Source organism: Rhamphochromis longiceps, linkage group LG22 (genome assembly GCF_057381845.1).
Source record: "Rhamphochromis longiceps isolate RC_006_pf linkage group LG22, R_longiceps_female_GT1.1, whole genome shotgun sequence".
Classification (NCBI taxonomy): domain Eukaryota; kingdom Metazoa; phylum Chordata; class Actinopteri; order Cichliformes; family Cichlidae; genus Rhamphochromis; species Rhamphochromis longiceps.
This window is the reverse complement of record NC_140577.1, coordinates 29,796,256-29,868,344: the sequence shown is the minus strand read 5'-3', so window position 1 is coordinate 29,868,344 and position 72,089 is coordinate 29,796,256. Positions and strand designations below refer to the sequence as shown.

At 40.2% G+C, this 72,089-nt stretch overlaps 2 protein-coding genes across 2 annotated transcripts in view; both read right to left on the bottom strand.

Annotated features, from left to right (window-relative positions):
* The window catches only part of nt5c1aa (5'-nucleotidase, cytosolic IAa), a 26,359-nt gene extending 1,675 nt beyond the window's left edge, over positions 1 to 24,684 (bottom strand). Inside the window, exons 1-7 of the mRNA XM_085395789.1 lie at positions 24,032 to 24,684; positions 20,025 to 20,069; positions 13,843 to 14,010; positions 13,615 to 13,744; positions 7,709 to 7,831; positions 1,860 to 2,044; positions 1 to 889 (exon numbers count right to left, since the gene is read on the bottom strand). The exon at positions 1 to 889 is cut by the window's left edge and continues 1,675 nt beyond it. Coding sequence (XP_085251915.1) covers positions 533 to 889; positions 1,860 to 2,044; positions 7,709 to 7,831; positions 13,615 to 13,744; positions 13,843 to 14,010; positions 20,025 to 20,069; positions 24,032 to 24,187 — 1,164 coding nt within the window. The 5' untranslated portion in view covers positions 24,188 to 24,684 and the 3' untranslated portion in view covers positions 1 to 532. The remainder of the gene's footprint in view (positions 890 to 1,859; positions 2,045 to 7,708; positions 7,832 to 13,614; positions 13,745 to 13,842; positions 14,011 to 20,024; positions 20,070 to 24,031) is intronic.
* Positions 24,685 to 36,124: 11,440 nt separating this feature from the next.
* On the bottom strand, positions 36,125 to 63,313 carry LOC146644291 (visinin-like protein 1). The gene is made up of 4 exons (XM_085396259.1): positions 63,174 to 63,313; positions 39,509 to 39,682; positions 36,403 to 36,618; positions 36,125 to 36,322 (listed from the first exon to the last, which is right to left on the bottom strand). Exons 2-4 carry the CDS (start codon positions 39,668 to 39,670, stop codon positions 36,125 to 36,127), a joined length of 576 nt encoding a protein of 191 aa, XP_085252385.1. The 5' UTR covers positions 39,671 to 39,682; positions 63,174 to 63,313.
* Positions 63,314 to 72,089: the final 8,776 nt, after the last annotated feature.

Here is a 72,089-nt window from a genome sequence, read left to right as displayed (position 1 = left end):
GCTGCATCCTAATCTTTTTGCATTTGTGTGTAATCAAACTATAAAATGTTTGACAAAACTTTAAATTATTACTTTCATGCTATAGTACATCACCATAATGGTTAACAATATAATATCTCTGCATTGTGCTCACAGTTCATTTATTAACATTCAGTGCACTGTTACATATATATATAAACAATTCAGTTGTTCACTCCTTGTCTTCGCTATGAAGACAAGGAGTAGTAAGAGAAATACTTAGTCAAGAACCAAAGCATGATTTAATGAAACACTTGTTTTTGGACACCTTGGTTATTGGGTCATCTCAGGTTCCAGACCTCTTGTTGACCTTTATCCAGATTTCTTATCTGACTCCTAAAGTAGTAGCACTAAGCCGAGGCAGTAGATACTGTGGTCAAGCAAACATGTACTTCCATACAGTTAAAAAATAGAAAAAGTTCATCATCTGAATTTTACTTTAACAACTTTTTGTTTTGTCCTAAGATAATATCCCCTCCCTCTACCAGGTCACCAACATCCAAAGTCCTTTTGTCTACTTCCCTGCGCTGGTGTTGTACTTGGAGTTATGTTTCTGTGCAATGCCATAGGGAACATGTGCAGCGATGGTACCCATCTCTGCCGCTCCCTCTATGTGAAACATTTGATCATCGAAGTAGATGTGTGGCCTTATCTTCTCAAGCATAGGGCCCTTTGGTGCTCCTGCAAGGAACAAGGCCTCATCGATCTCCAGCCCCCAGGCCCGAAGTGTCTTGAGAGCCCGAATCCCAGAACTTGCTGCACTACGAGCTGTGACCAGGTAGGTGCGGATAGGGCAGTCCAGACGCTGGCCTTTAGCGTAAAACTTTTTCTGGAGCTTCCCCAGTGCCTCTAGGAAGCCCTTCAGGGGACCCTGCCAAAGAGGAAAAGCTAGTGAGGACCTGCTATCTGTTTTCTTGTATATATGTTAAGATTTGACTCATCTTTGACTTGTCACGCATCAGCTTTATGTGTATGTAACACATACAAACCCTGATTGAGCTAGCACCATTTTATTGTAATGTAGCACAGCGTGAGGTATGCACTGCTAATTTCCGAAATTGCTGGTTGTCAAGGAGAATGACATGTCAACTGACAGTCTTTAGAAACAATTTATTATTTCATTTAATTTTGCATAATATATTCATAGAATAATCAGTTACTGAAATGGATTTCATGTGGAGACCATATGCACGCTCATCATTGAGGCTGCTTGGAAAAGATAATATTAGGAAGAATATAATGTTTTTAAGGATTGCTACACTCTTTGGAGTCATCTCAGTATGGGATATTGTGTGTGTAATCTGCAGTTAGTTTTTCTTTTCTTTTTCTTTGAAATTTAGCCTCAGGTATTAACCTTCTAAGCTCCAAGCTAATTGCTAATCTTATTTTAAAGAAAGGCAAAACTGAATTTTCAAGGAAGAAAATGTGAAATATTTTTTGTTGTGTCACCTGAAATTTTTTTTCTTTCTTCTCTGATTGCCTTGAAAGAACAATTTAACAAAAACAAACAACCCTATTCTGATAGGGTTATGGGTTGTGACCAATGACCTCGGAGGGTTAGGGTGCAGGATGTACTTTATGTTGTCACCAACACCACGGATCCTGTTAAGAGAAACGTATTAACAAAACACCCTGCCTGTCTTCTTGTTAAAAGGAAGTTTTTCTTTCCCTCTGTCACTAAAGTGCTAGTTTAAACTGTTGTTGATGTTTTCTCTCTGTTATTGTAGGGTCTTTACAATAGAAAGCACCTTGAGGTCACTGTTGTTGTGATTTGGTGCGCTATAAATAAAACTGAATAGAATAAAAATCAATGCAAAGAAATTCAATTAAAGAATACCAACATGGTCCAGTAGCCTGTCCTCATTTTCCTTCTCATGTTCGAAGAATTTGTCCAGCCCATGGGCCTTGAAGATGCGTTCTGACTCATCTGAGAAGAGGACAGCATCGCCATCAAATGCCACTCTTAGCTGGGACTCGGATACCTCTGTCATCTTCTCCGGCATGAACATTGTGGCTGCTGCGATGCCTGAACACAAATGCATAAGACAATAAAGGGCTCAACTATCACTTAGCTAATTACAGCTAAAGAGAAGTTGTGTTTGTACACTTCATTTGTTTTTAACATTAGTACATTATGATTAATTCCTTCACTTCCTGCACTTAATTCTGAACTGCACTCTCTGCATTTCTTCTTTAGAGGGAGTCAGGAGTTGCGTTCCCTATCAGATATTTTGCCCTGCTTCCTTTACTTCATGTTTCAGTTCATGGCTAGTCCGTTTTCCTTTCATTGCAGCAGCTCAAACTGGTACTGAATAGTGTGTATGGTCCCCACAGGCTCATGGGGGATGTTGCTAATAATATGATGGATGGTGTCCTGGAGGATCTCCCCCAAGATCTGGATCAGAGCATCAAAGAGCTCCTGGACAATTTGAGGTAAACTGGGGGCCAGTCAAGGATATCAATTTCTTAATCTTTCAGGAACCTCCTGCATACTCTCACCACATGAGAGCAGGCATTGTCATTTGCACCTTGAGGAACCCAGGACCTAGTGTACCAGTGTAGGGCCTGACAAAGATCCAAGGGTTTCATCCTAATATTAATGGCAGCCAGTCTGCAATTACCTAGCCAGTATACCTGCCATGGATATCTCTCTGCAGACCATCACTGAAAGACCAACGATGTTACAGACAGTATAACGTTTTCCACAGTTTTTCCAGACTCTTTAATGTCTGTCACATGTGCTCAGGGTGAACTTGTTCTCTCTCTGTGAAAAGCACAGGGTGCCAGCGGTAAACCTGCTAATTCTGATATTCTACAGCAAATGCCCACTGGGCTCCGCGGTGCCAGGCAATGAGCACAGGATCCACTGGCTATCAGGGCACCCTCATAAAGTCTGTTTCTGATTGTTTGGTCAGAGACATTCAAACCAGTGTCCTGCTGGAGGTCATTTTGTAGCTCTGGCAGTGCTCATCCAGTTCCTTCTTGCACACAGAAGCAAATAACAGTCTTGCTGGTGGGTTAAGGGCCCTAAAGTAACTGTCTGTCTCCAGGAATCTTCCCCATGCTCTTGAGACTGTGCTGGGAGACACAGCAAGGCATCTTAATTTAGTTGGTGCTACACTCGGATTAAAAAAAGTGTTCCTTTAATTTTTCTAAACAGTGTTTTTGCATATTGAGTGGTTGAGAATCAAGTAAACAGAGACATCACTTGTTTAGATAAAATCAGCTTTTAAACGTCACTTCAGTTCACAAATAAATCTTTTGATTTTCTAAGGTGCAAAAAAGCATCTTTCACTTCATTCAGTGCTCTCTTTCATTTCCTGCCAGAAACAGAACAAATCAGGAAGGTTTTAACTGTCACCTTCATAGCCGCAGTCCTTAAAAACATGCTCTAACACTCAGAGGAAGTATTAACAAATGGATTTACAGCTAATTAAGAGCTTTCAAGTAAAATGTCAGAACCACTTCCTTTGCTTCACTGCTTATGTGCTCTGTGTTTTTGAGGAGCTGCCTCCCACAGAGGTGCGGCATTACTGGCACGAAGCTTGTAAATGACATGAAGAAAGTCCCTGGAGATGCCTTTACAGCTACAGATGGTTGACAGTTAAAGGAAACCCTTGATCCCTTTAGGTTGTATTGTTCTGTGGCCTTCCCAGTCATCAACGTGGCATGCCCTAAGTAGCATGTGTGTGCACATGAAGAGGGTGACGTTTGCAACAAATGACCAATCACAAGCATGCACAGGTCTCCTGGGAAGCAGAGCGGATATTTTACAAACAAAACGAAAATTATAACGTGAGGTTAAACACAATACAGCTGAAAGCTCTACACCTTGTGAAAACCTGCTGTATTAATATGTGAATGTGACTGTAGTGCAAAGTGCTTCAAGAGGTCAGAAAGACTGCAAAAGTGGTGCATAAACGCAGTCCATTTACAGACAGCCCATAATTAAGTCTCAGATAAAATTCATGAATTCTTTCAGCTGTAACCCAGCAGGGTTAAAACTATGTGAGAGCAAACAAAGAGCAAAGATAAAAACAGAATTCAAACCAGTAAGTGGGTTTATCTGCAAATTTTATATAAGGTCATAAAGTGCATGGCTTAGACCGTCCTGTGTTGGGATTACATTTCTATGTTAAGGCTGATAGAAAAATAAAACTGATTTGCTACTTGAGGCCAACGGGGAAAAACAAGCTATGAGTAATGTTGCTCCTGAGCTATTATATTTCCTCTCAGTGCTTGTCGGGAAAGAAAAACGTCTCACTATCTTCCAGAAATGGTGATGCGATTTTCTGGCAAACTGATTGGTCAGTAGTAGGGATGGGTATCGTTTAGGTTTTATCCGATACCGGTGCCAAATCGGTACTTTTGAAACGGTGCCGGTGCTCAAACGGTGCTCAAACCGGTGCTTAAAGAATGGAGAACACAAAATTGGTCCAAAAACCTCTCATGTTCAGCTGTTTTTTGTAAAAATATAACAATGTTAGCCTTTTCTGCAGCTATGGGGCATATATGGTATCACTCTTGGCTGGAAGCAGTGCTTAAACAATGGAAAAAACACAAACTTTGTCCTAAACCTCTCATGTTTAGCTGTTTTCCACTTTTTCTTTGGTCATTTTAGCCTTTTTAGCCAGGGTGAAGGGAGTATCTGCCATCAAACAAGAGGACAGCCGCATGTAGCTATGATGATGTTTGCTAGTTCACCTTACATGCAGTGATGTAATAACGTGGTTAGCCTACTCAACATAAATTAGCTACTCACGCAGAGAAGAACGGCTGCTGCCACCATCATCCGTCATCATTTCTGCTACACTGGCAGGGCTAGGGGCCAGGACTCTCCTCTTCGTGTTTTTGGGGGATGTTGCATAACAGGCAACCCACCCGCAGTAGATGTGCTCGGTGTGAGGTCTCGCAGCAAGCTATCAAATACGGCGCATTTCTGGGCTTTTAAAAAAAACGCTATGCGTCGCCAGGTGTTTCATCGGATTTGAGGTGTTACCTCCTTTGACAGTATCACAGTATCAGCTTAAAGCACTTGTTGCAGGCTGCTGAGTTTGCATATTTTGCTATGAAGTAAAGCCAGACTTTTGACCGCTTTGCCTTGGACATTTTTAATCTGTAGCTCTGCTCTAACAGAACGTACGTACCTGGCCCCGCCTACTATCCTCGGAAACGTAAAATGATTGGCTAGAATCTAAAGTGTATCACAGCTCAGGGAAAAAAAGCACCGAAATAAAGCACCGAAATGTGCGCTGCTTTTCGGTCTGGTTACTACCGTTTATGTCAGAACCGGTGCCATCATGGCACCGGACACCGGTACCCATCCCTAGTCAGTAGGCACTCATTTTGCACTTGTGGATTTCTTACGTGCTCCAGAGCAGGTTTACTGTGCGACAGAACTTAAACCATAGCCACTTGAAGCTTTACACAGCCAGTTAATTTTCCTTAAATTTGTCTCAAGTTTATACACCCAGTGACACAGATTGTGTCACAAAAACCTCCTCTGTGTTGGCTGCAGTAATAATGCAGCATGAAATTCGCTGCACAGAAGGGATTTAAATCGTTGGATGTGGTTGTCACCTCAAGTCCCACAAATTTTCCATCGTTGCATTTTAATGGATCTTATTTCTTTGGCAGAAAATGACCAGTGACTTCAAATTGTGACACAAATTAGCCAAAGCTACAACAAATAGGATGTTGGTAACCCCTCACGGTGGCACCATGGAAACCATCAAATAGAGTGCAAAGACTAAAGTCACAGCAGCACTGCAGAAGATGTCATTGCTACTTCTTATGCAAATACACACACATTACACAATGTACACTCCTAGCACAGTGTGTGTGTGTGTGTGTGTGTGTGTGTGTGTGTGTGTGTGTGTGTGTGTGTGTGTGTGTGTGTGTGTGTGTGCAGGCTGCTTTGTAGTTTTTCTATGTATGACATGGCATATATTTGGGGATTTATGATTTAGGGATTAGATCAGTTTTTTATTGCTATGAATTTCAAATCATACTTGAACCTGTATATTTCAAAACATTTCTATCTGTGTCTGAAAAAAAGGAAAGACTTTCAAAAACTAGTTTTTGTTATCCAGCTTGGAAAAGGTCAAGTGTGCTGAAACTACATGTAAATAAAATGCATGCAAATAGGCCAAAACAACTAGTGCGGTTACATGACGCGTGCTTTGAAAAGAATTCAAGATCAAGCTTCCTCAGAAGGACGATTTAATTAAATGTGAGGCACGAAAGCTTCCTGAAGGCATTCCTTCGGACACATTTCCCTGATCAAAATAAAGCTGAAGTAACGGAGTGTGTGAGGGCCGTGTATGACTTGATGCTACTGGTTTGCCTTTAATTTGTATGCTAAACTGCTTCTGTGAGACTTTCTAAATGTCTAAAACATATAACTGGATTACTCCATTTAAATTACTCCGATCTCTAGGAGGACACCAGGATACTAGCATGCATAAATATATTTTTTTATTGTGGCAATGCACCCCATATTTGGAGGCAAATACGAGCACGATCACTGCCATCTACTGTTCTCAGATCTGAATTCTTTTGTCTTCCACTATAGTCGGATGGTAATTATATGAACATAAACCAAATGCTGTACTAATGTAATCCTCTCTGGTGATTAGTGGTTATTCAGTAACCCATCCTCAGGAGATTCCTCAATTTTCTATTCCTGTTTTAGTTGTTCCTAGTTTTTCTGGTAAACCAATCATCCCACGCTCTACGACTGGAAAATTAGGTTAATGCTGAGGTGACAAAATCTGCAGTTAATCTAAGGACTACAAGAGGCCCCGTTCCAAAAGCCATTTAATCCCAAATAAATCCCATCTTAAAATGCAAAAATAAAAAAGCATGTTGATAGTCCTGTGTATTGGTCTCTGGTCCAATCACTGTTTATTAGACCTCATTTTACTTTAATTCGAGTTTAATTTTTGTGCTGTTTGCACTTTTTAATGGAATTTAGAATATTAATTCCAATATGATCTGCTGTGTGGTCCAGCAAGACGTTTGTGCTTTAATATTTGCAAGAGAATTTTCTAGTCTTTTCTTTATCCATCACTTACTGCCAGTTAGCAGCCATCTTTGTGTGTTGCACTCGTACATTTTATGGTTTATGTTTAGGTGGTTGGTTAGGCCCTTTGCCCCTCCTGGAGCAAAGGTCAACTGTTTACTAACACTTCCACCATTTATGGATGCCGCTTGCTCACCAAGCTGACAAGCTTTAGCTGTCAAGCTGGTTCTCCGTTTCATGCAAAACTTCTGACACACACACACACACACACACACACACACACACACACACAAACAGAGACACAAAAAAATGGCGGGGGAAAAAAGCTAGCATTAACGCTTCAAAATGAGCAATCCAAAACTAATAAAGTACGACACAATGGCCATCTTTTATATACAGTCAATGAAAGACAGCAGGTTTAGAACTGTGCAAAATACAGAGTCACGAGGTAACGATATACTTCAATAACACTGTGTAAACTCTTTTTTTAAAATGCTAATAAACAGATATTTATTAGCTTGTAAAAGTCCTGTGCTACAGCTTTCAATCATTATTATATAAGAGTCACATAATGCAAAAAAAAAAATCTGGTGTGAAACGTAGAAAAAGCTGTAAACTTTAGTAACTTCTAAGTATTTTTCATCTTTGTGGCAGGACTGGCCTTACCTTCAGTCAGCGCCTCCCTAACCTTGTTGGCATCAGCAGACAAGTAGAGGTTGGTTTGCCAGGCCTTCAGGTAGCCAATAGGACTGCTCCCCCCCGTCATACAAAACCTCTCAATGAACAAGTCTGTGGATGAGAGGAACAAATAGCAACAAGGTTTTTAATTTCAGTACATCATCTGGTGTTAAATGTCAGCATTCAGTCCATCATCAGCATTACAGATCCATTACAGTGTTGATAAATGCATCTATTTGCATGTTAGCATACCAGCAAACACCGCATGACTTCAAAGAGTCGCTTATATAATCTATATTTGCACTAGAAGCTGGGGCTCTGACTGTCAGGGAGTTCACGAAAGGGTCACTTCGGGGGCCGTGGACGGCAAAAAGGAGCGAAGATGTTCTAAAGACATGGTGAGAGGATAAACTTACAAGTACTTAAAACATGGAGAGGGTCCAGAGAGGGGGTTAATAGAAGGGCGGGAAGACGGAGGCTGTGCAGATGAGAGGAGGAAGCGAAAAGACTTGGTGGGAAAGTGTCTGTTTACATTTTGGCTTGGGAGGCCTTTTAATTTGCTGCTGTGGACTGATCCACCGAGCAGTGGACAGTCGGTATGTGGAAAATGAGAAGAGACTGATATTAGGTAATTAGATCCACGAGTACAGATCTGCGGATTATATCTGTGTCCTTGGGTAAAATGAGCTGGTATTTATGAGGGAAAAGAGGATGGGGGGCTATTAGAAAGGGCACGGGAGTAAAATAGAGTAATATCTGGTGATGGATTGAGTTTGATTAGAGTTGAAGGTCATAATAGAATGAAAAGGTAGGCGACACCTAAGATATATGGAGATGAAGTAAGAGGAGGAGGTTAGTGTGGACGGGAGATTTATAAAAAGAGAAATGTGAAGGTTATTCCAATTATTTAAAGCTGCAATCGCCGAGGCATGAATTTATCTTCATCCACAATAAAGGTCCACTGGCCTTTTTTTAGCACAGGGCTTCCACAACGTTTGGGAACTTAAAAGAGGCAAATAAAATATCAGAGTACATTAAAACTCCTACTCCATGTAATTTGCTTCTATATGTTGTAAAATTGTCATTTTAGAGCCTAAACTGCAGCAGCTAATGACCTTCTGAGACTGTAACGCTGCAAAGCTAACTGTTATTCCAGTCTACGCTGTACTCACTGACCTTTAGTGTAAAAAGTCAGCTGCAAGTGAAAACACACATTTGATTTGCTCTAAAGCAGATGATATGGATACAGTAATTGGACAGCTTGAATATTAACTGAGTTTGTGTTATACTCTGATTAGAGAGTTTCCCTTACTTTTTTTTTCCAAGCAGGGTATAATCTAAATGCTTATATGTTGTAACCGCTCCAAAAATAACAAAAGATGGCTTAAAATGTTCTCGGTACATGCTGCTTGCTACGAACTCTTTCGTAGCAAGCATTTTTAATTTCTCTTTGCTGTTTGGGCTGATTGGGACCTCATGAATGTAAAAACAAAGAATGATGTTTTTACCTGATTTTACTCTACAAGGGCTTGATATCCACATTTGAGGACATTCGTTTTAAATTTTGATAGAACAATGGCATTATAATGTCCCCGTAAGTGCATATCAGGCCCAAGTAGAGCAAAATTTAGTAATCTGGTCTAGACAACCCAAAATGTGATGTCCACATATATGGACGCCAGGTCCTAGGAGGTTAAAGCTGTGCTAAGTCTAAGGCAGCTGTGTCCATCACCAGGTCCGGGTGCCAGAAACGTCCTATGAAGACTTGGACTTTTAATTGTATTTTCACAAGTTTTTTACCTTTTCTTACTGATAAAGACCTCCCTCTTGGATATTCATACAGCAAAGTAATTAGGTATCAATTAAACAATTTGATGACAGAAAAGTCTCTGGGTTTTTTCTCTACAAAAATTTCTATTGGTGTTTTTTGACTATCTACATGGCCCACGATGCTAAATGAGTTTGCCATCCCTGGTCTAAGGCCTCAGTCACACAGACCTACAGATCAGTTGATAACACCTGGGCAACTTCTATTTTCTAGGTAAAAACACGTATCCCCCAATAGGTTGGCAAGTGGTTGCTGGAGGTTCCTCGCTCTCAGGTGAAAATTGGGCACAAAACAGGTGGCAGATCAAAAACATTTTTGGATTTGTTATAGATGCTAGTAGACTGATGCAACACTCTCAAACTACTCTCCAAGCAGTCGTTAAACTGTGAAAAGTGCAAAGCAACGGTGAACATTCTCCCTTTCTGGTTTGCTTGTAAACCTTTCTTTTTAAATAAATTTTGCTTGGAGACTGCCAGCAACCATCAGCAACCATCTGCCAACCTGAGGTTAAAGGATATCACCGATCCATCTCCGGGCCTGTGGAACTGAGACCTTACAAAAACACAAAACAACTGACGTCCATGTACATGAGCAAATAGATGCTCTTTCTTGAGTTTTCCATTTTTTCATGAGTCCAAGCTGATAAGAAATGTCTGTTTGTTTGTTTGTTTTTTAGCTGGATATAAAAAAAACTTTGATCAAGTTTTGCCTCAATGTATTATAGGCTCAGTAAGTTTATCCCACGTCATTCCAAAGAACTGGGAAAATATGTGGGAAAATATATACCCCACTGCGAATAATTTGCAGAGCCCACTGTCGACTATAATAATGTAATATTAATATAGGAGTAAATGCTGAGGCAAACCAGGCAGGTGCAGCTCTGTGCTGAATACAGAACATACGGACAAGCAGGCGGACAAAGCGAATATTCTTCAGGCTGAAACAAGCAAAGTTCGATATTTTTGTGCAGTTTGGTGGCTACATTTGTATGTATAAACCTTGCCTGTTGCTGTTCTGGTAATCAGTTCAAAATGTGAAGTTCACTTTTAAAGACACATGAAAGAAACAAAGGCAGATAAATGTAGTGTGACTCATAATCAGGCTCTAGGCAAAACGAGCTGGACTCCAGAAGGAACAGAGGAACTGTGTTGCTTTAAGCCCCCTGAGTAATCTCCTCTCAGTTACTCAAAGAACCAACTGTCCTCTGAAGATTTTCTTAATGGTTTATTTAGCTTTGTAGTCAGACCCTGGTGAGTTTGACCCCCTCCCCTTCCCCTACGCTGTACCGCACCTCATCCTGTGTTTCAGACTGGTGCAGGAGCGTGGGAGTCACTCGAGGGAAAATATGCTTGCCATTGACGTTCTTGTATCTTTTTCCCCTGTCTATTAAGAAAAATGTTTTCATCTAGCTTCTTTGCATGATTTATTTGCTTGTTCAAAACATCTGAAACATGGTAATAAAACAGGAAATCAACATGACTGAAAAGACACTGCAGAGCACCCAGAACAAGCTACAAGCTAAGGTAGAATTCTGCCCCTGCACACGTCCATTATTCATAGGTGTATAGTGCAGGAATTTAATACTTGATTCTGCCTCGAAAAACAGTTTGGGTGCGCTGATAATCAAAAATAAACACGTCCAGTTCGCACATCCAGTTTCAAGCTAGAATAAATGATCCTCAATCTTTTTAACACGGCTTTGCTACTCAGAGAGACCCACTGCAGGAAAGATGCTCATGAAACACTTATCAATGTTATCAGAGAAGCCATGTTTCCTTTAAGTGTGCAGGAACGCTCAGAGGTCAAGCGACTGTTTGAATGCCTCACATAGAGCCACCAGAGAGGATCTAACATGGCGGCATCTGGAAGGCCGAGTGTTGCTTTGGTGGCTTCGCTCAGACTTGTTTTTGTTTCGGGCCTCTTGGATTATTCTTACATCCCAAAGGGAAATAAGCTTGAACCCACTCCCGTCATGAAGCCCCGAGGATCTGAAAATATTAGAGCAACTGAACAGGAAGTGGTCTGTGAGAGGGATGTCATCACGGGGTCTGAGAGTTTCCCTGGGAAGGATCCTGTCAGTCAGCTGTTCATACACTCCACTGTTTGTCTCTCAGCTGAGCCTGCGTCAGATTCTGGATGATGTATGGATGCTTTTGGGTGCTGGGTTTGGACGTTAGTGGGAAAGCGTGCACTTATTGGAAGCATTAAATTGAGAAAAAACCCCAGAAAAAAGCAGATGCATTTATAGACTATTTTTTTAAGTTATACAGGGATTACCTGCTTCACTTAGTAAAGTTGTGATTGATCAGCAGCAGCCCTAAACTTATATTTTGGAGGAAAACTAAGTATAATTATTTAGCTTTTTGTCACGTCAGTATTTTTTCTTTTTCTTTTTGTCCCTTGGTTGAACTAAAGATTCTAACTGACACACATCAAATGCTATTTATTTATTATTTTTCTTTTCTAAAAAACATCTTCCAGCGTACCTCTCATCATTGATAATAACTTCACCTCCCAGGAATGTTGTTAACCCTGATCATGCTCTAACATTTGCTTCTACCATCCACACCTTTTTACTTTCTCAAAGTACTCTATAAAACACACATGCACTGTCTTCTGTGCTTTTAGGTAAACGTTGCTCCATGTGTGCGCACTGCTGAGAAAAGACAGAGACAGCAACTACCATTCACACTCCGATGCAATGGAGTATGAATATGATCTTGCCCAATGATATCTGGCATGCAGACTAGGGGGAGCCAGGGATTGAACCACCAGCCTTCCGATCAGTAGATGATGCTCTACCTCCTGAGCTACTGCCACCCTGTATAAATGCCCTTGCTTATCTAACTGATTAAGAAATTTTAAGGACACATGGTTGTACATTATCCAGATTCCTTGACACACAATCCCCTCGAGGCCCTCAAATGTCAGAATGTAATCCCCTACAACCTTTCTGTCATGCCCACTTGAGGTCTTCAAAACGCGATGCAGCTTTGAAGGTAAATGTCAAAATACTCCAACATCCTCACTCCTTCTTTCCTAATTATAACTCAGTCTTAGGCCTCGGTAACAGCAGAGTAAAAATAGAGTTGCAATCTCTGTACAACTGGGACAAGCTGGTGGGTTAGCAGATGAACATTAAATGTTACTGTTCTTAAGAAAAATGTTCTTTAACTACTTGTCAGAAAGCAATGCTAAAAGCAAAGTAATGGTAAAGTGTCCTTTCAGCCTTAGCATCAATCTGGGGATTTTCTAGCTTTCGTTAGCATTGTTAGTGTGCAGATGTTTGCAAAGAGCCGAAGTTGTGTTAGCAGCATAATGTACTTGTTTCTGATGTGGACACAGTTCCCATTATTTTCCTCCTTCCTCATGCAAACTGAAAACGAAGAAAAATGGCCTGTTGTTTGACCTTTTTTTTTCTTTTCTGCAGATAACTGAAAAAGTCAAGGCATTACTGTGACTGTAATTACAGATTCTGATTGGTGCAGTAATGTGTTATATTACTCTGTTACTGAAAAATTTTATGTGATAACAGTAACATGTTGCTTTGGAACGTGTTACTGTTATTGCTAATGAGTCACACAAACATGGAGTTTGCGCGAAAACAAAAGTCAGTTTTGGTCCAAAATTCAAGGATTGCAGTTATTACCTATGATATGAAGAGAGGTGATTCCAATTCCTGTGTCAGCACTGTCATGGACATAAAGAAAAATGGCTGATAGCTACTTACTGCATACAGCAGATCTGAGCACATTATATTTTTTCTCCTGATTATAAACCAAATGAGGTCTTTAAAGACTCTGATTTCAAAGACATGATGTGGGGGGCGGTGGGCATAGTTCAGATTGGCAACATGGAGAGTGTGATAATAAGCTTGTCAAACTGATAGTGTCTCTGTGGGTGCTTGAAATTTCAGATATATAATTGACCTATCAATGGACTGTTATCCCATGACAGGAAGCTATTTAAACTGAGAACTCTGTCTGCTGCATAGCATCTTTCAATAGTGCCACGTAGGGCGAGTAATTCATTTTCAGTGGCGTACACTGACAGTTTTTAGGCTTACTGTGGTGGTTGATGGTGTTGATGAGCCGGATTCCAACGTGGGCATGGTTATATGTTACTAAAACGATGTCGAACAGTTCTTCACTTTGGGGGTACAGCTCTCGCAGACGAGCGTTAACCGCCTCCAGAGCCTGTCAAGACAGAGAAACAGTCAGCTGAGAAAAATCAAGACCAAAAAAGAATTTAAGAATTAAAAAATAACATCTGTGTGTGCTTGTGTGACTTTAACCTTGACAAAGGGGAAAGCAGGCCCAGGAGCAAAGGGTTCGTTCTCATGTTCAATTTGGTATCTCAGATATTCCTCCACACCTTGCTGCTCAAACACCTTTTGCTCCCGCTCAGTCCGGAACAGGACCCGAGAGGAAACAGCTACGGTCACTGCGTTCTCTGGCTTCGGCTGCAGAAAACCAAAGTCAAGGTGGACAATGGAAAGATAAAGATGAACAAAAAAAGAGAACACCACTGAACAGTAATGATAAGGTTAATGGGAAACACAGAGAGGAATGGGTGCCCGTTATTTAAAGAGTGCATGCTGTTTTGGTCTATTATTGTTATCTTCACATCAGTGTGTTAAATGCTATCGATGTTAACTTCTTTGAATGCCATTACATTACAGGAGTCATTTCGAGTGATAGAGAATGAAGGCTATGTATATTCAGAAACTCAACTATGTAGTCTCACAAAAATTGTTTACAGGTACAGCATTAACTGTTTATGAATTAAAACCATTTTCAGAGGCTGAAAAGTAATCAGACAATTTCATGACTATTGAATTAGAGCTGGAAGTCTTCACTTCAATCACATTGTGACTGTTTGAGTTTATGGAACTGTCTCTTTATGTTTTTTAAGAATATAGATGAAAGAATGTGCTATCTTGGGTGAATTTTAAAGCTGTTTGATATTATAATGTAATTTCATAGAATAGAGTATCTAGTTGGCAAAATCCCTTTATAATAGAAAAAGTACAAACTGCAGTTAAACTAAACATGGTGCACTCATAAAAGCAATTCTAAATTAAGAGTTACTAATAACAATATGCACATATGAAGTTAAACTTGCCAATGTAGCTTGCCATCACCAGTGTGTGAATGTGTGTGTGAATGGGTGGATGACTGGATATGTAAAGCGCTTTGGGGTCCTTAGGGACTAGTAAAGCGCTATATAAATACAGGCCATTTACCATTTACCATTTAAACTAATAATTTCAACATTTATAGAAAACAGTTTAACATTCAGATATAAAAAAGCAAGAAATTGGGCTTAAGAGCACTGAGTATATATAAAAGTGGATGTGTATAATCTCTCGTATTAAAACCTCAGACTTTGGCTGTCACCATCTTGAGCAAGAAGTGGAAATCTGAGAAATCCAATAGAGTGCATACCTACTGTAGTAGCTGTTACACAACTTCAAGGGACTGTCTTCTAAATAAGTGGGCAGGTCACATGTGAAACTTTGAAAATCTCAGCTTCGAGCCAAGCGACTGAAATGTGTACCAATGAGAACACAGGATACAGGTGATTCACATATGACATTGCAGTTAATGCATTAGGGTTAACTAGAGGCTACCAGAGCCTGGTATGTCCACCAATGACCAAACAGCTTTAATGCGAAGCCTGATGAGCGAATTACTTCCTGTGTGGCTGGAGCTTTAGAAAGCGTGTAGGTTTGAAATTCCCTTCTCTTTTCATACACAGAGAATATGTCCATCTCTCATATACAGTCCGTGATTACAGCTTGTTGTTAGCTTTCAATATCACCTCAGCCTCATGTGGCTGTAGTAATTATGAAAATATTGCAAAGATCAGATTTAGAATTGTGCAGAAGCAAGAGAAAAATACAAAACACAAAATAATAAAAATATAAAAGATATATTTACCATGGGACACAAAACAATATTAAGGAGAAGTGGTAAACACAGACCTCCTGAATTTTCATCTTACAAGTTCCATCCTGTGTTTACCCTCTAGAATTAAAAGAAACACAATTTGTCCCTGCACTGTCAACACAACGCAAGCCTGTCCTTGAGAACCTTTGTAGGGCCAAATAATCAAGCTCCAGATGGATTTTTAGGCATTTAATTTCGTAAATATATAAAAAATTCAATATCCCCCCCCCCCCCCCCCCCCCCGCTCCAAAAAACCCCTTACAACATTAATTATGACCAAACCAAAGACCAATATTTGTTTCTACTGTTTGTTGTTTGTTATTTTTCCATATTTCTGTGACTCTGAGTGACATATGTTAATGTAACCATGGTGACAAAGGTCTAAATCATAAATCCTAAAGTGTTTTTTAGCCTCAAACACGTGAAAAAGTCTAACAAGAAAATTTCCCTGCTCATGAGCTCCGTGGATAAACAGGCTTTACATGCAGTGCAAAAAAGCCAGTCAAACAGCGTCTTAGTAGAAGTTGAGGGAAAATGCACAAACGCACCAATTTAATTTGCTTTTGAACTAAAAAGTACGTTCTAGTACTGTTCTTAAATACAAATCCACTTGGCAAGCGGTCAGGGAAACCACATTTCTCCCTAGCAACCTATAGTTACTAGGATGTAACCTGACCCCTGACGAGTGTCTAAGCCTGTGTGAGTGGGGCTTCAGTCATCAGTTTCACAGGGACTACGAGTCCCCTCGCAACTAGCCAAGTATTACTGCTTTTACTTTTTATTTTTATTGGAAGTCACCAACTGGAGGGTAATGTTTGAGCCGCAGTAGAGTAAAAACCTTCATATGACTAGGAGAAAATAGACCAATGGCATTCAGAATTTGGAGGCTTGCAGATCATTGCTGCTTTTTAAACGTAGGCAGCAGTCTGAGCCAGTCTGCACTGATCAACACAAGTCATTTGCAATGTGTCTCCTTGCAACAGGGAGCTCGACTCAACAACTTAACTGGTTTCCAAGCTGTTGTATTCCAATCATAGTCCTATTTAATAACAGTTCCTATCAGTATCTCTATCATGCAGCAACTGTGTGACTACTTGTGGAGAGATTCCTGAAATTCTGTTGTATGAGCTTCTGGCTGGTCTGTGAATTTAACTAGTCAGTGTGAATTTCAGTTTAATGTGAATTTCTTGTATGTGGATGGCAATAGATTCCTAATTTTTTGCCAGCTTATCACAGTTAATCACCATATTATCACAAACAGTTTGCACATAACAGCCAGCTCGAGCCCATTTAAACGCAAACTGAGAGCAGAGTCACTACATTTATTGTTGTTTTATCAGCACCTTGATTTACCAAAGTCCCAGACCTAGTTCCTGTCCTCAAAGAAACCTCTTCAAAGGTAACAAGACTCCAAGTTCTTTGCACATGGTCATAAGAATTTAATTTGTGTGGAATCATACTGTTTTATATGAATGGCAAAAATGTCAAACCTTCAGAATACAATGTCAACACTCCCGTCCTGTTTCCTCATGCTTTTCAGATTCTATACATTTAAAAAAGGAAAAACAACAATTTTATATTTCACTAAATAACAGAGAGGTCCATTTTAACGAGTCAGTGTATGTAGAGCTCTTTGGAGCTTTGTCTGTACATGTGTGTTTTGTTTCCATGGTCTCAGATGAACTGCTAGATGGCGCAGTGGTGTCATATTGTGTTCATGTTGCCCAATGTGTGTGTTTACACTCAGGCCTGTGTGTTTAGGGGTTGACGGGGGGGAGCTGCATTCCTCCTGGGTTAACTGGCAATAATTGCCCACAGTGGGCAGAGGAACTCGTGCCTGTGTAGTGGGAAGAGTGGGGTGAAGGGGCAAAGTGTTTCAGCCAATGCAGAGAACACTAATGTGCATGTGAAAGTGTGAAAGTGTGTCATGTGACACTGGGTAAATGGAGTGTTGCTTATGGGTTTTTTTTTTTTAAATTTACTGTTCTGATGCAGTATTGATTGAATCCGATGCTAATTATTTTACTGTATATTTACTGTTGTTTATACAGTGCTGTGATCTTCAGCTGTTTTCAGTGCGTCTAAAATTGTGCTTGTGAGTCAGTATGTTTCCACATGGATGAGTGAGGGGTTGGATTCTGTGTATTGAGATGTTTGCCTGTTCTCATCTCAGCCTTGACGCTTGTGTACTTGTAAATAGGCCACAAGCCGACATGTGCGCCGTGCCATTGTTCCTGCATTTAGCCTCTTTTCCATCACAACCCTGCTGCTTGCTGACCTGTTGCCTACTTACCTGTTAACACACACGTCACCTGGCTAGGCTTAATCCCACATGGGAGTCAGATTAAAGGATAGATTTGATGAAACACTATTTAATTTTGACAGTTTCTATATTTCTGTGTCCACTGAACTGAAAAACATGTTTTCCGTGCATGCATATCATAGAAAAATATCATTGTTTTCTTCTTTTTGTTATTAGTCGTAATGCATTTCTGATCCACATATGTTTCACTATATGAAACATCAACACTGACTGCGAAGCACAATGAATGTGATAACAGATGAATTACACGACTCTAAACCTGACGCCATCTTGAAGGATTTACCTACGGCAGCGTATACAAACACAGGCATACGAGTTCACGAGTTCTGACAATTACAGCCTGTCTTAGCAAAACTAAGTAAAAAAGGAAGAGCAAGAGTGCAAGAGTGGAGTGACAGTTAAAATAAAACTGCATAAAAATAGACAAAATGTGGAGTGTTATTCTTGCTGACTTAATAAGAGAAGAAAAGTTTAAAAAAAAATCTGCTTCATGTTTTAGTCAGAGTGAAATGTATCGTTAGGAAGCAGAAGGTCTGCATCAATTTGGCAAATGTCTTAAAAAACTAGTCATTAAGAAGAAAGTTGGCTCACAGTGAGGGAGAGGAGCTGAAATGGCATGTTACACACACTAAATAGACTGAGGGGCTAAATAAAGATTCTTTTGAACTGTGAATCATGCAACACTACTCTAGTAGAGTCCAAGAATATAAAAATGAAGCTGGAAATGAAGCAGAACTGTCTGCGTGTAATAGATCAATCCTGCGTAGTCTGCACTTCAAAAGTGCAGCTTTCAGCTTGAATCCAAGGGGTTTAACAAGAGGTTTGCATTAAATAATCCTTCAATGAAAATCTTTTGCACTCTATCTGAAGTGTGGAACCCATGGACATCACCAAATGCTGTGTTTCTTCCACTGAGATGCTCTGCCAGGCCTGAATCCACCTTCGATAGCTCCATCTCTCTGGCAAAGTCTAACCTGGCCTTCGTCTTAATGTGTAACCAATGTTTTGCACCTTAGTGTAAACCCTTTGTATTTCCATTCATGAAAGTGTTTCTTGACTCTAAACTTTGTTTTTTCAGCCTAATAATGGGGTCCCTCACTTTGACCTTTTATTTAAAATTACATTGTAAAGCTATAAAATGCAAATTTAACACTTCTTTATTTATCATATGTGTGTGTGCGTGCGTGTGTGCGTGCGTGCGTGCGTGCGCGTGCGTGCGTGCGTGTGTGTGTATAAAACAAGGGAAAGATGGCCACAAAACTGCTTGTCAGTCAATTATCTAGGGGTTTTCAGCCTCTGAAAGTGAGGGTGAGGGACTATGTATAGAAATATTTTCTATTCTTACATAGATTTTGTTAAACTCCTTGAATCAAAGCTGAAAGTCTGCACATCAACTGCATATTGTTGGATTTAAAAATCTACGGTAGCAGTTTGCAGAGGTAATGCTGCAAAAGAAAATCATATCTTTGGCCAAATTATAGACTGTAATTTTACTCCTTAAATAGTATTGCCTATAATATATCTTTTTTTTATAATGTACATGTCTCTTTGTTTTGTTGGTTAGCGTTGGATGTAGCACAATCAGATTAGCAGTTGCCAGCTCAAGTTGTTGTCATCTCGAGAAGCTGTAAACACGAGAATCTTTCCCATCAGTACCTCTGATGTAACACGAATGCCCACTGGGAGATGGTGTTAATTAAAGGCCACAAAGAATAAATATTTAACAAACTACAATATTAGATCATTACTTCTTTTTTTCAAACAAATCCAGTTCCTAATAGTGAGCCACACATGATACTGTTGAAAAAGGCTGGATGTTTAGTTACTGGCGTAGTTACAAATGTCAGTAGGTTTGTGACTTGCTAAAACAAAGAAAAAGCTTCATATGCGCCATGAGAGTTGCTTCAGAGCCTGCAGGAGAGGATGTCATCTAAAAACTGCTATTATTTTTTCAAAGTCACCAAAACATTCAGTGTAGTGAAGGGTGAGTATGAGACTGTATATTCCTTCGGCAGCCAATACGGACGTGAAGAATGGATCGACATGACAGCACACGTGATGATGCGTTAGGTCAGCCCGTTGGTTAGTAGAGTGGGAGTATCCGTGATCATGCAAGCACATCAACAGCCATCACAGGAGGTTCAAACAGGGTGAAAGGTGTGGCACTGACTGGACACCAACTTTCAACTGGGACATACTTACGAAGAACACGCCTCCCTCCACCTTCCGGGCTCGTCTCCCTGTCACCTTAGCAGAATGACAGTTTTTATTCATCACAAAGCTTTTTTTCAGCATCACAATATTTCCTTTAAATAATGTCCTGCTATGCCTGACGCATAATTCTACATATTTCTAAAAGCTATGGAGACAAACGAGAAATGTGATCAACGTGCACAGACTTTTGGTACACAGTCTACTCTATGAATAACGTGTCACACAGTCTGAGAGTGATCCCAGAGCAAGACTCCGGTGCTTTGCTGTGATTTGATACCAGTAGTGTTAACTGCCTGGCCTCTCTGAGCGGGCCTCCAAACCCAGTCATATGGCTCCTCTGCACTGGGGACTCAGAGTAACTATAATCACTTCCAACCCACTGATGTCTGTGATGGCAGAGGCAACTGTATAAATAAAGTTGATGGTGATAAAAAAAAAAAAGAAGGAAAAAAAGGAAAATCCTCAGTGTGATTCTGAAGTGGTGCTCAGCTTCCCCCTTTATATTTTAATCCCGTTAGAGCTTCCCAGATCATGGATACCCCGACTGGTATCCATGAGTCATGTGTTATTTACATATTACAGCCTGAGAGACATCCCTTCTACCCACGGGGAGCAGGGGTGGGGAGAGAAAAAAGGTGAAAGAGGGTGAGAGGGGGAAGCGGTGGGAAAATAAAAGCAGTGAGAGTGTGAGCAGAGACTGGCAGGGTGAGGCGATCGGGGGGGTGCAGATATTTATAGATAAGGTAAAGGCCAGTGATGATGCAGTCTGTTCCAGCACCGGCAGATATGGTAACATGGCAGAGTGACCGGACACTGCCAGAAACAGCAATGCTAACACAGGGTTTATGAGGTTTGGTCTAAGAATCAGGCCAGTATTATCACCCAACTGAAAATTATGCATCATGAAATAACGTGCACGGTATTTGGTTAGTGTTTGAGCATTTTTTATGCCACACTTTGGGTATGATAGTTGAAGGTTTGACAGTATAATTACTCATTTATGATTTATTTTGATCTTGTCTAAGATAAACGTGTAAAAGAGGCTTACAGGAAGTCACGGGAGACAGTGACACAGACCAGCCTGGCATCACTGAGTAGGGTATAAATAACACAGACGTCTTTTATGTGTCGTCACTTTGCATTTTTTGTAAGTTGTGAGTCATTTTACATCATTAACCTCACACAACCTCTCACCACAAGCCTAATTTTAGTCTTTTAACATAGGGGCAGGGGCGTAATTTCCAGACCCAACCAACATAACCCCCCCCCCCCCCATTAAAATTATGAATTATCTTGCATAAATAGGCTGCTGATTTTCTTTACTCATTTCAGTTATTACCAGCAAAATAGTTGCATGTTTACTCATCTGCGAATTTACCCAGATGTATTTATTTATTTATTTAGACAGAGATGAATGTGAGCACAAAGTTACGCTGATGCAGGGTGTCAAACATCTCTGGGACAAGATCTGACCAACCAAAATGTCCAATTTATCTCCATTAATAGCTTTGCACAGAGCAAACATTACAGAGGAGGGAATTTTATACTATTTTGTGCATGTTGCAAATCCGTAGGAATGGATTACATCCTTAGCATAAAGTCCAAACTGCTAATTTATTCAGTTTTACAGCCTCCTTGCTGACAGATGGCACCAAACTGTGGTTGTTAAGCCCAAGAAGTTGGACTGATTTACTGCAGTAGCGTTTCTTTATACTGAATGTGGAAAACCTATGATGTGTGGTTGAACCTGAACATAATTGCCAAAAACTATTTCATTGTCAGTTTGCTAGTTTGGATTGTTTTTGTTATTTTGATTTTTTTTAATGTGAGCATTTTCAGAATGTGCTTAAACGTCTTTACAGTAAAAGGAAACAGCAACAAAAAGTTTATTAAGCTGTATTTTTCTGGTAACTAGTAAGATAAAAATTGGACTGTGTGTTTCCCACAAACTAAAATGAGTTTGACCTTGCTTTATGATCTATAATATAGAAAAACTAAAGGTATAAAAAGTGTAGAAACTGTGTGATATTTACTTGCACAGTGATACATCTTTGTGTTCATACAATACTGGAGGATTTAAAAAATGTTTGCAGCATTGCTTTAGACCTTCCTGTATTTTAAATAATGACAACAAGTTAAGATAAAACCTGTTCACCACATTTAAACTGTTTTCAAATGGATTAGGGTTGAAAAAAAAAACCCTCATTACCTGCCTTTGGACGTGTTCTGTTTCAGCATAGATATAATGAAAAGGTCTATCAGTGCTATTTGGTTACACTTGTCAGACCATTTAAATTATTTAAAGAATTATTTAATATGACACAGTAACATGGCTAAAAGTGCACGACTAAAAAGAAGTAACACCTTCCAAATATGACCCTTTATTTGTCCTCCTATATATGTTCTGCTTAAAGTTCATTTCACTGTGTTTGATTACTTATCACACCACCTGATGGAAAACGAGATCATAACCAGATGGTGATTTCTTTTGTTCAATTAGAAAGTTCATTCATTGAAATAAACTCAGTGTAATCTATTCGGTGCAGTTCCTATGATAAATAATCACATACAGTTTTCTCTAATGCTGTTATGTAGGTATGTGCTCTTTCAGATGAATGCATTACACGGTAATACGATGCGGTAATATATAGACAGATAGCTAAGCACTATCATTGGGACACATGGGGATGCATGTTTACAGTCCGAAAATACACCGATGTGGCCGCGTTAATCTTCGAGCAGCACAGATTACTCGGCTTTTAGACACTTTTAGCTGAGTCCTTTCACGTTAGCTTGCATTTCCTGTGAATACATAACTCAGTCTTTAATGTTTTTCTTCTTGCCCTTATTCTTCTAATCGTACGAGCTTACTAAATGCTTTGTTAGTTACATTACAGTTATGCCCTCTCAGAGTCACTCGGATTAGTTTAGCAGCCTGGTCCGTGATTCCCTGGAAATGGTACAGTATGTTCTGTTCAATATCCTGCAACGCTATAAACAGAATCAAAACCTTTGCCAGGAAGTGTGATCTGATCCCTTTTAATTGTAAGCTGAGATCCAAGCTAAACATTTACAAACTGGAGTTTTCATCTCGACAGTTTAATATAAGTCCAGGCTGTGGACCTAGCGATCAAGTATAGCTGCAGTCTGGTCAAGCAAACTTTGTAATATATTCGAATTGTTCATTAAGAGATTAAAGCATGTGACTGCTGGCTTTCTGTGTGATTTCACTACAGTACATTTGTTTAAATCTATTATATAAAACATCCTCTTGACATCTACCAGGTCATCATCAGCCCAGGTGCGGTTCATAAAATCTTTGTCTGTTAGGAATTCCCAAATGGAAACGCTTTGAGCAGAACAACTCTAATTATGTGTAGGAGATTTATTTTGATAGGTCGTATCTTCTAGTTTCTTAAAATGTGCCTATGTAGCATGTGGCAACTGCAACCCTAATGTTAGACAGGTCGACTGTGACCTTAGATTTATTTGGAAATACATCATTACAAGGCATCGTGTGTATTGCTGTCATTAAATCTTGTGTAAATGAGCCTGTGCACCCACGTCCAGTGAGTGATCATCATTATCAGCTTGCCTGCCCAGCTGCTAAACTCTGGCAGACACAGAAGATATTAGTTTTTTCTTCAATTCATTCATGACCGAGGCAAAGGATGAAATAGACTCTGAACTCATAGTCTGTGGACCCCAAAACACAGCCAGACTCACAGTTTTCCTGTCGCTCCTGATTCCCAGTCCCCCCCTTTTTATAAGGTGTGCTTAAAACCGCACGTGGGCAATGTCAACAGCTGACTCGAGAGAATAAGCTGGGCGTGGGGGGGGGCAGCAACAGGGTGGAGAGAAGGAAGAGGAGTACAGAGGGTTGTTTGGTTCCATGTGATTGTCTCAACCGGCAAGGCCTTCGCGCTCTTGTGATCTGGAAAGATTACATAATAAAAGTGGGACACATGCAGTTCTGGGTGGAGAGTGAGACTTACTGGCTTTGGCTTGGCAGTGAGGCCCAGGTGGTCTTTGTCAAACTCTCTTTTCCCCTCCCATGATCCTGCGCTGTCGCCGTTGGACGAAGGGGCAACTTTGAGCTCGGCGACCTGTCCGCTCATCACCTGCACAGGCTCCAGACTCATTTTCACCATAGAGGATCCCTCTGTCTGCACTCCCAAAGCTATCCAGACTACTCTACCTTTGGTAAAGACACTGTCCTCCGCTCAGGCGAAAAAAACAAAGAAAAATGTTTAAAAAACACAAGCAAACACAGAATATGTCCCGCCTCAGTCTGTAGCATTTACGGAGACTCTTCTGTCACGTTCATTGGTGATTGGCTTACTAAAGTGGTTTGTTGGTGTTGCACCTGCCCTGAAAGTAGTCCGAGTGTGAAGAGCGAAAGTGTTGACTCTTCACTTGTCTGTATCCCTCGTTCCCCCCACCCCTTCAAGAGAATTACTGCTCCTTGCATCCACTTCCACACAACATGAAATACTCATTCACAACCGTGCTCCTCTGTGACAGCGTACATGCACACACGCGCTGTCACACATACAGTCTGTCCTCGGTAAGTATGTTGCGGGCTGTGCAGCAATCCATCTGCTGCTACCTCTCTGCCTGTCTCTATCCCCTTGCTCCCCTCTCCCTCCCTTTCCCCTTCCTCTCTGTCCCATTCAATCACTCTCTCGGCTCCCTGGTGTCATTCGTTCCCCTCCTGCCGACCAATCACAACCCCACTTCCTTATTCAGCGCGGCCCCTCCTCTACACCCCCCTCCCCGCCAACAACACCGTCCCTCGTGTGTTGACGATGCAGTTTGCCCCAGAGGCTCATGGGATGCTCAGGCACACGGTAAGTACACAGCAAAAAATAGCCTAAGTGATGAGCCATTTTATCCAGTGGCGAGCCAGCCTGCTTTTTTTTTTTTTTTTAACCACGTGACTTGATTGGTGAAGGCCAATCAGGTGAAAGACTGGACAAATCATTAGAGAAAAAAGTGGAATTATCATATTATAACACCAGCTAACTCTGTGTTTTTAGAAACATGTAAATAGATTTCGACTTTTTAAACAATAACTACTGGGGTATAGCGAGTATAAGAGGCAGTGAGGGAGGGGGTGTTAAGGGAATGGGGATAGATTAGCCTAAAGGTAGCACATAATGGATGTAACCTTCATTTAAACCAAGGTTGCACACTCAGTAAAATTCAGGCCCATTAGTGGCTGTACTCCTAATAACACAGCCCAGCATCGAGCTCAGTGCTGCTGTGGTTTGTTGCTGTATTTTACACACACACAAAAATTACAAGTTCATAAATGTTTTAGGCTAAATGTAAAAAAACAAAAAAACAAAAAAACAACCAAAGTATTACAGGTTTTAACTTGGATTTAGAAACAAATATTACTTTTTTTTTCTGAATTCACAAAAGACTAACAAAGAAAGTTCACCAAAATTTTGTCACACAGGGCCAGATTTGTGAAACCCCCAAATATGATACCTCACAGGTGACTTACAGAAGTTTCACTGTTTTTTAAACCCAGGTGCTGTCACTTCATTTCAATATCAAGCACAAAAAATAAGACTTGCTTTAAATATAACGGAAATGCATATGCAGCAGGGTCAGAGTCTGAGTTCCCACCTCGTAGATGCAATCTTGTCATTGCCTTGGGTTAGATTAGGTGGGTAGGGTTTCCGTAGTCACCAATGATGAATTACAGTCATCCCTCGTTTATCGCGGGAGTTACGCTCTAAAAATAACCCACGATAGGTGAAATCCACGAAGTAGCCAACTTTATTTTTTACAATTATTATAGATGTTTTAAGGCCGTAAAACCCCTCACTACACGCTTTATACACTTTTCTCAGACAGCCATGAACATTTTCACACTTTTCTCTCTTGTTTAAACACTCAAACCTTCGTGGGAATAGAGCAGCTGCGAGAGAATTCAACATTAATCAGTCAATGGTACGGAAGTAGAGGAAGCAAGAAGAATGAGTTGAGTAAAGATTGACTTATTTGACTGTTTTGTTTCGCTTCATGTGCCTTATAATCCGAAACATACGGTAACTTCTACCTTCCTTTACCATGTCCAGAAGTCCAACTTTTTGTGCGATGGTTAGCATCTTCCTCTACCTTTTGGGTGTTACTGCAGGCGATGGGGCGGTGCAAATGTTTAATCGACATTTTTGTGTTTGTTGGGGACTTACAACTTACAAACATACAGTACAGCACTTCAGAGTCACACTGCTAGCAATGAAAGAGTCATGTAAATTTGACAAGATGAATGCCTTCCGTACTGTAAGGAGACACGGCAGGAGAGTGATTGACAATGGTCTACAGCCAATCAGAATGCAGAACACGATGCGCTGTGAAAAAGGGTTAGGGTTAGGGGTTAGAAGAAAAAGCATGCAAAGTTGCACAAAAAAATCAGTGAAACAGTGGGGCTGCCAGTATAAGAGCTTCCAGCTTCATCCAGAGGAAAGACCGAGAGTATGGAGGGACCCGGAGTATAGGTGATATAGAGCAGAGCTGTACAGTACTCACTACTGTTTCTGACTCCTCATCCTCGCCCTCTCCATTACGTCACCTCTTCAACCTCCTCATCCACTTCAAGTTCTCAACTTACCAAATGGTCATCTGCTCCTTGTGAACTCATTCTATTGTAGCCTTTCCCTTAGTGTTATTTAACCTTTGCATTAATACATTTTGATCCAAGAAATCGGTGTTGCTTACTCCTTCTTTAACACTGTATACTAGTCAACATGTGGTGGCCGGTGTTCTAGTGATACCTGGACCAGTGATCACCCTTTAACTGAATAACTGGACATATGGCTGATGGGAGACAGAGGATGGAGGGACAACAGCTGAAGGAGTTTTCTTCACAACAGTCATAATAGGGTTTTTATAAAGCTGAATACCATGTTATATTAGAAAACCCTAACAATGAGACAAGTGAGTTGAAGGGTTGATGCCAAACTCTTAAGTTTAATACGTGTGTGAATATTTCAACATGTTCATGCTCTGTCAAACTATCTAACACTTGCAGATGTTGCAGTTATACTCTGTAATGTGAGCTGGACTTATAATGCAACTTGCTGTGAATACGTATATTAAAAAAGCACCAGTGTTGCTCTGTCAGTGCTAGTATTTATGCTGAAAGGACGTAGTAGCTCTTTTTTCCTCTCCTCATCCATTCCGGTGCACTCAGGGCCATCCGTGCACAACACGACAGAAAGTTCCTTGGCAGGCCGGTCCATCTAACCGGTCTCAGGGTTGTCAAACATAAGACCTTGAGGCCAGAATCGACCCGGGAAGGACTCCAATCCAGTCCACTGGCTTTGGAAAATGTGAAATGAAACAATGACCTTTGCGTGGTCTTTGTGAGGACTTTCTTTTAAAATGTCACCGACATGCTGTTAGGACCTCAAAGCTGACTTGTCTCACAGCTCCATCTGGTGGCTGCTCAGCAAACTGCACCCCCCCTTCACCGTGACCTCTATTGCTGCAGTGTGATTCACGGTTTCTCTGCTGCTCCCAGCTTGTGTGTGTGCACATTTGGGCTGTTTGGCTTTCCACTGAGCTGAAGCCTGATGCAACAAGGCTCAGAATAGATTTATATCGATCCGTGATGGATGGCTAGGGAATGAGTGATGGAAAAAAAAAGGGCCAAGTAAGTGGAGTTTAAACCGAGGAGTGAACCAAAAGCAGAGAGCTGATAATATCGCTGTGATGGGTTTCTGGGGCTTCTGTCTTTATATGTTTCCACAAATACAGAGTCCTGTAAAGATACAGGCACTAAAACAAGCGCATAAAATGTGTTGTTTTTGTGTTTCCAGGTCTTACAGAGAGCAATCCGAAGCTCAAATCTCATGAGTCATTTCATCGTGTTCCATTATTTGTCCTCGCCATCCAGCTGAGTGAATGAGAGTGTGCGGATACCGGAGGTGACATTAATTTTTGGAGTCCTAAAATTTCCACGCTTATGCATCAATACGTGGAGTGAAGTAGCGTGTTTTGTGTACTCGTATCCCTGCGCTTTGGCCTGGGCACGGTTACCATGAGAACAGCATGAATGGTGACATCACTGCAGCAGTGTGACATCACTGCTAGATGGTGACTCATGCTTATGTTGTGTGTGAGCATAAGAGAAAAATGGAAGAGAGAGAACGCTGAAATGTATGAAGATGCAGTCCGAAGGAAACACCAAAACAAGAAGTCACTCTCAACATCCACGTGTTTTATTCTATGTAACAAAAATAATGACATTGTTTTTGTTCTAGGAGTCTAACAATATTGAAAACAAAAGAAAAGCAAAAAGTTATCCAACTGGACAATCAGACATTTATGTGAACATCAAAGAGAAAGGTTGAATTTAATTAGATCACACAAAAGAGCACAAATGAGCCTCCGTCAAAATGAAGCATTTATATTCATGTCACGAGCTCGGTGTGTACGTGCCTATTACAACCGCAGCAGTCATCACAACGCAATCCTGTCCTTGGCACGGCTAGCTTTCAACGTATTTTTGAGTTGGGCATTGCATGACAAAGTAACCACAAAAACAAAAGCCTCTTGTGTCTGCAAATCTCAGGGCTGAAAGTAAAAGTGGCTCCCCAGCTTCGATGTGGGGCTAATTAGGATGGACGGTATCTAATCAGCAGCGGACATCAGCACACTGTGAAGCCACTTTGCGAGCCAATCTGTTCTAATCAAAGCATTTGACCGCATATTGGTCAATAGAAAATTGGATGATTAACCAAGCTGATGACAATAATGTAGCAAGTCAAAACAACAAAGCAATAAGCACCAAAGCAGATAGACCGTGCGGTCCTGTAGTTCCTAACTTCACTGGTTTACTTAAAAACAAGTCCAAAAACATCTTCCAGAGAAGACAGACAATCTAGTTTGAATTATTTTTGTGTATCAGCTTTCAATTTACTCTGACTGCAATTTTGATTTTGAAAAATGGGACAACTGAGTTGAAAACTGAGATTTGGTTTACTTAAATCTGCAGGTTTCATTTGCACTCGGGAGCCTTATAGTTGCAATGACAGGTTTTTTGGATGTTGGTTGCAACATCTCATTATTGCAATACTAACACGTAGTATTATCGCCAATAAAGTTGCCATGGGGAACACTGTAGGAAATACTTATTTACAAATACCCAGTGTACAGTTAGCATAAACTTAGAGCTAGTTTAGTGCTAGTATTTGAATGTTTAGATATCTCAAATACCAGCAGCAACATCCTTTAGCTGGTTAACAACACCAGTCTCTTCTCCAAAGTTCCCTTAAACAACATTGTTTACAATCTCTAACCTATGATGACTAATAAAGTTTGCAATTTGGAATGTAAACTCTGTAGGTTAGCTTGTTTCTTGACTAGCAATTAGCAACTAGCTAAAAATCTCTATATTCTGGGAGAGGGATGAGAGCTAAAGTAAAATTCACTTATAGTTTTTCCATTTTTTCCACATATACTCATTACACACACACACACACACACACACACACACACACACACACACACACACACACACACACACACACATATATATATATATATATATATATATATATATATATATATATATATATATATATATATATATATGCTGAAAACTTTTAAATAAAAAAGCATTTTGTCATAAAAAAGAACGTGATGTCATTTATTTGTTTTAAATATTAAAGTCCACATTGGCGCCTCTTTGCAGACTCAAACCAATGACACAAGCCGAGAGAAACATGTTCATTAATTTCAGATTTCTGCACTTCTTTTGAGAAAAACACAACTTTATCCATGTTTAGCATTTGATCTTCCGGCATGTTCATTACATCATAAACAGAGACTGTACAGTAAGGTGTGGCATTATATTTTCATCCACTGGGTGACACTGTGACACAGGACTATATTTCTTAATCATTCTTCCAATTCACACACCTCTCCTCACACCTTCAGGTTCCCCCTGCTCAACGAACTCCACATATGAGTGTAACCTGTAGAACTGCAACAGTAAGTTAACAAAACAACATGTCCCATGTTAGAGACAGCACAGTACATACTGAATATATACCAGCGGACCACAAAAGCAAATGTATTATGGGGAATAATACTCAGTGATTTTTACAAAGTTAAACTAGACTGAGGCATCTCTTTTTCCACAAATGATACAAATACAAAACACGTGAGCACTCGCGCAAACGCTGCATATACTAACCTCACTCTTTCACACACACTCTCTCTGTCTCTCTCGCTCACGCACACACACACAGTAGCTGTTTCATCATATGAAATTAGGTCTAAGCTAGTGGTACATTTACATATATTTGTTTATATTCATAAATACGATTACAGTCGTATTATAATGTACATGTAAGTTTATCGTTACAGTATCACACCACGGACGCTCTTTCTGTAGCTTTAGGGAGGGAGGATGTTGAGAAGGAGGAGGTAATCTGATTGGCTGGCAGGACAGGAACACAATATTTTTGTGCAAAAAGTGTGACTGGAAGAATCAAGACACTTCTAAAGGCTTTCAGAGGTGCTAAATTGAAAGATGCTGTCATGCTTTTTTTTTTAAAGACATTATTTTTGTATTTTAAAATTTAAGACACAAGGGTTTAATGATTGTTTGGATCGTGATGTTGATTAGATTGTAATTTTAGCTATTGCACTTTGTTTGATCCTCTGGTTTCCAACCATTTTTTTAACAAATAAAAAGGCCACTGTAGTATTTACTTCCTTCAATAAATGCAGCTCGATTTCAAGACTGATGAATCAGCCACTTAAACTGATTCACAGTTAAACTGTGACAATAACAGTTTTTAATTTTAATGGGGGAACATTTATTGTCTCACTGAGATTTAAATAAGACTGATACCACTCTCATGTCTGTGCACCACTGCAAACACGAGTTATCTACAGTAATTCCCCTCCTGGCTACCTGCTTTCATTCATATTCACTTCAGCGTTTTGCTCTCTTTCACATTGATTTTAGATCTAAGCTGAGTTCAGAAAAGTTCCTCCCCCCTCCACCTATTATCAAAGCGTTTCCTCCCTGACATTTAAAGAGGAAGAAGACAAAAACGGGGGGAGAGCAGGAGAGGGGATGCCTGTTTCAGCTTTTAATGTGAAACAACAGTGAATCGTGGAGGCAGCTTTGGCCTTTCTGAGAAATACCGTTTGTGTCATAAGGGCTGCAATTACCGTCCTGATTATCCCGACTCCATGCTGCTACACTCGTTCCTCCTGCAGCTCAAATTGCTGGTCTCAGAAAAGGATGTTTTATATCAAGATGCATGTTTTTTTTTTTATTTCAGTCAGGACTATTTAAAAAAAAGATTATTCCCAAATAGAGTGATTTATATTTAGCAGTTGGGCTCTTTTCTCAGGATCTCCTATCCTTCCTCGCGCATTAGTGGAGAGGAGCAACAAGACCCTTGGTACAGAACAAAGCACACAACATTGACATGGCACTAGTGTTGGGCTAGAGGTGGGTTGCAACTTGCTGATGTAGCAGCAACAGTAAGCAAGCTAAAGGTACTTTAACAGCCAACAGAACATGCTAGATATTGTAGTTTCTGTCCATTATTAGACAAAACAGTGCTCACAAACCAGACTTAACAAAATCTAACAGTGTTAAAATTAAACTTGTTAATGAAATAATGAATGAAAGAGCAGCTGAATCTTACAGCTGTTTTTCTCAGGGTGCTCTGACCCCATGTTTCCAAACTATTATTTATATCAAAGCAGACCCAAAAAGGTCCTGATTAAACAGGTAAGCAAAGATTTGGGATTTTTTTACTCTAAAAAACAAAAAAATACCAGAGGAAGTTCTTTTCTACAATGATTGTAGCCATTAAGAGTGATAATTACAGAGAAATATGCACCAAAAAAGAGCACATGCATATTTCTGACAGTAAAAAACCCTTGCCATCAGAGAGCTAATAGAAACCATAAAAATATCTTATATTTCTACACATGGTAGCAAATGGCAGGCTGATGTAACTGTCAGCTGTCAAGACATTATTGCATAAAATAATTATAAAGCAGGCCACGAAGGGAGCACCTGCTCAAAAAAGGTCTGATTATATTATCTGGAAGATAAAATTAAGTTTAACTTGATTATTAACCTTTTATGAAAACATAATGTATGTTAACCTTTCTGATTACATATTGATTTTTTAAATCGAATGTGGAAAACTTTTAGACGCAGCCACAAGTCACTGAGCAGTACATCAGTATGCCTCACCATGCTGAGACTCAAATCACCTCCCTGCCTCATATTTAAAGAGTAAAGCTTGTGGACACTGTGCTCTAATGTGTTACAACTGCCATATAACTGGCTGTGTGTTTGGCTGTCAAAGGACTAATGATTGCTGCGGCACATTCATGCACAAACACCTGCAGACAGGGTGGTTTGACCTGGCTTTATGAAGTGTGTTTACTCTGAACAAACATATACTAGAATTCATATACATACGTAGAGACATCACAAAAGACAAACAACGGAGTACCTTTCATTTACACAACTCTCTCTCCCTCTAGCAACACATTACATCTTTCTTAATGTTCAACTGGTCCTTGTTGGTCTAATATAAGACAAAACAGCCCATAGAGTATATCATCTAAACATGGGCTGTTGAGCTGTTGGCAGAGCTTATACTTGGATCTAATTAGATATTAAAGCAACATTTTAATTTTTTCACCCACTTTCTTAACCACTTATCCAACTGAGGTTCGTGGGAGGACTAGAGTCTATTCCAGTTATCTTAGGGCACACCCTGCACATGTTGTTAGACTATTACGGAGCAAAAACATAGAGACAGACAACCAGTGACACTCACATTTGCACCTATGACCAACACAGAACAACCACTGACTGTGGGAGGAAGTCAGAGTACCTTAACCTTCCTGCCTTCTTGGGACCTTTTTGTGCCACTGCTATGTGTTAAATGGCTGCCATTTCCACTGTGTTCAGTGGAATATAACCAAACTTGCCACAGGATAGTTTTTACCTGTCAACGTTAATATTCCAGTGTGAATTCCTTAAATCAGCCTAAAATGGCTGAGCAGCAGAAATCCCCACACCCATCACCCTGGGGACCATTTTCTGCCCATTGACTTCCATTATAAACGCTATTTTTCAACCCCAAATTATCATCATATGATTTTATTTTTTCTTCTTTTCTTGGATGTCAATGAAGACTCAGGGCCTTGAAGTTTTAATTTTTAAATTGCAAAAAAAATGCAAAAAAAAATAATGGCAGGTCAAAATGTATGTTGGTGCCAATCTTTGGTCCATCTAAAGGCCTACTTATAATGACAATCACATATTACTTCAACTGGTTTTTTGTGGAAATATTTAGTTTCGTTTTTTGGTTTTTGGGGCTTATAACACAGGGCGCTCATGTAATAACACTGGGATTTGAAGGGTTAAAACAACGAAAATATAATTAAAACTTTACATGAATATTTCAGGGAGAAGTAGTTTTACAAGGTTGGCTAATTTAAAGTGGAATAAAATATGGATATATGGTCTTTTTATGGCGTGGCTGAGAATGGTCCCTAGGGTGATGGGTGTGAGTTTTTTAAAGGATGGCAGGAGGGTTAAGAGAAGCCACACAGGATGGCCCCAACAGGAGCGATGTGAAGTGCTAAGTACTGCATCACTATTCACACTGTGCTCATTTAATACCCTTCTAATGTCTCTAGGGTAAGCTGGGGCCATGCAACACTTAGCATAGCATAGCAAAAAGACTCAGGGGCAGTGTTGCCAACTTAGCGACTTTGTTGCTATATTTAGCGAGTTTTCAGACCCCCTTAGCGACTTTTTTCCAAAAAGCGACTAGCGACAAATCTGGCAACTTTTTCTGGTGTTATTGGAGACTTATGACGACTTTTCCACGTGAAAGAACGTATCGCTCTTACTCTCAACAAGCAGCGGGTGCTGCCGTGGGCACCTCGCCTTTGGCGGCAGGTAGTCCTCACGCAGCAGTCCCCCTCAGCTGATGTCAGAGCAGGAGATATTCACCCCTACGCTACAAACTACAAATGAATCGCGCATGAGTGAAGCCGCTGCTTCCCCCCTGCCCCCTTCCCAGAGCGGCGGTAACTGTACATTTTTCTTAGGAATGATGTTTTGTAGTTCATTGATTTAAGAATCAATGCACTACAATAAATCCTTCCAATCATTGCAAACTTAGAATTCGAATGTCCTTGCAGAGCCTTAAGTCCATCTTGTACATCCATACAAGTAACACTTGGAAACCAAAGCTAGGTAGCCAGCTAACCACCTCTGTGTTAACCATTACTGCAGATTAAGTTATTCATGTTGTGTATTTGTGCTTGGGACCCAGCTAGTTAACTGTAGTTTGCTTGCTTACTAATATTGCCACTAGCAAAATAAGACACTTAGTTTTTTGTTATCCTAATATGGAGTTTGTGTTGTATTCTATTTCGTTCTAAGAGTTGGTCATAAAACTGCAACCAGGCTAGCTGTTTCCCTGGTTATCAGTTTATATGCTATGCTAAGCTAGCATCTCTTGACTCTATAAGAGGTCGTGTCCAAATTCATGGACTGCATCCTCCTGAGGCCGCATTTGTAGGCCGATTACGTCACAGCGACACGACGAAGGCTGTCCAAAATCGTAGACTCCTCCGAATGCAGCTGACCAATGCGTCCACATTTTCCCCGAATTTGAAGGATGGGTCGGGTGTGTCCTTCGTGGCCCACCATATCCCAGAATTCATAGCAGCCAATTCGAGTTTTCAACAATGGCGGCCAGTACTAAGTTTTTAATCTTATTACTCTTTCTGGGTCACAAAATAAACTTTTAACATATTTTCAGGCGAGAATGTAGCTGTGTAAAACTTCAACTATCTGCTCGGTTTATCAGGATATCACATGTTTGCAAAAGTGCTCTGACGTTTTCGGAGACGTCTGTTACCCACCACCTCGATAGCTAGCCGGGAACTCGAGGGTCACTGAAGCCGCCGAGAACGACAAAATCCCGGCACATCATTTTCAGATCACCGCGGTCTTTTGCTACTCAGGTTAAACGTAATATATAAGTCACTTAGACAACCTAAAAATTTTATTGTTTGCCTTTTTTCAGTGTTTTATTTGTTCGTGAGTAAATCGGTTTGTCTGAGATTAACGTTATTAGATTAGATTAGATAAGAAAAAACTTTTTTTAATCCCCCGGGTGGTTTTCACACAGCTGAATAAACGTCAAACAGAAAACCGATTAAACAGAAGTGTGAGAAGGTCGAGAATTTACACCAGTGTCCTGTTATATTTTAGATAGGAAGGAGCAGACAGCTGAGTTTATTAAACTCCACCGAGACAGCGGTGACGCAAATCTGAAGGCTAGACCGTCCAATTTTACGTTTACTTCCGGCCTACCTGACCTTCTGAGGACCCGGCCCACGTAGACTGTGAAGGCCGGGTCCTCAGGAGGATGCAGCCCATGAATTTGGACACATCTATAGTGATGTCAATATTATTAGTTAGCTTACATAATTTGGAAGTAAGCTACTTTACATTTAAATGTTGTAAGTCTTGAAAACAGTGTACATGTTACACAAATAAAAAAGCAGATTAAAAAAAGATGTGATCTTTATACTTCAGTTGTGTTGCAGCCTTGTAATATCGCACACTAGGCACAGAGCCTGACAGCATGAACATCTGAGTGAGACTATTTCCTATGTAAATCTGTATTTTATTTCTTTGATCTGCGCTAAACAGAGCTGGAGGGATTTCCACTTTCCACAGATCGGGCTGAATTTATAAAGACGCTCAGCTGGACTGAAGCAGAAGTGCTTCAGGAGAGCTGCACAGCAGGGCAGCCCGGATAAAAGAATGGCATCAATCAGGGGGTCCGTGTTCCAAACATGGCTTATTTCCAGACATCACTACCTCAGAGAAAGGGAGAAAGAAAGATTCCCTGCCTCTCTCCTTCTCCTCCTCCTCTCTCTAGCAGCATCCCTCCCTTTCTCCTCCTGCTTCACTGTTCTCTCAGCCTCCTTCCTTCTCTAAATTCAGTTCAACTCTATTACCCTTGCTCTGTTTCTCCACCCCTCCCAGTCTACTTCTGCATGTCACACTGCAGCAGTAGGACAATGGAAGGGTCGGATTTGGCTGCCTCTTTAAACTCTTCCAAGGTGATCTCATCGTTCTGGTCCTTGTCCATCTTGGAGAAGATCTTGTCTACACGCTGCTGAGGGGTAAGCCCGTCCTCGTTCATACGCATCATGATCACTGTGCCTACCATCTTGTAGATGGCCTGCAGAGGGCAAAAAAGGGGAAATAATGCTCGATTTTGCCTTAAATACAATTAACAGTTTATTTTTAACACAGACACACCTCGATGATCTCCAGCATCTCCATGCGTGTGATCTTTCCATCTCCATCTAGATCGTACATGTTGAAGGCCCAGTTGAGTTTCTGCTCAAAGCTACCCCTGGAGGTGATGGACAGGGCGCAAATGAACTCTCTGAAGTCGATGGTCCCATCGCCATTTTTGTCAAACGTCCGAAACGCATGTTGAGCAAACTTGGAAGCATCACCATATGGGAAAAACTGCAGTTTAAAAATGAGAAAAACAAAAGTTTGCAATGAGACATTTGTGGCATTGGCCACTTTAGGTTCAACTGTTGACTGTTGAAGTATATACTATCCTTGATGAATAAACAAATGCAGTACAGCATGGGTGCTGAAGATCATTAATGTTACTTTAGGGTAGAGTAGCATTCATCTCTCAACCAGTACTGGTACTGGTATATTCTCTTCGGTACCAGTACCAAATGATACCCCTTTTTTTCTACACTGTACTTGCTCTGAAAACAACGGTGACAGTGTCAGGTGACAAAAGCTTACCCATCATGTAATTTGCAATTGACTGATTTAATCTCACTGTTTACTTGGTAGAACCAATATGTTCAGTACCCTAAAAAATACCTAAAGGTTTAACCAACCCTACATTCCTCACTTTAGTTTTACATTATTTTAATGTTTAAAATCATGCATTTTTTTTTTTTAAATTTCAATAAATAAATTTGCTGTAAAATTTTGTATTTGTGTATATTTTTGGACACAGACTCATCTTTTTGAGCTTTAGCCAGTGCTGTGTATAAAACATTAAAAGTACTAGCATGTTACTTTTACGGACTAATGTCAAAGTAATGTAACAACTTTCTCCAACAAGTAAATAAGCAACATTAGGGCTGTGCGATATGACCAAAATCTCATATCCCCATATAAGAATTCTATTGTCCCAATAACGATATAAATCACAAAAATGCAACATTTTCTGTAAATTATGTGAATATCGGGCAGCTCGACTTGCGGGAAGTGTTTCCAGCTGCGCGTCGTGTACCTGGAGTCGAGTGTTTTAACCGATGCATGAAACTATACATTTTTAGACATAAGTTGTAACGGCCGCCGTTTTCTTTGTGAGTATTTATTACACGGCGTGCTGCAGGGAAAAGCCTGTTCTAACGTTTGAGTCTAAGGTTTATTTTTTAGCACCTGGCGGCTCTTTTTTACTTATCATCCGTAAATAATCTGCTCTTTCACGTGATTCTGTTTATTTTGAAAAGTCTCAACAGGATCTTGAGCTTTATTGTGAAAGGTTTATGTGGAACATAAACAAGCGGACACACGATGCTGTTACCGTCGTTGTTGCTAACCACAATGCATAAAACAGGCGCTTGTCCGTCAGTAGTGTGGTTATATTAAATATAAGAGAAAGAGAGAAAGAATAAATTAATATAGCCACTACAGTGACCATCAAAAGGATGAAAAAATGTTGCCGTAAACCGTTTATTTTGCGACACCACGAAACAAACGATAACATTAAATAAAACGATAGACATTTTTATATCGTCATCCGATATATATCGTTATATCAAACAGCCCTAAGCAACATACTGCATTACCTTTGAGAAAAGTAATAAGTCACATCAAATACATGACTTTTTTTGGGTAGCAAGGCCAACATTGTTTTAGCTATATACCGAAACCTATTTAAGTTAAAGGTAGATCATGAATGTGGGCTTAAAAGCACATCTCAATGAGTAAACTCATTCAAAGTCTGTTACATAGACAGATTTGGGCTATGATGATAGTGTAGTACTTTTGTCTGGACGCCACTGCTGTAATCAAATGCACTCTCAGCATAAGTAAAACAGACATCCCTAAAGCTCCATAACAAGACAAGTCCATCAGAGAGACAGCAGGGACATTAGGAGTGGGTAAATCTCTAGTGTGGAGTATCCTGGGTGCAGTAAAACCACCATGATAAAATAATGTAAAGTGCAAGTGCTGGACATCCACAGAAGACAAACTTTATGGAGAGCCACAGGATCCTTCCAAGTGAAGAAAAGTATATTTTGTTCACTTCTTGTTTTTTTCAGTCGTGTTCATTTAAGTTAGGAGGTTGATGTAAGTGCCAATACCAAAGCTAAAATTCAGCCAAATGCAGCAGAATTAATAAGGTGTCACCTCACAGTAATGACCCTTTGACAGCGATTCAAACAAACTGGATGAAACCCACGAGTGTTTGAAGGTAAAGGAGTTGAATATTTTGCAGCGGTCAAAAGAGTCACCTAAACTCAACCTGATCTCAGCCATAAATTTAAATTACTGAAGACAAAAGTCACAGAGCCCCAAATATACAGTTAATGCAATACTTCTGTTCAACAGCTCAAACCTGAAGTCTGCACTCAACCCCTCATATACATAAAACTCTTAATATGTTTCACTAAACTGCTAAAATAACAACTGTCAGTGTATAAATACATAGACTAAACTGTACATCAAACTAACATACTGAGCAGCAATTACAGCTCTGCTTTTAAGCATTAATTGCTTGAAAATTAGCCTCATTTCTTTTTTTTTTCTTTGGCCACGTACACACAAAGTGCAATTTGCAAATACAGCATTTACCTTTCCAGCACTGACTAAGAACAAAATATTTTTTAAAGGATGTCGGTAGCTGGCTGTAAGAGACCCACGGAAGACCTGTTAGCAATGACACGCTGCTTATTAAAGGATTTTTTTCCTCCTTCTGCCAGCAGAACTTTGGAGAGATTATCCGTACAAACTGCAGTTGTTTTCTGTGCCCTTTAAAACCGAGTGGGAGTGAATGAGCCTGAGAGGATATGCAAAATTGATTTAAAAATATATTTTCCCCATCCAACCAATGAAAAATCAGCAGGCCTCTTTGCGGCACTGTGGCATTTTGAAAGCTCCAAATATTTTTGGAGGCAGTTTTAGGCAGCAACAGAGGCATTAATACAGGCTCCTCCTCCTTTATGTGCACTCAACAATTGATTAGTCAGCCTCAGTAACAAAGGCTTTCTATGTAACAGCACAACAATGCTATGAGTCATCTCAGATGTAACTTTTTTTCTTTATATAACTATGGGGAGAGAATGAGGAGGCAATGCTTGAGACGGCTTACTCTCACCTTGACATAGAGCTGCTGAAACTCCTCCAGGTTCAGAATGCCAGAAGGACAGTCTTTAAGGAAGCCCTTGTACCACTGCTTGAGCTCTGCCTCATTGAATTCAGTGCTCTTGGTCAGGTCATCCAGGACCTCTGGAGCCAGCTTGCTGTTGTGTTTCCCCATGATGCCTCACCTCTGTTGAAGAGAAGCAGAGAGAAAGAGAGAGCGGGAGGGTGACCACACAGGTGATGCAGAAACAACAGCAATAGCAGTGATGCCCCTGAGCACTTGCAACAAGCTCGGTCTCTGAGGATGGATGCAAACGAGGAATTACTTACACACAGCCAAACTCAGAGAAAGCCCTGCTGCCTTCCTGTGGCTTTGCCTGTCAACATAAATCATCTTAGCATGGCGCTCTGTCACACAGTAATCGTTTATTTATATTCCTCTTGCTTAAAAAGTTTATCATTATTTTTTAAGACAATTTGATCCCATTCATCTTAGTGTGTCTTACTATCTAAATATTTATATTATTCCTGTTTGGTTTTAGATTTAATGCTTTGGAACTTCTGCTTTTAGTTTATATCAATGACGTTTAATACTCTGACTTAAGTTTAGATCAGAAGCCCTGTGAAGACAGATTTTGGCTTATCCAGATAACTTTACAGTTAATCCTACGAAGGTGGTTCAGTTCTAATCAGGATAATTTGCCATGGTAATTTATGCTGTGAACCTAACCTGCTCTAGAGCAGATCTAGATTAGGGATCAACATGTATGAAATCACTGACTGATGACCAATCAATTCTCCAGAAAATAGCGTCACCATTCCTGGTAGACTCCTCAGACCTTTATGCATGAACGGTAAGAAGGTCTAAAGTTCTTAATATCGTGTTTCCCTCATAAGCATCAGAAATAAATGTTGGCACCAAACAATTTTACAACAATTTTAATGTTATATAAGCCTTAATATCTGATCCTAAAACAGAACACCTACACTATATTTGCTCACCTTATATGAAATTTGTATTATCAGTTAATCACCAGATTAACTGAAGAACTGTGGCATTTATTTCATCCTTTTTACACCCGTCTTGCATTTTACTTGAATATTTGAGCTGATAACCAGCTTCGTGCGACCACTTGATCACACGACTCCCGACTCCTGATCACCAGTGTTAGGTTAAGTAAATCTAGATAACAGAAATGTACCCTGAATAAAATCACTGCATAGTATAGGGCACATGTACTGAAGTAATAAGGCAATTCAGTGTTGTACAGGCGGTAAATCCACAAAAAAAGCCCCAAGGCTCTGCTTTGGGACCACTGCAGTTTACTGTTAATTAGTGCTCTCCCAATATTACTATTACAACCCAATATTGCGGTAAAGCATGTAATACACATGGCAGTCCATAGTGTCCACACTTTGCCTGTCCAAAGTGTTACATGTACCCGCATGCAGAAGTTGCAGGAAGCTGCAGTAACAGCAGAGGGATTTACAAGTATATGCATTTAAGCACCTAGCTTAACCATTTCTGCTCACTACCAACTTCTTGGCTTTAACCTCCTAAGACCCGAACTCTTCCACGGCATGCATCTTTTATTTCTCTTTGATATGAATGTAAAAACAAAGAATGACCAGATTGACCAGATTTTTTTTTTTACCTGATTTTTGTTTTTTAGAAAAATGAGAGCCACATATGAGGATAGTCGTTTAAAATTTCGATAGAACAGTAGCAGTATATTGTCCTCGTAAGTGGATATCAGGCCCTTGTAGAGCAAAATTGAGTATTTTGGTCTAAATAACCCAAAATGTGATGTCCACATATGTGGACACCATGTCCTAGGAGGTTAAATATATTATCTCCCCCTGATGGTAATCCAAGTTCTTCATGCAGTAATGCAAGTTCTGCATGCATGTCTATTACCTGTTCTGCAGTGATACTGGGTTGGCTATTATGTTTATATCCTGAATTAAAAAGAAGATTTTATTAAATTTGTAGTCAATCTAACCACTTGCAGCTGTCATTTATTCTAGCCTCAATTGAGCTGCTGAAATTTAATGCTAACAATAAAGCAACAGAGATTTGCACAATATATGTGTGTATATGTGACTTTAGCACTTAGTTCTAGCACTCTTAGGAAACATGCAGCAGATGGACTCGTTTATATGCCGCTATAAAGAGTTCAAAGAGGTTGCAGACCAAACAAGGACTACCAGCAGCAGTCCAAGTGTGGAGTTAAAATCCGTGGAGACCCACTTAAGAGGTAGCTAATTATGTTGCTGTTTAATCTATTTGTCGCAAAGTACTTGGCATGACAGCATCTCCACTATATTGGCCATAAAATGGCCCATTACTCCCATCACTGAGCACATATTCACACCACAGAGGACCACTGCAGTGCCTTCATGACGCCATTCCTGACTCATGGCCCTGTCTGACAGTTTTCACACTCTGGCACCAGGACACAGCCAATACTGCCACAGCCAAGTGGCCACAAAATCCTCAGAGTGTGAGGTCAGTGTAATGGCTGAAATATCATCCTGTCTTACTTTATAGCAGTGAGTCATACAGGAAGAGGCCGCTGAACCCCAAATCACTGCAAACTGCAGAAATATTTTAGACTCTGCATAGCTGTGACAAGGTGAAAGTGCTGTAGTGCAGAGAAAAAGTAATTAGGGACTTCAATAGGTGACAGGTTGTTTTAGCATTACCCCGCTTTGAAAAGGGTGGCTGTCATCTTAGCAGGTTAAAAAGCAAAAAGGAATTCTCTTAACAGCTGTCAAAGAGAAAAGGAAGGCTGTAAAAAGGATTCATTATTGTAGGAGCAATTGAAGACACTGAGGTGTTATCACAACCTTTTACTGCTCCTCTCTACATATACTCAGCAATGCAGACACCTTTGACTTTTTTAGTTTAGAGTTGCTTTAACCTTTAGACTACAACGCCAATTTCACCAAAATTGGGACAGTGTATGAAATGTAAACTCTCATAAACCTGTGTTTCATTTACACAGAATGTAGAAAACATACTGAAAAAAGACTTTTAAAGAAAGTATGAGGTCATTTTGAGTTTGAATGGAGCAACGTGTCTAAGGGCCACCATGTAGCATTCTCTCTTTTATTAACAGTACATAAACATCTGGGAACCGAGGACAGCAGCTGCTGGACTTTTGAAATTTTGCTCTGTCCTGATTTCTAGCTGCTCCACAGTCCTGGGTCACATTTTAACTTATTTTGCATTTCGCAATTCTCAAATTGTTTTCAATCTGAAACCTCTGGACTGCAGGCAGTTCAGCACCACTGCCTGCAGTCTCAGTGGCTCTTCTACTATAATGCCATGCTGTTGTAAGTGATGCAGTATGCAGTTCAGCATTGTGTTGCTGAAATATACAAGGCCTTCTCTGAAAAAAGGGTCATCTCAGTGAGAGCATGTTTCTCTAAAACCCCGTGTATACCTATCAGCATTGATGATAGCTTTTCAGAAGTGCAAGCCCACAGATTCCTCCAGATTCTTTGAATCTTTTGATTATAATAAGTACTGTACATGATGATATATTCACAAGAGATACTGAAGTCTTCACAATGTTGTGCTAACGAACATTATTCTGAAACTGTTCCATGATTTGTAGATGCAGGTTTTTGCTGACTTTTAGATGTGTTGATGAGCAAATTTTTTTTTTCTTGAAACAGCACAATATTTCAGCTTAAACACGTTGATATGTCCACTTCCATAATTTTCCATTCAAATGGACGCTCTGCACACTCTGGTCATATATCACTGTAGGAGTGCAGTGGTGTTTATTTATCTATAACACAAAACAGGCTGTCTGGCGTTACCATCAGCTTGCGTTGCTGTTACCAAGCTGGCAGTTGGCTGTTACTCTGAGCTCATTTGCATCAGCCAGTAAAACTTGAGTAAGCACAACAACTAAGAATAGCAGCGATAAGCAATGCACAACATAAAATGTGAAGACTGTTAACTGACAAAAACCAGCAACAAAAAAACAAATTAGCCAGATTATTTCAGTCCCGTATCTCAAATCGGCAAAACGTTGCAGTAACACTCTGCAGCTAGCATGCTCAGCATGCCCACGTTCTCTATTAAAAGCTAGCTCAAGCTATCTGTTTCCTTTTATAACATTAAAAATGTTGCAGCTAAAACAAGCATAAAACATGGTACTGCAACTGAGATACAGCTTAGCATGAATAATAGGTGGTGCTTGTGCACTGCTCTCACCTGAAACACCTGAAAGTAACGTCTGGGCTGCTCAGTCATAAGTGATCCACGCTCCTACTGCCATCTAAAATTCAGTACTTCCTTGCCATTACATTCATGTGAGAACAGGTGAGTTTTTCCACTGTGTGCAGTGATGCAAAGCACTTTAAATAACAAAAACAAGTATTAACAATAATAATATTAATTATGTAGGGAGCACTGAGTAATGCAAACCAACTGACAGAGATCTCTGCAACTTATAATAACCTTCAAAATATCCAGGTCAGCACACACACAAACCTTTAATTAGCTTCAGAAAAGTAAGGTATAGTCAGTTTGGTGTTCATTAAATGAATATGCACACTTTTTCTTAACGGTCTGAGTCTAAATGACTCAGTGTTTAATTGAGCAAATGTGTACATCACTGACTAAGGTAGCAAAGACAACAAAAAACAAGTTATGCCACAAGCAATTTATTTTGGATTGTACGCTCCAAGGCGCGCACACACACACACACACAATCCACAGAGTTGGAGTGTTGTTTCTCAGGTCCTACTGGGGAAGATGAGCTTTTATCCCTCTGTTAGTGAAGCAAATGTAGCAGATAATAGAGTTTCCAGAGAAAGACGGCAAGAAGCAAAAACTAGTCAGTCGAGCTGGATTCTTATTCCGTCTAGAAGAATCAGAATATATATGGCTGACAACTCACAAAAACAAACAACTTTAGGGTTCACTGTAATCATTTCGAGGTCGGGTTCTCGTGTTCTGAGCTCATCCTACAGAAGCAGAGATCTAATGGGGCAGAGATTTCGGGAATGGGCGTTATGGAGAGCTACAGTGTTTCTTTTTTCTTAGGCCGTCTTTCATTGCAAATAAGTCAGATTTCTGCAGAGCCAATGTGAAAGACTGAGAACACAGATTAATAGGTGTCCATGTCCTTTTTTTGTTTAGTCTGCCTTAGTTAGGCTTATGTGAGGGCTTAAGGCTGTGCCATTTGTACTTGAAGAAAGAAAAATGCGATCATAAGAATGCATGAAATACAGACTCCACACCCCGGACTCACTTCCCCCTTAAGTGATTTAAAAAGGTCTGCTGCTGCGGTCAGCTGCTCTACTAACTACAAAATAACTGATCAATCAAAGATCGGTGCCTGGCCCAAAACAACACCTGTGCCCATCAAACACAGAGACAGAAACACTGCCGCAAAAATGGTACCAAATGTGGATTAGGATGACACAGCTGCACACTGAGACAGAAATCGTTACTCTTCATCAGCATGTTAAACAGGAATTACGGTGTTTCCTAGACAACTAGTTTGTGATTGTGGCGGGTAGCAGGGACGGGGGGAGTGTGCATGTGCATATGTGCGCCTGAAAAAAGGTACAACAACATTTCCTTAAATAAATTAATAAAAATTTATAATTTGTGACAATAAATAACAATAAAGTATTCAGCTGCCTCTCCAGTCAGTTCCTCATCTTGTAATCTGGCCAGCCAAAACTTTCTCAAAATATCATTAGAATATAATTATATTATACTAATTACAATAATAATACGCAGTGTTGTCTGATGTCTCCTGCATCTTTCCAATCCATGCAGTTTCCTTTGTTGTTACTGATCTGAGGTTAACAGACATACAAAGGCCACATTAGGAAGTTGGAGGTGTGGCAGTTGGAGAATCTTTAGGTTTGGACTTTAATTTTCTGCACTTTGTTTGGGCTTTTTTTTTGCTGAGTGGCTCCTAGACGTTGTGGCTGTGTCACAGAGGTGATGCACCAAAAAATATTTTGTGATTTGTTTAGTTGCCAGCTGATTAATGCACTCCTTAAAAGTCTGCAAGGGAGACACCCACTTTTCAGGAAACCCTTGCCACTTACTCTCCAAGCTGTAACCAGTACCGAACAATGTTCACCTTCACAGTTGCGACTGAGCTCCAATCGACACATTTCAAAACCTGTAACTTTTACTTTGAAGTGGAACAGTCTGGGTTTGTGGTTTGCATCATCGTTTCACTGCAGTTTGCAGTTTCCATCCTAGTTTCCAGAGAGATGGAGATAAGTCAGCATCTTCCATGCAAACTACTGGTTACTGTGGTGACCTGCTAGTAACCAAAGCAATTGCAAGGACGATTTCACCAATTTCACACTAGTGACTGCCAGCAACCTGCAGGAACCACTCACTAACTTGTAGTGGAATATACTTTTTATCTGGCAACCGCTGGTTACCAGGGAGTCACTTAAAGAAAAAGCATCATCTGCAGACACAAGGTGAACCAAACAACCAAATAATTTTCCTCAACGTGCTAAACCCCCATGGAGAATGTCATTCGCAAGCAAAGACAATGCTCTTTCTAAATTTTCAAGTCAGATCAATTAGTGAATCCTGAATCCAAGATTACCAGTTTCCAGAGGGACATAATAAATCCTTAACAACCTAAGAAAGGATCCTATTCAATGAGAAATCAGCATCACCTCCTAATGTACTAATATGAGTATGTTTTAATGCCTAAATGCTGCTGTTTCCCTCTAGTGTACAGCCCAGAAAGTCAGCTCTGTAGCTCTTAGCTAAAAGATCAGTTGGTGTGGCAACATGCTGTTGTTCTGCATGATGACGTCTTCGACATTCCATTCACGTCAACACACAGTGCAAACGCACACGCAAACAGACACGCAAACATGTCGGCTTCAACCACAGACCTATTAGGTCTATCACACACTGACAATCTTACCCTTACAGACACTCACACGCTGACACGAAAATGACAGAAGAGAAAAAGGAGAAGAAGAAAAATGAAGAGGCTCCATATAGAAAAGACTGGAGCGGATGACTCAATCTGGATTCACACTTCTCAGAGAGAAGACAACAGACAGAGAGAAGGAGAACCACGGGGAGAGAAAAGGTGATAAAGATGGGAGGATGGAGAGAGATGTGAGATGTCAGGCAGATAAGAAGAGCTTGTAGAAAATTGTCCCAACAGCCATTCAAGAGAGAAAGACGTGTTTCTTATTGAGTCTGAAGGGGCCTTAATGCATGTTCATTCCAGCTGTCAGACTGATACTAAACACTAAGTAAATGCAGGGGACACTCAGTGTGTGTGTGTGTGTGTGTGTGTGTGTGTGTGTGTGTGTGTGTGTGTGTGTGTGTGTGTGTGTGTGTGTGTGTGTGTTTCCCCAGCATGATGGCATGATCTATCTGACTGGATAAACTGTTAAACCATGCAAGAGTCCACAGTACCTCTTTTTCCCAAATTCACAGCACTATGGGAGACTGATGTATGACTGAAGCGCTACACTCCAAGTTTCTCAGAGTGAGATCAGATGGCAGTAAGAAACTGTACACCCAAGAAAACCAACAGGGTTAGCTGTTTGAGCAAGTGCCCTGAAATAAGCTTTTCTTATTTGACAAGGCCTTCCTGTAGTAGTGACAGTGATGGGATTACAAGTCAGTTTTAGTGTTTGGGTCAACATTACACTGAGAGAATTATTCTTTAATGCATATCAACCAAACTCTTTTCTTTTGGGGGGGGGGGGGTTCAACCTCGACTGAGAACATTAACCTCAGCTTCTGTTTAATGACAGTGATTCATCTTTTCTGCAGTATAATCTAGATCAGAATATCAGAATGTGACACAGCAGGCCAAATCCTGAAAAGGTATCCATCCATGTTTGTTATTTTTTTTAAATAATTTGCCTGAGTTTGCATTTAACCGATGCGTGAAACTATACATTTTTAGACATAAGTTTTAATGGCCGCCGTTTTCTTTGTCAGTATTTATTACACGGCGTGCTGCAGGGAAAAGCCTGTTCTAACGTTAGAGTCTAAGGTTTATTTTTTAGCACCTGATGGCTCTTTTTTGCTTCTCATCTGTCAATACTTTGCATACTATTTCACGTGATTCAGTTTATTTTGAAAAGTCTCAACAGGATCTTGAGCTTTATTGTGAAAGGTTTATGTGGAAAATAAACAAGCGGACACGCGATGGTTTTACCGTCGTTGTTGCTAACGTCAACGCATAAAAACAGGCGCTTGGCCGTCCGTAGTGTGGTTATATTAAATATAAGAGAAAGAGAGAACTTTAAGAAATGAATATAGCCTCTACAGTGACCATCAAAACAGTGAAAAAATATTGCTGTAAACAGTTTAAAAGATCGTAAACAAACGATAACATAAAATGAAACGATAGATGTTTTTATATCGTCATCCGATATATATCGTTATATCGAACAGCCCTATGTCAGAGTAGTTGTTTTATGCAACTAAACTGGTGTACACCTCAGATTTACCACTAGTCAAGTTAGAAGTGTCTGATGTTGCCCCAAACAGGATGGCGCTGTCACAGTTCTGGGTCATTTGTGTGTGTTTTGATAATATTTTGTATTATGGTTTATTTTCAGGTTCATTTATAGTCATAGTTATTCTATTTTGGAGTTTCTTACAGACCCTGTTTAGTTTTTGGATTATTAGGTTCCCCCTTGTGTCTTTGCCCTGTGTCTCTCTGTGTTTATGTGACCGCTGTGTCCCCCGGCCCATCATGTCCCCTCTCATCTGCTGTTCCTCCACTCCTCTCTCAGTCTTGCGTTCTTTCATTTCCTGTTTTATTGTGAAGGTCATATGTTCCATGTTCAGTGCGTTTAGTTTATCATCCCTGGTCTCGTCATGTCTAACTTGTGTCAACTGTGTTCCCCATGTGTTTTCTGTTCCCTCATCATTGTACTGTGTATTTAATCCTCTGCCTCCCTCCGTTCAGTGTTGCGTTCTCCCTCACAGTTGTGTGTTTCCCCGTGTTCTTCCCCATGTTTTTGTTATTATTTTCCATTCTCAGCAAATAAAGCTGTGTTTTGAGTTCATGTTCCGCCTATGAGTCTGCGTTTGGGTCGTACACTGCCTGCTGCGCACAGCCGATTCGTGACAGGTGCTGCTATGCAAGGCAAAATGCCCAGATTTGGTACTCTATGTATCCAATGCTGAAATCAGCTACAGCTGCCTGTACCAGCACACCTCAGTCAAAGCAGCCATGCCAATGGAAGAATAATAATAGAAGAATTTTTATTGCAGTAGAATAATATGAAAAACATTAATTCACCCAATATTAAAACCAATAGTCATTTTGTCCTGCTCTGTAAACATGCTTTTCAGTGTTGTTTAGTTGGGCGTCTCTATGGAGACTGACTAGCTTTGGGAGACAGCCTCCAGTGGTCATTCAAGAAACTGCAGTTTTTTAGTTTTCAGGTTAGTGAAACTTTTTCACCCTTCGTGGCTGCCGATTGTTTTCCCAAAAAACAGATTTATTTATTCATTTACATTTACATATAAATGTTTTTTTCTAATTCTCTTTTGTGTTTTGATCGCTCTCTTGCTTCACTTAAATAAAGGCAGAGGAACCTTCAGTGCCTGCATTGACCATATCATATGGGGATGCTGTTTATCGTGCCACTGCAATACTTTATTTGAATTCACACAGTTCTTCGATGGAGTCCAAATATTTTTCTTCACAGACACTCAAGAGACTACACACAAGGAACAAAACAAGGGTGAATACACAGTCATTATGATGAGGCTCATGCGGGCTGGCTTTAACCAAACACATCCCAGAGGGGACAATGTGTTGGTGTCCCAGCGACTGAAAATGATTAGCTGGCAAAAGCTGTAATTGAGTTGGAAAGGAAGCAAAAATGGCAAGCTGGGCTCTCTTACAGTCTTTAGTTTTGTCTGTGTGTGTGTCTGTCTGTGTGCTCAGTGTTTGCAGTGGCAATAACCTTTGTGAGAGTGGAAAAAGTACGATGGACCGTAGCAGCAATAGAGGAACAATCAATCACATACCAGTCCAATACCAGCCTCCCTATGAACTGCACGGTCCAGTGTGTGTGTGTGTGTGTGTGTGTGTGTGTGTGTGTGTGTGTGTGTGTGTGTGTGTGTGTCTTTTCAATAGAGAAAGCAAAGGAAGTGAATAAAAGAAGACAGAGATGTCTGATGAGACATGGACTGCCTTCCTATTGATATGTGAATGAGAAACCCCAACCAGAATGGTCTTTATGGCAGCAGACCAAGTCATCAAAAATGAAATTGAACAATATGTCGCCTTGACAACAGCTGCCCAGCTCACTGCCAAGCCACCATCCGGGATGGAGAATGAGGCTTTCGGCCAATCGAAATAGTCCCTCTGCCAACTGGACCTGACGAAATGGCTGACAGATATATGAGCTGGATCTGTGATTTTATTGAAAATCTAAATATGTACCAGAGTCTTCCACATCCCGCGTGACGCTGATGTGTTTTGATTAGATATTGCTGAAGTGAAGAGAGGGCCATTACACTGTGGAAAACATCCAAACTGATTCAATTCTCATGCAGTCATATGATGAAATGTTAGAGGAGGGGGGAAAAGGCTAATCGTCCTCTATGTGAAAAGTTGACAAGTTATTTGTGCTTTCTGCTGCCCTTTTTGACATAAGCTTCAGAATAACGACATGGTTGTGTTTAAACTTTTCAAGCATATTAGTCGTCCTTCCAATCAGAGTGGTATCTTTTTCCTTGCAGCAGCCTTTTTGCACTTACCTGTATTGCATTCTCTTTTTTTTCTTTATCAGCTCTTCATCCAGAGCCTCAGATGATATTTCCTGGTTTTATTGTCTCTCAAAGAGAGAAATGAGACAGATGCGCACTTACTCAGTACACATATGGCTGAACGCAGGTGACTGATTGGTCAGATCTTTTTATAAATGCTGCAAATTCTTCCTGAGAAATTACGTGATCGGTGTGAACGGTTGTATTAAAAATAGGTGAGTCCCAAAAATATTTAATGCAAAAAATATTCACACAGACTTCAGGTGTGAAAGGTCTTCAGTCGTACCACTGGCCGGAAGGAAACGTCCATCTACCCATGAAAAAAGGCTAGCATAACAGGATGTAAACATTGATAATGCCCACACACAGACAGCATAAAAGTTGGGTGTAGCTTCTGGGACTGAAAAGTGAAACCCACATATAAGTGCCTTAAAGAGGCATGATATTTAGCGAAGGAAACAAATCTCGTAGTTGCAAAAAGACTTCTTGCCCTGCATAAATCTATCAACCAATAAGCACACAGTTTCACAGTGAGATCTGTCACTTATTTGTTAGATCTGGTTCCAAAAAACCAAGATGGCAGTGGCAAAAATGCTTAGCTCAAGGGTACAGCCATCTTTTATACTGTCTATAAAAGACAGTAGAAAAGTGTGAGATGTAATGTCAGCTAGCTGCATGCTAGCTCTATTCCTTAAAATGAGCTATGAACTAAAACCATGCACCCAACATTTGAGGTATGAACCCAGACCATGATCTTTGAGAGTCATTACATAGCTAAATCTTAGAAGAACTATTAGTAAGCAGGATTTTCCAGAAAAGTTATTAACCCTGGGACCTTCAAGTGGCATCAGAAATGACTATTTCATCTTGCACTTAGTTAATGTAGTGGTATTAATCCCATTTAATGCAAATTCTGAGGCACAGACGAACGGCGGAGGTGTATTGGCCTTGGTACATCTCCGTCTCTGGAGAGAAACTGAGGGAGAGACAGCCCACAACAGCAGGATTGCAGAGGTTAATGTCTCTTATATAAGGCACAAAATGACTTCTTACAATTATAAAAGGACATGTTGTTTCCTACAAATATAGTCTCATATTTAATCTCCATATCAAGTTATATCATAGCATGGTACGTGCTGCAGTAAGGACAGATTGCTATAGAAACACAGCTCACCTCAACACTGTTCAAATGCTAATTTAGGACTAGGAAAGCCTGGGGAGAAACACAGGGGACAAAACAGCTGTGTGCATGTACCCTTATGAATCATTTTCTCATCTAACCTTTAACCATCATATCTAAAAGATCAGTATTTTATTTATTGCCACAATTGCTGCACATTTTCTGAAGTCTGGATGATTCATTTCTGACTGCTGCACTAATTGTTGTCTATTTCTATAATTGTTGTCTTAAGTATTCCAGCAACTTATAAATATTGGGGATAAATATTGTGGTTTGTACTCTCTCTTCTCTCTGTGTCTATATGGAAACTGTTGTTTACTTTTGGGCCACATGTCACCAGTGGCTAATATTTCCCCCTTTGTCTGTCTTTATAACCTGATAGTATGTGATGGTGTTTTTGCCTCAAGTGATGAAATATGTTTGTTCTTTTCATGTTTCGATGGAACCACTTTCTTGCGTATTTTGCAACTGGACTTTGTTGGAGGTTCTTGAGGCAGCTCTCTTTTTAGGTACCAAAATTCTCACTGGAAGCTGACATAGGACACTGCCATCTTGTGTTCAAAAAAACAAGCAAGATGAAGAAGATTAAGAATAATATCTCTGAGAAATAACTGTGTGTGTTAAACTATGTTTAACTACCTACTTTGCTAATAAATCACATTAAATTTTAATTTTAATTCATATTTAACTATTAAAAGCTGTTTGCTTTTTTTAGATGTGTGGTCATCAGAGAACAGCTCCTACAAACATGCGGTTTTATAAATTATCAGAATATAAAGTGTTTAAAATTAGCTCAGCCTGAAACATCTGCATAGACCTTAACCACATAGAACAAACTAAACTGAATGGCTGTCCACTATTAAAGGTAGACACTTTCTAAGTTTGGATACAAGAAATAATTCATAGTGGATAACTGTATGGAAATCATACTTGGTGAACACATTTCAGCCTGTCACTTTTAGGGGTACACCACTGAATCAGATGGATGTCAGCATCAACTGATATTAGCATTGTTGACTGGTATCAGCAAATATCAACAAATACATTTTCTGATATGTCGGACTTTTGCTGAATGTGTTTACATTTAGTTAACTGTTTCAAAACAGTGTGATGAATAACTTGTAATACTCAAGATGTATCTGTTTTCTTGTTTTAGCAAAAGATATAAAAAAAAACCCCTCATAATTAAATTATATAAAATATTGGCATTACTGTACCCGGTGGCCAAATTATTGTTTAAAAGATTGTCGCTAACTCAGAATATCACAATATATACCTCCTTAGTCATTTTCCTCATTGATAGGTTCATATAAAAATATTCCAACATTTAAAAAGGTAGAAAAGAAAATCATACATTCCCCTATGAGTCTTCCTTCTCTCACCCCCAACCAGTCAACCAGCAGATGGCCCCGCCCCTCACTGAGCCTGGTTCTGCTGGAGGTTTCTTCCTGTTAAAAGGGAGTTTTTCTTCCCACTGTCGCCAAAGTGCTTGTTCACAGGGGGTCGTATGATTGTTGGGTTTTACTCTGTATGTATTATTGTAGAGTCTACCTTACAATATAAAGCGCCTTAAGGCGACTCTTGTTGTGATTTGGTGATATATAAATAAAATTTTATTTAATTTAATTCTTTCAGTTGTGAAATAGTTAGACAGATTTGGAGGAATAAGGGGACTAGTGCAACTGCATTGGTCGTTAGCAGATTGCCATGATCGCCTGGAGCTTGCATGGCAGATACTGACAGATCTGCAAACACTTGCCATTTACTCTCTACCCGATTGAAAAAGTCCGACCAAAAACAGAGAATATTAAAAGTAAAAATTTTATCTTACAATTGAACCAAAATATTTCAAAAGGCACAACAAAATGGTCCCTACTTCCAGTTTGCATCGCATTATTCACAGTCTTACTGTTGCTTAGAGAGCAGTTGGCAAGTTGTTGCTGACAAGTCAGCATCTGAACAATTTGTTGATGATCAAAGCGATCACGAGAATATTTTCAGTGGACTGCATACTTTTTTGTGATTAATTTCATCCAACAGCAACCAACTGGCAACCACTGAGAGAATTTACATTGTTCACTAGCAACCACTATTTGACAGGCAGTCACCAACCAGTCTCTAGGCCTGTGTGACCCAAAAGACAGTTTATAGTGGTAATTAATTACAAATTAACATAACTAATAACTCACAGATGAAAAAGGGAAAAAACCTTCACATGCAAGACTCATGATTCCACCACCAACGTGGTGGATTGAAGTGGAGATCGTTGATTTCCTGTACACAGAAATTAATCAGCACCTATGAGACCAAGTGCACAAAAAATGTTTTTAGGGACATGAAAATAAAGGTAGAAAGTTTGTGTCCAGATGAGAGACGATCACATGGCTGACAGACAGAGGAGTCAGACACTTTAACAACTAAGGACAATTTTAGTATCAAGGCTCACATAAACTGCTTATTTTAAAGTGTGGGAGGGAGCCTCTAACAGCGGTGTCCATTAGTAACTGTGGGTGTTCATTAGTTATTCATCAATAATACCTAACTCCTTCACTCAACATTCCTTTGTTTTCCCACAGCCAATGTCATCCATTCAGAAGCAGACAGGAGCTAGGACTGTGCCCCCCACTCCCTTGCCACAGTAATTTTTTTCTACCGCAACATCTGCCTCCCTGGCTAATAAAGCACGAGACAGGAATGGACGAATCAATCAGTCAAGAGACGCGCATGCAGCAGCTCATGCCAGCTGCCCTCACAAACACAAAGCACACACTGAGCCAGTGATGCATGAGACAGATGCACAGTACACCTGGCCACAGGCTTACAACAAAATGGAAGTGATACAAGGGGAGAGAATAAAAAAGAGGGAGATGTGTGGGGGGAGGTGGGGAGGGGGGGTCAGTGCATCTTTTATCCACAGATGTAGGACATGAAAAAAAAGGGGGGGAAAGAGGACACTGGAAAAACAAACAACACATTCAAATGAACAGTCACATACAGGAAATTGTAGTGTAACATGTTCCTGCAAGCTGATATTATTGTACTACACAGAAAGTGGATCAATAGGTCATTCTTTCCGGGGGGAAGAGCATGTAACGATAATAATGTGTTTTCCTTTCCAGTGATCTGTCACTCAGTCAGCTGTTGTGTGTAACTGTAGCTTCTTTCCACCCACTGTTGGAAATAACAGTGGCGCTTCGGCTGTGTTTAACAATGCTGCAAAGATCAGGTGATCAACCTACCGAATGTTTAGGGAACAGCCTGCTGCTGCTATTATGTAATGAGTACAAGGACATCAAAATAAATGTCCCTGCTATGGATTGCTCTGAAGCGAAGTAACAAACATGGCAGTTTTGCAATCAGCCACAGTACTGTACCTGATACCGTTTTCAACTTGTGAATTTTCTGTCTTTCCACAAGTCATCCTGGCAACATGTGGCCCTGGAGACACCTACTGGACTTTTTTAAGTACTTTGGGTGATGTAAACATAACAATCATGTAAGATGCAGTCACGAAACATTACAAGTGTGTAGTTAAGATCAAAATGAAAGCCATGTTCGAAGATGGTAGACAGATAAAAATACAACTTCAGGATACCCCTAATGCTTTGAACCGGATGCAGGAGCCAATCAGATGTTTTGTAAGGTGGCCTTTGCCGTATTTCACCAGATTAGGATCTGGGGTTATTGGCGTAGGGATGCACCCAGCTATTCTGATGCTCATTCAAAGCTAGCTATTGTAGCCGTGAGCTGATTTATGGAACTGTGCCATTCAATTGAACATGTTTGATGCTTACTTAGCCATCCATTAGTGGTACACCGATTCCCAGAAAAACCAATAAGGACGGATCTTCTTCTACAGGACCAAAGAAGCCAATGGCAAAAGGGCCAACAATTTCTTCAATACACAGCAAATTATTGAATATCCTATCACAACTAGCGACCGTCGAATGTCAACTCGTAGCAACAACTATGAGTGAGCAACTGAATGACTACCAGTGTAACGAATGATACTGCAACCAAACTGCTAATCTGAACAAAAGTACCGAGCCACCTACACATTACACCGACAGGAGCTGCACACGCATAGAAAACCAAGCCACAAGGCTTCCAGCATACAGTGTTTATGCTAATGTTAGTCCCATGTCGCTCAATGGAGCGGACTTCTAAATACAGTGGGAGAACAAACCTGCAGGTCACACTGAAATCATAAAAATTTAAATGTATGAATTTATTTTACTTCTCTGCATTTAAAAGGAGACAAATACGAGGAATAAAAGTAAATCAGTAATTACTAAAAAAGAATAGTTGAGAAAATAAGGAAATTATTGTGAAATGCCAGAGCTTCACAGCATTATTCAAGATATTTTTAACTGTTATATTTTGTGTTTTCCTTTACATACTTAAAGACAATTTAACCATAAATTGATACCCAGTGAGCAAAAACTTGTGTGACAGAAGCTGCAGAAGATGACTTTGCATCTAAATGTTGAGAAATGGTCAAAACATGAAGGATAAAAAGCCTCTTTCCAGCTAAAAATGGTTGAAAAGTGAAAGAACACACTTTCACCTCAACACCTCTAAAAGCCATAGGTTTGGACTGGCCAAAGGCCTGTATTAATAAGTTCACCATGCTTCACACAATGAGACCGAAATATAATTTAAAACTTTAAAACCTTTTTTTAAATATTAAAAATACAGAATGGCTCCCAATTTATTACAAACTGTAATATAAAACTGGTCCTTGTTATCGGCAGTTAGCCTAAGTCAGGGTATGTGTATCCTAGTGGCGCTGTCACTTGGTGTTCGCTCGCTCTGTGGTAGAGTATCACTTCCTGTTCCTGCTCAAACACAGTGGTGTTTCTGAGTAGCTTATTTGCTTAGCGATTTAATTAACAACTTTTAAATACATTCTTCTTTCATAGTATAATCTTCACGTGCTTCCTCCGAAGCACACTTTCTGTGTACTCACTACCTAATTTATAGCCAAAGTATTCACTCACTGTCTCTGTACTGTCTCGCTAGCCTAGCCTAGCTCGTAGCCGACTCATTAGCACCATGGCTACTTCACCTGTCCCTCCTGCACTTTCTTGCTCATTGTGTCAGATGTTTAGTTACTCCTCGGCCTCCTTTAGCAGTAATGATATCTGTAACAAATGTAGCATATTTGCAGCGCTGGAGGCCAGGATTACTGAATTGGAGACTCGGCTTCGCACCCTTCATTCACCCGCAGCTAGCCAGGCCCCTGTAGCTGGTGCAGCCGAAAATAGCGTAGGCCCCGCTAGCTGTTCCCCGGCAGGTCCCAAGCAGCTGGGGAATCAGGGCGGCTGGGTCACGGTGAGGAGGAAGCATAGTCCTAAACAGAAGCCCCAGGTACACCACCAACCCGTTCATGTGTCTAACCGTTTTTCCCCACTCGGCGACACACCCGCCGGGGGTCAAACTCTGGTAATTGGCGATTCTGTTCTCAGACATGTGAAGCTAGAGACACCGGCAACCATAGTCAATTGTCTTCCAGGGGCCAGAGCAGGCGACATTGAAGGAAATTTAAAACTGCTGGCTAAGGGTAAACGTAAATTCAGTAAAATCATAATTCACGTCGGCAGTAATGACACCCGGTTACGCCAATCGGAGGTCACTAAAATCAATATTGAATCGGTGTGCAACTTTGCCAAAACAATGTCGGACTCTGTAGTTTTCTCTGGTCCCCTCCCCAATCAGACCAGGAGTGACATGTTTAGCCGCATGTTCTCCTTAAATTGCTGGCTGTCTGAGTGGTGTCCCAGAAACGATGTGGGCTTCATAGATAATTGGCAAACCTTCTGGAGGAAACCTGGTCTTGTTAGGAGAGACGGCATCCATCCCACTTTGGATGGAGCAGCTCTCATTTCTAGAAATATGGACAAATTTATTAAACCCCCCAAAATATGACTATCCAGAGTTGGGACCAGGAAGCAGAGTTGCAGTCTTACACGCTTCTCTGCAGCTTCTCTCCTCCTGCTACCCCCCCAAAAACCCATCTCCATAGAGACTGTGTCAGCTTCCAAAAAGACAAAAAACAAACTAAAAACCAGCAACAAACAACTTAAACATAAACAATCACAAAGAAAGAACAATACAGTATCCACATCTGAACCAAAGAGTAAAACAGTGAAATGTGGATTATTAAATATTAGGTCTCTCTCCTCCAAGTCTCTGTTAGTACATGACTTAATAATTGATCAACAAATTGATTTACTCTGCCTTACAGAAACCTGGTTGCAGCAGGATGATTATGTTAGTTTAAATGAATCAACACCCCCGAGCCATTCTAACTACCAGAAATCTCGAAGCACAGGCCGAGGGGGCGGTGTGGCAGCAATTTTTCACACCAGCCTATTAATTAATGAAAGACCAAGACAGACTTCTAATTCATTTGAAAGCCTGATGCTTAACATTGTCCACCCCAGCTGTGAAACTCAGAAACCAGTCTTACTTGTTATCATCTATCGTCCACCTGGGCCTTACACAGAGTTTCTGTCTGATTTCTCAGACTTTATATCTAATTTAGTTCTGAGCTCAGATAAAATAATTATTGTGGGTGATTTTAACATCCATGTAGATGCTAAAAATGACAGCCTCAACATGGCATTTAATCTGTTATTAGACTCAATTGGTTTCTCTCAAAATGTAAAAGAACCCACCCACCACTTTAATCACACTCTAGATCTTGTTTTAACATATGGCATCGAACCTGAACATTTAACAGTGTTTCCTGAAAACCCTCTCCTGTCTGATCATTTCCTGATAACATTTACTTTTACAATAATTGATTACACAGCGGTGAAGAGTAGACTTTATCAAAGTAGATGTCTTTCTGAAAGCACTGTAACTAAGTTTAAGAATATAATCCACCCACTGTTATCATCTCCAATGCCCTGTACCAACACAGAGCAAAGCAGCTATCTGAACGCTACCCCAACAGAGGTCGATTATCTTGTTAATAATTTCACCTCCTCACTACGTACGACTCTGGATACTGTAGCTCCTGTGAAAACTAAGGCCTCAAATCAGAAGTACCTGACTCCGTGGTATAATTCTGAAACACGTACCCTAAAGCAGATGACTCGTAATCTGGAGAGGAAATGGCGTGTCACAAATCTAGAGGATCATCATTTAGCCTGGAGAAATAGTTTGCTGCTTTATAAGAAAGCCCTCCGCAAAGCCAGAACATCTTACTATTCATCACTGATTGAAGAAAATAAGAACAACCCCAGGTTTCTCTTCAGCACTGTAGCCAGGCTGACAAAAAGTCAGAGCTCTTTTGAGCCAACCATCCCTTTAACGTTAACTAGTAATGACTTCATGAACTTCTTCACAAATAAAATTTTTATCATTAGAGAAAAAATTACCAATAATCATCCCACAGATGTAATATTATCTACAGCTACTCTTAGTACCATTGATATTAAGTTAGACTCTTTTTCTCCAATTGATCTTTCTGAGTTAACTTCAATAATTACTTCCTCCAAACCCTCAACGTGTCTTTTAGACCCCATTCCTACAAAACTGCTCAAAGAAGTCCTGCCATTAATTAATTCTTCGATCTTAAATATGATCAACCTATCTCTAATAATCGGCTATGTACCACAGGCCTTCAAGCTGGCTGTAGTTAAACCTTTACTCAAAAAGCCATCTCTAGACCCAGCAGTCTTAGCTAATTATAGGCCAATCTCCAACCTTCCTTTCATATCAAAAATCCTTGAAAGAGTAGTTGTCAAACAGCTAATAGATCATCTGCAGAGGAATGGTTTATTTGAAGAGTTTCAGTCAGGTTTCAGAGCTCAGCACAGCACAGAAACAGCTTTAGTGAAGGTTACAAATGATCTTCTTATGGCCTCTGACAGTGGACTCATCTCTGTGCTTGTCCTGCTAGACCTCAGTGCAGCGTTCGATACTGTTGATCATAATATCCTATTAGAGCGATTAGAACATGCTGTAGGTATTACAAGTACTGCACTGCAGTGGTTTGTATCATATCTATCTAATAGACTCCAATTCGTGCATGTAAATGGAGAGTCCTCTTCACACACTGAGGTTAATTATGGAGTTCCACAGGGTTCAGTGCTAGGACCAATTCTGTTTACATTATACATGCTTCCCTTAGGCAGTATCATTAGAAGACATAGCATACATTTTCACTGCTATGCAGATGACACCCAGCTCTATCTGTCCATGAAGCCAGATAACACACACCAATTAGTTAAACTGCAGGAATGTCTTAAAGACATAAAGACCTGGATGGCCGCTAACTTTCTGCTTCTTAATTCAGATAAAACTGAGGTTATTGTACTCGGCCCTGAAAATCTTAGAAATATGGTATCTAATCAGACTCTTACTCTGGATGGCATTACCTTGGCCTCCAGTAACGCGGTGAGGAACCTTGGAGTCATTTTTGACCAGGACATGTCCTTCAATGCACATATTAAACAAATATGTAAGACTGCTTTCTTCCATTTGCGCAACATCTCTAAAATTAGAAATATCCTGTCTCAGAGTGACGCTGAAAAACTAGTTCATGCATTTATTACTTCCAGGCTGGACTACTGTAATTCATTATTATCAGGATGTCCAAAAAACTCACTGAAAAGCCTTCAGCTAATCCAAAATGCTGCAGCAAGAGTCCTGACAGGGACTAGAAAGAGAGAGCATATTTCTCCTGTTTTGGCTTCCCTTCATTGGCTTCCTGTTAAATCCAGAATTGAATTCAAAATCCTGCTCCTCACATACAAGGTCTTAAATAATCAGGCCCCATCTTATCTTAATGACCTTGTAGTACCATATCACCCTATTAGAGCGCTCCGCTCTCGCTCTGCAGGCCTACTTGTTGTTCCTAGAGTATTTAAAAGTAGAATGGGAGGGAGAGCCTTCAGTTTTCAGGCCCCTCTTCTGTGGAACCAGCTTCCAGTTTGGATTCGGGAGACAGACACTATCTCTACTTTTAAGATTAGGCTTAAAACTTTCCTTTTTTCTAAAGCATATAGTTAGGGCTGGACCAGGTGACCCTGAATCCTCCCTTTGTTATGCTGCAATAGATGTAGGCTGCCGGGGGATTCCCATGATGCATTGAGTTTTTCCTTTCCAGTCACCTTTCTCACTCACTATGTATTAATAGACCTCTCTGCATTGAATCATATCTGTTATTAACCTCTGTCTCTCTTCCACAGCATGTCTTTATCCTGTCTTCCTTCTCTCACCCCAACCGGTCGCAGCAGATGGCCGCCCCTCCCTGAGCCTGGTTCTGCCGGAGGTTTCTTCCTGTTAAAAGGGAGTTTTTCCTTCCCACTGTCGCCAAAGTGCTTGCTCATAGGGGGTCATATGATTGTTGGGTTTTTCTCTGTATCTATGAAGCGCCTTGAGGCGACTTTTGTTGTGATTTGGCGCTATATAAATAAAATTGAATTGAATTGAATTGAATTGAATAGTGGAACTCGAAAAGGATGAATCATTGCAACCCTAACTTTCACTTATGAGATTGTGTCCTTTCTTTTTTCAAAAATCTTTCCACAGTCCTGAAAAACAAATTTAGAAGTAATGGGACATTTTTTTAGAGACCATGACAACATCCATGTACATCTGGGTCTTGGTGGCTAACAGCAGAGATTCTCCAATGGTCATTTTCCCGGCCAATTTGAAGTTCTGTTTTTCGTGATCTGCTGATATCGATTTTCTATAACTAAAAGCAAATACAAGCAAATTATGTTTAATGCAGCATTTTAATTTTCAAAATAAAAAGTGATTAATCTTTACAACTTCTCCCAAACTCCAGCGACTTATGGGATCTTTTCTCACTACTCTGCTCTGTTAATGTATGTTTCTGTACGCCCACCTTTACCCAAAACATCCTACCTTACCAAACAAAAGCTCCCACAGCGTTTATATGACAGAACAAAAGTCAGCTACTTACATTATTTTTCAGCATGTTTATAACTTTACCACATCGCCCCTTTTGTACTTGTCTCCATGATTTTCCTCACACCTGTTGATCCCACACTGCTGGTTTGAATCTGTGCTTTGGATAGCTTTAGCTTTAGCAACTTTGCCTTTGTTGGCTTATTAAAATGTCCATGTTCGCCAGGGCGATGGTGATTTAAGTTTTGTATTAGGTTTGTGGTTCTGGACAGTTTACTTTGGAAAACTTTATAACTCCAGTTACAATAAAACTTTTACACTAATATTATGTTGGCATTTGGCTGTGAGTGTTAGCACAACTATTTACCTGTGCAGCTGTACGTGTGTTGCACATGAATGAAACAAAATGGCTCATAATGGGACACAGATGAGCCTGACTGGCTAGTCACCGGTCCTGGCCAACCACGCTGGAAACTGGACGATCCCAGCCCCTGGCCAGTCAATCGGTGCATTAAAAAAACTCAAATCTTAAACTTAAACACAAAAACAGAGCAGTGAAAGTGTACCGTGTGGGTCTGAGACCTGTCGTGCACTAAGGACCGGCTGCTCCTCAGTTAAAGGCCAGCAGCCAAAGGACTGCAAAGCCAAAATTATTTGTCACTGCCACAACCATACCATCACAGATGTGCTTGTGTCTTGTTATTTTTATGTAATAATGCTTTTTTTTTTAATTATCTCAAACACCATAAATTATGTGCAGACTTATCATAGAAATAGAAATACAGATAGAAACACACGGTGCAATACTTTGATGCATGTGATTTGACTGTTTGAAGCCCAGGAGGCCACCAGTGATGTGAACAAGCACTCACTCACTCACACACACACACACACACACACACACACACACACACACACACACACACACACACACACACACACACACACACACACTCATTTAAAGCTGGTCTTATTGATTGTCCTGGTATCATCCAGAGGACTGAATTATGTAGATAAAACTAAACTACCAGCTCAGCCTGCTTTGATCACCCATATCTGCCTCACTCTGCACTCTCACAGGTCAGCAACAAATGACTCATGGATACAGTTTTCTCTCGCAAACACACAAACACTGACTCCTGATATTCATCAGTTACATTTAGCGCAACCATCCACTCAGGGGGCAGTCAGAGCCTCCATGTATTTGCTAAAAACAGCAGGATATGCAACTACCATGCTTATATCAAGCCATTAACAGAACATAGTCAGAGTCCAGTTTCAGTCTTGAAACACGGAGTGAGCTTTATTTTGTTCAGCCACTTATTGCTCCTAAAGCATGAAGGGCATCCTAGCTCTGACTTCCCAAAGCTGCATTTTCAGGTAAAGGCAGAAGAAAACAGCATATTCTTTAAAAATGACTCACCCAATGTAACAAACGCCAGGGTGATAATGACTGCTGTCATCACCAGAGTGCCTCTTTTGTTTTGAACAGGGAAACGTGGACCCAAGTTCAATTGCCTCTACAGCCCCAAGTGTCCTTGAGCAAAACACTTGAAGCTCTATTTGCTCAACAAATACAGTCCAGTCTACCTAAAACACCGACTTTGATTCATTTGCAGTGACAAATTATCACAGTGATACAAACAGGGGAGAGAGTTAAGTTCATCCTTTCTGGATAATAGCCAACAGCAAAATAGTGTCCATGACTTCTTGTTTTAATCTCTTTTTTAGAAATTAAAGGCAGATTTGACACATTTTCACTACCACCTGTGCACGTTAATATGACGATGAAAACAGAGTATTTACAAATATGCCAAATAAATGTCCTCCACTTACCCTGTAACGCGTGGAAGAAGATTAAGCTCCTTTCAGCCAGAAAACAAAAGCCTCTCTTTTTCTTTCCAGCTATTCTCGCGGCGGTGTTTTGCTCCAAAACAGTTGTTCCCTTATGTAAAATAACCTTCGCGTTAACTCACCTCTCTCTCTGGAAGCAGATGAATGAACCGCTGCGTCTCCCTTGCCAACACATTTGCATAAAGCCCGCCTCTCCGACCCGGAGATTGGCTAGGTTTCCGTTTAAAGGTGGACCCCTTTTAAGTGATTCGACGGAGCCGCATGTCAATAAAACAAAGAGCGCACAACAAGCGCACGCGCCTGTGCCCTCGCGTCCTGTCTCTGTAGCACCGCGTGCGCAGCAGAGAGAGAGAGAGAGAGAGCCCAGTAGTGAAAAACTGTAAAGAACAACACATCTCCAGCGAAAACAGAAATACACACGACACATGTTCGTTGTCCTGTGTAATTTTCTGGTACTTCTCGCTCAAATTCGCCATATTTTATTTTATTATTTGTAAACTTTGTCCTTTAGCTCCTATAACATGGTGGATATTTACTTATCGGAACAGACAGGGAACCTGGGCCCATAAGGTCACAAAGAATTAGACACCAGACAAAATAGCAAAACTACAGAACTCTTAAGTGTAACACTCATGACAGGCACCTTGAATGAGATCAATCACTGTCACCGTGGAAATTGTTTCGTTGTTAAAGAACGTTACATGTGGTTTTCAGGATTTCCATGTGGCTGGTGATTGATGGTGGTGACAATGGTGTAAGGGTCAAAAGTTATTTGTACACTTCTCATCCTTATTTGTTGCAATCTTGGCTTCGCCAGGAGGAAACATAGCCTATACCATGTCAGAATAGACTGTATAAAAGTCAGATGTCGTTTGTGGGACTGTGACAGAGCGTTCTCACTCCCGAGGCGTAACATTTCGACGTTTTGTCACATCCCGCGGCGTTCCTGAGGAACGCGAAAGGAGACCTTCGGCGTTCTTATGGTACGCGGCGGGTTATGGCTGGAATCCAGTGAATGACGCTCCCGCGGTAATAGACGTTCCAGCCCTGTATTCCAGCCCTAAACCTAACCTTATCCCTAGCCCTATAACCATAACCTTATTCCTGACCTTAACCAGGACTTTAATGATGTTAAATAGCGTGTTTCTAAGCGATGTGAAGAAAAAGAGCGAACATGTGTAGATTCAGTCCAGACGGTTCTCATATGTCCTCTTTGAGCGAACATGTGTAGATTCAGTCCAGACGGTTCTCATATGTCCTCTTTTTTCCGAGGTAGTCATTTAGGAACGTGGTGGGTAGCCGAAAACGTAATATGGTGACGATTTGTCACCTAGCGTAAAATGTTACGCTTTGGGAGTGAGAACGGGGTTGACTGTGAAGTGAAGATAACATGGAATTGTCTTAACCTGCTTTCTTTTTAATGACCAGCAAACACTTTTGTTTGCAGAAAGATATGAATAGAAATCGATAAGAAAATAGCTTTTGGCTCACTTGCTCTGTGATCCTAGTAAACATGATTTATAGACCCAATCATTATTGTAAAGCCATAATGAACATAAAAGTTTATTTTGTAAATTGTGATCATTAATACAGAATATTATGAAGGGTGGGCTCATTGATTTACAGCTATAGTTACAGTCCCGTTGAGTATGTCACGTCTTTAAATTCAGGCTCATCACACCCAGTTTCAAAACACCAAGATGGTGACTGTAAAAACAATCAGCTCAAAGTTTCCTACCAGAGGTTCAGTATCCAATAATTAAGGTCACAGTGGCTAGGCCTATTACATACGTAGTTTACGGTTGTCAGCTATGATGGACATGCTAGCGCTAACTAGCAAGCAAACAGTGTCAGATTTTATCTCTTTAATTGAGTTTAAAATGTGTTGCAGTATTACACAGTGTATATACTAGTGCTGTCAGCATTAATCTCATTAAAATGACGTTAACGTCATAACTGCATTAACGCGGCAAATCCGTTAGCAGGTTAGCATGGATTGCCCCGTGCCCGCTAACCGCGCTAACGTATTGATGCAGGCCCACGCACAGTTATTGGTATTAAAGCCATTTTAACGAGATTAACGCTGACAGCACTAGTTATATTCATTTTACATTTTATTAATACATTTTTAGTTTATATATTGTAATATATGGAACTATACTAACAATTATTCTTGGCTAAATTCCCGCAAAGCATAAATGGCAACACACTGCACTGTCCAGTTAGAACACCTCCAAATGGAAAATTAGCTCATCTTTATAGATGAGCTAATTTTCCATTTGGAGCTCCTGTGGAAACCAGTTGGTGACGGCACCTCTTCATAATTTTTATTCAATCTATATACAAGACAGTCATGGGTCATGGGTGAGAGTCTTTAAGCTTCTTATTGTTATTGCAACCCTGTCACTGTACACTAATGCCTCAAATCTTGTCCCAGATAGTTACATAATAGTTAACACATGTATTGATTTCTATCATGCCAATACTCTAATGCAGTGTTGTTGTTACAAAGAGAATCCAGACCGAGTGTTTGATTAGAAATCAATGTCAGTGAGCAAAACAGAACTTGTATTAACAGGTAACCTTTTTATTATTTTCCTAATACATGAAAATACATTTAATATTGTAGGTGAAAAAACAAATTCTAACAAATAAAATGTCACAGCGTGATTAGCCAAGGTGAGCCACAGCCTCTCATTTGAGAATAACATAACCTTCAGCACAAGGTTAACCTCCATATCTCTGCAGGAGCACTGCAACACACACTTCTTCTTTTCTGTGGCGTGAGTGTTGTGTGTCCTTCACTACAAGGTAAGTTCTGAAAAACTGTGAAAAAGAACAGGACAAAACAACGTGTTTAGACTTAATTGTGAAATGTTGAACTCCTGGAAAATCTAATTGCATTGCATTGATACCGCTGCATTAATCGTATTAATGCAATCATATAATTGTATAAGTGTTATGCTAAACTGTGCTCATCCATGGCTGTTCAGGTTTCTCATGTGAGATTGAGCAGAAAGAAAGATCTTTTTATCTCTTTCTTGCAGATTTAAATAGAGGATGATGCTGGATTTCAGTGTTAAATTATAATACCATAATATATAAAAATAGGAGCCTAAAGCTTACAGTAGATTATGCTCTGAATGTTAGAGGTGATGTTGGTAAGCATTTGCTCATGATTAATTATTATACTTAATTAATAATTGACAGTCATCTGACAACCAGAAAAAAACATGTAGCACCCAACCAGCTGCCAAGTGGTTCCAAGAGGGCAGAATCAGAAAATTGCAAACACTTTGCTAACTGTGAGCTGAGCGGTAGTAAAACTTCAAAAAGTGTGGCGCAAACAGGAAATAGAGAACGTTTCACCTTCAGACCAGTCTTCAGGCCTATGTGACTGGAGATTTTGCAGTTGATTTCACAGTCATTAACCTCCTGCAACCACTCCTCCCCAACACAATATACATTTCATTTCCTTGCAAATAGTGGTTACCAGACAGTCACTGAGTGTTCTCTAGGTCTGTGTGGCTGCGACCTTATTAACTTGACCTACAGCATCACATGTCCAAAATTCCTGTCAAGTTAATGGTGGTTAGTAGTCACATGGTTAACGGTCACATGACTGCAAAACCTGAATAGTCATACACTGCATTAAAAAAAATAAAAAACAACAACAACAGCCCTTTTGGGTTTTTTGGACTGTATGGTATTTTGAGGGGGGTCATTGTTTTGTTTTTTGTTGCCAAAAGTGACTATATTTTAGGTAGACATAATCCTTGATTAGCTTTTACAAGTAAAGTATATAATCCCATGAAAAATGTTTCAGAAGGCACTAGCACCACACAGTCGAGGAGTCCAAATTAGTCACTACCGCCAAGTCCTTAACTTTACCCCCTTATTACCATTACCCAAGCACATCAATTTTTTTTAAATCACCAACCATACAGTTTTGATGGTACAGTACAAGGCCATGATTTATACAAAGTTGTCTTTTATAGTATAAAACATTTAGAGCTTTAGAGCTTCCAGATTATAAAATAAAGCCAAATGCATGAGTGCCTTAAACCTGCATTCTGTCTGAAGGCCAACCAAAGGTAACAGCTACAAAAAGAGTTCTGGTGGAAAACAGCTTTCTGACTTGACTTGTCAGAACTTGTTGAGTTTATGGGCTCAGTCACCAATTTTGAATCATATTCAATTCAATTCAATTCAATTTTATTTATATAGCGCCAAATCACAACAAAAGTCGCCTCAAGGCGCTTCATAGATACAGAGAAAAACCCAACAATCATATGACCCCTATGAGCAAGCACTTTGGTGACAGTGGGAAGGAAAAACTCCCTTTTAACAGGAAGAAACCTCTGGCAGAACCAGGCTCAGGGAGGGGCGGGGCCATCTGCTGCGACCGGTTGGGGTGAGAGAAGGAAGACAGGATAAAAGGCATGCTGTGGAAGAGAGACAGAGGTTAATAACAGATAGGATTCAATGCAGAGAGGTCTATAAACACAGTGAGTGAGAAAGGTGACAAGAAAGGAAAAACTCAATGCATCATGGGAATCCCCCGGCAGCCTACGTCTATTGCAGCATAACTAAGGGAGGATTCAGGGTCACCTGGTCCAGCCCTAACTATATGCTTTAGCAAAAAGGAAAGTTTTAAGCCTAATCTTAAAAGTAGAGATAGTGTCTGTCTCCCGAATCCAAACTGGAAGCTGGTTCCACAGAAGAGGGGCCTGAAAACTGAAGGCTCTGCCTCCCATTCTACTTTTAAATACTCTAGGAACAACAAGTAGGCCTGCAGAGCGAGAGCGAAGTGCTCTAATAGGGTGATATGGTACTACAAGGTCATTAAGATAAGATGGGGCCTGATTATTTAAGACCTTGTATGTGAGGAGCAGGATTTTGAATTCAATTCTGGATTTAACAGGAAGCCAATGAAGGGAAGCCAAAACAGGAGAAATCTGCTCTCTCTTTCTAGTCCCTGTCAGGACTCTTGCTGCAGCATTTTGGATTAACTGAAGGCTTTTGAATTAAACTGTAAGTTTGGTTTGTAAACCTCCTTCATACCACATTTCAAAGTGGAGGATTATTTCATGCTAATTGGCTGTGAACTCGTCAGTCACCCGTCTTTAACCATTTAGTGTGCAGTTTAAAAGCCTACAGCAGAAACGTTCATCCCAAGGCTTGAAAACGAGATGTTACAAAAAGACTTTTGCCCTTGGTCATTTTTAGGAACCTGATCCAGGATCTGCAGTTTTTACACTCCTGCATTCACAACAGCACTAAGACTAACCTCAAAGATAGGAAGTGTAAGTACGAAAGTCCACATTGGCTTGCCTGAAACACCAACCAATCAGCTTCATTGTGTTCAGAGACCAGGCTTCATAATCAAGTACCATTAAACTTAACTTGTTGGCACTTGGCTGTAGCTTTATTGTTAATGTACCAGCAGGAGAGTGATATTCCTTTTTTCAGCTCTCAGCAAGAAGGCACACATTCCCCAAAATGTCCCCCAGCACTGACCTCAACGCTAAGTCTCAGGTCCTTCAATCATTTTTCACTAAGTATTTTAACAAAATCCCATCCTTATTTTTCCAATTCGTCTTTCTGTCTTCCTCTTTCTTCTCCTCCCTGTAATTCAAGTATGTATTATTGAAACCACATTAATTGATATGAAATGAATCTCTTGCCCTCTAATTGAAATATGCTTAATTGAAAATGGCATGAATTTAGTATGAACCTCCCTCCCTCCCCTCTTACCTCTATGAATATTCATGAGTGAACACATCCATCAGCAACAGAGAGTTGCCATGGGAGACAACCCATCCAGCCTGTCCTCAGCCTCTCATCCCTCTCTGCTCCCTTTCATCTCTCCTGTCCTCTGTCACCACTGATCTCCTCACTTTGGCACCGTTCAGTGTTTGCTCAATTCCTTCTTTCCCCGTTTATTCTGTTGACACTTCAGAAATAAAGTCATTTTAACTATGACAAAATTTGATCTATATATATATATATATATATATATATATATATAGAGAGAGAGAGAGAGAGAGAGAGAGAGAGAGAGAGAGAGAGAGAGCAGTGTGCTATTATAATAATAATCAAAGACCTGAAAGATATATTACCAGAGGTGGGACCAAGTCATTGTTTTGCAAGTCTCAAGTAAGTCTCAAGTCTTTATCCTCAAGTCTCAAGTCAAGTCTCAAGTAATGTCAGGCAAGTCAGAGTCGAGTCTCAAGTCACTGGTGTAAAAGTCCGAGTAAAGTCACAAGTCTGAAATTTTGAATTTCAAGTCCTTTCGAGTCTTTTAAAAAAAAAAACACGAAAAAAGCATGTTGCAGTTATGCTAAATGTAAATGTTAGACCATGTAATTTTTAAATCTGTGTTTTTCTCAACACATGACAAAATAGTGAACTTAGAAAATATACACAAATTGTGAAATTGCACCTCTTTAAAATGCAGCTCAATTAAACCTAGCTCCAAGAATAATTTTCACCGACAGTTCTGAGATAAGCTGCATGTTATTCTTGGATGCGGTTTTAGGACCGGCTTTAAAATCGCATGACAAAAATATCATACATATTAAAAAAAACTGCATCACCAACGTAGCCTGGCCAACATTTGCTAGTTAGATGAAGTCAGCTATCTCATCGTAGCATATTTATATGCATATTTATAATCATACGGTTCTTGGAGTGAGTGCATACACTCATGAAGTTTAGTAACTTCCGGTCACTGCAACAAGCCCAGGTACAGTTTACCGACGGATGGGTGCAGGACCTTGAAATGCACCGTGTAGAAAGTAAAGACCATCGTACGTATCATAAGTTTACCAGTCTCACAAATCGTCTTCATAAATACACATTCGTTAACCGTTTATTAATATAACCTTTGAGCTCAACGGTAATTAATTAGTAGTGGAAATAATTTCTGGTTCATTACAGAAATGTAGCAGTGACAATAATACTGTATGCTGTAATCGTACTGGACAATTAGTGATACAAAAAAACTGTTTTATCCTGTGAATAAAAGTATATGTTTTTGTCAGTGTACCATAATAACAGAAGCGAAACGCAATATTGTGTCAGGACAATTCACTATTTATGCACAATAAATAAAGGAGCATAGCGCGACAATTTCTGTTCAGCACCAGACTTGCTTGTAACCTATATCACCAATTATGTTATGAAAATGACGTATTAACTACTAAAAAACACTGACCTTCGTGTAAATGCTTGGAGCAGACTAACCTGTGAGCTGGAGTGTTCTGGGACGTTATATTTGATCTTTGAATGGCTGCAATCCAGGCCATCCGTCGCCTCTTTGTTACTTCGGAAACATGGCTTGAACAATTTCTCTTCAACGACGTAATCCGATAACAACCGATCTCTTTACCCGTCGGCTTCCCGTGGCTGTCATGCGACCGGCTATTGCAGTTAATAATACAACGGCTTCTTGACATTTTTGTGTTTCTTTTTATCGCTGTATAACTGATTTCAATTGAAAGCCTGCGCGCGCTAGTACCTCTTGCCACGAGTTCCCAGAATCCTTTGCGGTTTTAACCCTGAATGACGTCACATTTTCAATCTCTATATAATATGCATGTTAAATTTTATATTTGGGGTGAAATATCAAGTCTTTTCAAGTAAACCGGTTCAAGTCCAATTCAAGTCCCAGGTCATTGGTGTAAAAGTCCAAGTCAAGTCACAAGTCTTAGAACATTTTTTCAAGTCAAGTCTAAAGTCATAAAATTAATGACTCGAGTCTGACTCGAGTCCAAGTCATGTGACTCGAGTCCACACCTCTGTATATTACATGTAAATAACCGCAGGTAGCTGTGATACAGGCCCCTCCCTAATTCAGCAAGAACTGATGGATTCAAAATCATGCTAACTGATGGGCAAGTTTGAGGTTGTCTGTGTGTGAGGTGAAGAAATGTCCTGTAAACTGTCTAATTGACCTTTCCACACTCCACAAAGGACGCCCCCCACCCCATGCACCTCCTGCCTGCCATTCCCTCCCTTCTCCTTTTCCCTGCTGTTGTCTTCTGTCATTCAATCACTCATTGTTTTGTGAGGAGAATCACAACTGGAGGTCTTGTACTTTAGAAATAATTTTCCATCCGTCTTTTTCAGCTTAGGCATTATCCCTATCCCAGCTGTCATAGAGCAAGATGGAGGGTACAGCAGGTCACCAATGTGTTGCAGGGATAACACATAGAAACAGATAACCATTCACAATTAGGGCCAATTTAGAATCACAAATTAAGCTAACCCTATGCATGTCTTTAGACTGTGGGAAGAAGTCAGAGTAGCTGAAGAACATGCAAGCTCCTCACAGAAAGGGGCCAGTCTGGATTCAAACCCAGAACCTACCTGCTGTGAGGTGACACGACTAACCACCACAACACTGTGCTGCCCTACACTAAATTATGTTTGAAGTCTTTATAGTTTATTAAAGCTTCTGAAGCGCTCATCAAATGATGAGTGACTACTAAAGATGTTTGTCGCTGAAAAACAAAAGTACATCCAGCCATCTTTGCAAAGAAAACATTCGAGTTTTAGTCGATCAGAGGGATAAAATTTTCCACCAGCTTTGATTTTTTTTAGGGTTAAGTATTAAGTCAGGGTTTAGAATATGAGTTTGTGGTGGTTAAACTTGGGGAATTCATGTCAATCTGTGTCCTCACAAAGATAAAAACTAATATTTTGGTTACTATCTATCCCCTACACATGGTGGGTAGTTGTAAGACTGCACACCTTTGGAGCAGGAGACGCAAGTTCAATACATGCCCGGCAGCAGTATCCAGTAAGGATCCTGGATAGACCCCCATGCTAAAACCAAGCCCTGAGATGGTCACGTCTGCAGCCTCGGACACAAGCATTTCACTGCATGTTGTT

Coding starts and splice junctions, on each gene's coding strand:
- LOC146644291 (XM_085396259.1), bottom strand. CDS start 39,670: ATGGGGAAACACAACAGCAAGCTGGCTCCAGAGGTCCTGGATGACCTG. Junction 36,619..39,508: donor TTCAGCAGCTCTATGTCAAG/GTGAGAGTAAGC, acceptor TTTAAACTGCAG/TTTTTCCCATATGGTGATGC. Junction 36,323..36,402: donor AGATGCTGGAGATCATCGAG/GTGTGTCTGTGT, acceptor TGCCCTCTGCAG/GCCATCTACAAGATGGTAGG.